Below are 72,089 nucleotides of genomic sequence, written 5' to 3'. Positions count from 1 at the left end.
AAAAAACATCTATGTACTTATATTTAATTTATCTGGGAATGAGAAATAAAACTTAAGGTCTATATATTCAGAATCAGCCAATGAAAGTTTCCTAATTTTCTAATCCAGCCTCCAAAGAATGGTCTTGATTTTAGTATATGCTTCCATACAAGGAATTTTCTGTATACATATGTATCTGTATCATTATGGTTATTTTCTTTTATAGACTCTTAGTACAGTCATATTAAGCAAAGTTCTCTAATGACATAACTTACATAATGCATAGATATTATGAAAGGATTTATGAGAGTGGCCCACAGGAGAGAACCTGGGTACTCCAACAATGGATGTTTGCATATCAGAAAGACTGAGAATCTGGTAGTTACTTAGCTCATGGAGCTAGATGTTTCCAAGGTCTCAATCTGGTGCTGAATGTCTAGGATATGTTTAGTTTCAGTTAGAAAGTCAAAGAAGCTAGAGAGAGATTACAAAAAATAAATAAAAATAAAAAGATCCATCAGGAGATTCCAGTGCAGTATGTCTGGGAATCTGTGACAGTGGCACCTGCTCACTCTGTGGATGGGAACCTGAGGATGTGTTTTTTGTTTTTTTTGTTGTTGTTGTTGTTTGTTTTTGTTTTTTTATCTTCATTAACTTGAGTATTTCTTATTTACATTTCAATTGTTATTCCCCTTCCCGGTTTCCTGGCCAACATCCCCCTAACCCCTCTCCTCCCCTTCTATATGGGTGTTCCCCTCCCCTTACCCCCCATTACCACCCTCCCCCCAATAATCACATTCACTGGGGGTTCAGTCTTGGGACCAAGGGCTTCCTTCCCTTCTACTAGGCTATTCATTGCTACCTATGAGGTTGGAGCCCAGGGTCAGTCCATGTATAGTCTTTGGGTAGTGGCTTAGTCCCCTGGAAGCTCTGGGTTGTTTGGCATTGTTGTTCATAAGGGGTCTCAAACCCCTTCAGCACTTACAGTCCTTTCTCTGATTCCTTCAACGGGGGTCCCGTTCTCAGTTCAGTGGTTTGCTGCTGGCATTCACCTATGTATTTGCTGTATTCTGGCTGTGTGTCTCAGGAGAGATCTACATCCGGTTCCTGTCGGCCTGCACTTCTTTGCTTCGAGGATGTGGTTTTTTAAGTGTTTGCAAATCAGGAATCAGAGCAATGGACCAGAATGAAGACTGGCTACATGAGTCAGTAATAAGGCCTCTGTTCCATCACCTAGATCCAGCAGCATCCCTAAACAGTACCATAAGCTGAAGACCACGGATTTATACACAACCTAAAGGCTAATATGTCAAACTATAACATTCTCATATAGATAAGTCCTTGTTGAGACTCGTTCCAGGTAGACCTAAGGTATGTCAAGGTGACATTTGAAACTGAGCAACAGGAACCCTAACATTGGAAATATCTGAAGAAGAAAAAGCACCCCCAGGAGAACTTAAGTACATAAATCCAGATCAAAATAGTCTCAGCCTTCTGAGAACTTTTACACCTGCAAACCATTTCTCCACCCTCACCAAGGCTCTCCACATCAGATCTCAAGCTACAAAAATGAGATAGAGGCTCAGTCAACTGAGGGGAAAGTAAAGGTGCAGTCATGAAAAGAGAAAGAGGAAAAGGAAATGCCAGCGTTAACTTATTTCAGCTGAGTTTATCTTTTTTTTTTTTTTTTGCTTGTTTTTCTCCATTTGAACCTGAGGAATCGTCATTTTTTGGTAACTCTCGGATGTCACTTATTTTACATAGTTTCACCCTATAAACAATATAATAGGCCAGTGTTCAAGTCCCTCATAGAAATTGGCAATTTTCCCCCCTGTAGAATATGGACACATCCTCTGCCACACTTGAAATCCTGTTTTGATTATTTATAATATGTAATACAATGTGAATTTAATATAGATGGTCACTCCTTAAATAACACCAGCAAGTCTTAAAATACTCAAGATACAATTTATAGATAACATGAAGCTCAAGAAGAAGAGAAAAGTGTAGATGCTTTAGTACTTTTTAGAAGGGGAAACAAAACACTCACAGGAGGAAAAGTGTGGAACAGAGACTGAAGGAAAGGTCATCCAGAGACTGCCACACATGGGGATTCATTCCACATACAGTCACCAAACCCAGTCATTATTGAGGATGCCAAGAGGTGCATGCTGACAGAAGCCTGATATAGCTGTCTCCTGAGAGGCTCTACCAAAGCATGACAAATACAGATGCAGATGCTCGCAGCCAGCCATTGGACTGAGAACAAGGTCCCCAATGGAGGAGTTAGAGAAAGGATTGAGGTAACTGAGGTTTGCAACTCTATAGGAAGAACAACAGTATCAACCAACCAGATTCCCCAGAGTTTCCCGGGACTAAACCACCAACCAAAGAGTACACATGGTGTGACCCACGGCTCCAGCTGCATATGTAGCAGAGAATGGCCTTGTCAGCCATCAATGAGAGGAGAGGCCCTTGGTTCTGTGAAGGCTTGATGCCCCAGTGTAGGGGAATGCCAGGGTAGGAGGACAGAAGGGAGTGGATGGGGGAGCACACTCATGGAAGCAAATGATGGGGGGATGGAATGAGGGGTTTCTGGAGGTTAAACCCAGAAAGGAGTAACATTTGAATGGTAAACAAATAAAATATCCAATAAAAGAAAAGAAAGAAAAGGAGATAGAGTTAAAGAAAAAACAATAGCAAGTCTACATAACCTCTAAGAGCTCTACATCTGTACAATGATAGCTTTGAAGTAAATGTATGTGAACTCACTTCCCATTCATTAACTTATGCCTTTATAGATAGTTTCTTTGTTATTTCTGGTGGGAGGAGTTAAACTTCAAGGTCAGTTTAATCTAACCTCTCACTAGGGCAAACAGCCTGTTGCAGGCAAAATACCCTGGAGGTTTAATTGAAATGAATGACGTGTACAAGTGATTTCAGTGCATTTCTAGTAAATGCTGGGCACCATGATGTCACAGCTGCTTACCTTGTGCTGCTTCTAAAAGACCTTAGACATAAAGACTGGTTGTTTCAAAACTGCTTATTTAATTTTCATCATCAATCTATGGAAAAATCACACCTATTATTTTGTTTCCTATCAAATTTGACTCAAAATAGCTAAAGTAAGAAAAAGTGACAATGTGTCACTGCAGAGAGCAACCTGCTGTCCCTCACAGGTCTTCCCCACTCACTTTTCACCTACTGCCCCACTCAGAGGTCAGGAACCTCTGCACTCCCCAGTGACAAAGCAGTTTTGCCTTTTGATTTTCTTTCTGACCTTTGGAACATTCAGTCCTTCCACAGATGGCTTATAAGTAACCATTGTTATCTCTGTCCAGTGTTTTCTGAAGAGGCACGTTGGGGCATGCTTCTCAGCTAACTGTTCTCTGGTCTGTCAGGTTGCAACTCTCACCTCAAGGCTGTTCAGAATTGTGAGCCTTTTTGTTTATTCATTTTATAGCCTGATCACAGTCCCCTCTCCATCCTCTCCTCCCAATGTCACTCTTGTACTCCCTCTCCCCGATTCCTCCCTCTCATTCCTCATAAAAGGGGAGCCCCCTTTGGGTACCCACAAACCCTGGTCCATCAAGTCACAGCAGGACTAAGCTCTTCCTTGCCACTGAGGTCAGTCCATGCAGCAGAGCTGTGGGAAAGCGATCCAAACGTCCACAACAGTCAGAGACACCCACACTTCACTTGGTAAGGCACCCAAGAGAATTGCTACGTCTTGATCGGTGAAACATGTGGCTCAATAATAATGTGTTTTCTTTTTAATTCCAATGTTCGTTGATGTGGCTCAAAGATCTGTGAGGCATTCTATCTCCTCACCCTAAATGTGTGCTTGTGATGCCTTTGTCTATCCATTAGATGCAAAGGTACCTGGGACTAGGTCCATGCACACACGAAGAACCCAGCTGTCCAGACTGTTCCGTCCATCCTATATCTTTCATGCCTGTGCGGTCTCTTCTCATCCTCCTCTACACTGTGTGAACTATTGACATGGAAGAAACCCAGGCAGCAGGAGGACAAAGCCCGAGTGTATGAACAGTAAGTAGAGTACATAAAAATTGGCCACCCCTTGGGAAAAAAGGGACACACCCTTCATTGCAGCCTGCGTGTGGCATTAGCTGCTACTTTCCCATGAACTCCACCTTTAAAACCTCACCTTCCACCTGCCTCTGAGCAATGCCATATTCTCCTTTCTGTAGTCTCCCTAGTTTCTGTTACTTGACGTGAACCATTCCTTTCTGGACATGGTCACATGCGCCGAAATTTCTATGGCAATGAAAGGTGTGAGAATATTGCCTAGCAGTCTGAGGTGATACAATTAGGCTCAACATAAGCTTTGCCTGTTGCTCCATTCCTGCGTGAACGTGTATAAGCAACTACATCACACAGACATTAAGAATTCTCTACCAGCCACCATAATTGTAAGCGTGCCTGAATGACATGTATACCTTGGCAGTAATCAACAGCTCTCTAATTGGAGTTAAAGCTTGAACAACAGGACCGATATCTGGTAACAGAATCCTAGCCAAATACCCAGGGTTTAATGAAGTCATGGATCTTAGAGAACGTATAACCACTAAACCAGAATAGTCCCAAACTTCATTCTTTTTTTTTTTAATTATTTAATGTTTTCTTGCAGTCTAGACTTTGTCCCCCTCCTGATAAACCCACTGACTGTTCCACATCCCATATCTCCTCCCCTGCCTCTATCTCCATGAGGATGTCTCCACCCCATCCACCCCACCAGACCTCCCTTCTCCCAGGGGCCTCAAGTTTCTTGAGGGTTAGGTGCATCTTCTCTGCTGGGTGCAGACACGGCAGTCCTCTGCTGTATATGTGTTGGGGGCCTCATATCAGCTGCCTTGTGGGTGGCTCAGTGTCTGAGAGATCTTGGGGGTCCAGATTAATTGAGACTGCTGGTCCTCCTACAGCATGGCTCTCCTCCTCGGGTCCTTCCAGCATTTTTCTAATTCAACCACAGAGGTCAGCAGCTTCTGGTCTCTCACCTCCCAGGTCTAGAGGGTCCCCTCACCTCCTACCTCCCAAGGTTGCCTGTTTCCATTATTTCTGCTGGCCCTTGGGGCTTCAGTTCTGTTCTGTCCCACCCAATACCTGATCATGTTCGCTTCTTACCTTCTCTGTCCCCTTCCCTACCCAAGTCCTTCCCCTTCCCCATGTGCTTTCTTCTTCCTCCCAAGTGGGATTGAGGCGTCCTGACTTGAACCCTTCCACTTGTTGACCTTTTTGAGTTCTATGGATTGTATCCTGGGTACTCTATGCTTCTTTTGACTAATGTCCACTTATCATTGAGTACACACCATAGCTGTCTTTTTGGGTTTGAGTTACCTCACTCAGGATGATATTTTGTAGTTCAATCCATTTGCAAAAACCCATCATGTCTTTGTTCTTAATAGCTGAGTAGTATTCAATTGTGTAAATGAACCTCGTTTTCTGTATCCATTCTTCTGTTGTGGAACATCTGGGTTGATTTCAGTCTCTGGATATCACAGATAAGGCCACTATGAACATAGTGGAACACATACCCCCTGTGGCATGGTGGGGCATCTTTTGGGTACATGTACAAGAGTGGTATAGCTGGATCTTCAGGTAGATCTATTTCCAATTTTTTGAGGAACCTCCAAACTGATTTCTAGAGTGGTTGTACTCTAGAAATCTCACCAGCAATGGAGGAGTGTTTCTCTTTCTCAACATCCTTGTTAACATGTGCTGTCATCTGAGGTTTTAGCCATTTTCATTGCTATAAGGTAGAATCTCAGGGTCATTTTGATTTGCATTTCCCTGATCACTAAGGACTTTGAATTATTCTTTAAGTGCTACTCAGTTATTTGAGATTCCTCTGTTGTGAATTCTCTGGACTTTTTATACCCCATTTTTAGATTGTGTTGTTTGGATTCTAGTTAGTTAGCTTCTCGTATTCTTTATATATTTTGGATATTAGCCCTCTATCAGATGTTGGGTTAGTGAAGATTTTTTTCCACAATCTGTAGGTTGTCAATATGTCCTATTGGCTATGTCTTTTGCCTTATAGAAGCTTTCCAGTTTCATGAGGTCCCATTTATCAATTCTTGATCTTAGAGCCTGAGCCATTGGAGTTCTGTTTAGGAAATTCCCCCTCCCTACCCCACACCTCAGTGCCAATGAGTTCAAGACCCTTTCCCACTTTCTTGTCTGTTAGATTTAATGTATCTGGTTTTATGTTGAGTTCCTTGATCCACTTGGACTTGAGCTTTGTACAAGGTGACAAATATGGATCTATTTTCATTTTTCTACATACAGACTGCCTGTTAGACCAGCACCATTTATTAAAGATGCTTTCTGTTTTCCATTATGTTTTTGGCTTCTTTGTCAAAGTTCAAGTGTGCTCGTTGGGTTTTATTTCTGGGTCTTCAATTTTATTCCATTGATCAACATGTCTGTCTCTGTACCAATACCATGCAGTTTTTATCACCATCTCTCTGTAGTATAGCTTGAGGTCAGGGATAGTGATTTCCCAATAAGTCCTTTTATTGATAAGAATAGTTGTTGCTATTCTGTTTTTTGTTTTTGTTTTTGTTTTTTGTTTTCTTGCTTTTCCAGACAAATTTGAGAATTGCTCTTCCCATGTCTTTGAAGAATTGTGTTGGGTTTTGATGGGAATTGCATTAAATCTGTAGTCTGCTTTTGTTAGAATAGCCATTTTTACTATATCAATTCTGACAATCCATGAGCTTGGGAGATGTTTCCATTTTCTGAGATCTTCTTCGATTTCATTCTTGAGAGACTTTAAGTTATTTTTATACTGATCTTTCACTTGTTTGGTTAGAGTCACCCCATGTTATTTTATATAATTTGAGACTATTGTCAAGGGTGTTGTTTCCCTAATTTCTTTCTCAGCCTGTTTATCATTTAAATAAAGGAAGGCTTCTGATTTATTATAGTTAATTTTATATCCAGCCACTTTGCTGAAGTTCTTAATGCTTACTCTTATACTGACAGATAAGCATAGTTCTCAACTGTCATCAAGGAGGTTTTGCAACAGGTGGAGAGCATTACAGATCAAAATGCAGAGTTGTGTAGCCCAGTCCCAACTGATTCATCACCAATGATACTTTCAAATTTAAGACTGAGGGATCATTACAGAAGAGGGTGAGGAAAGATTCTAAGTGCCAAAGGAACAGGAAGTTTGTTGAGAGATTGTGTCTCCTAGAAATGCTAGAAGTTACACACATAAATTCTCACTAACATGGCTTCAAAAAGTATTTTACAAATGATCACCTTTATGTTAAATAAATGTATGGTGGAGAAGTGCTGTCACAATTCTTTGGTTCTTCGGGCCAATGACATGAAAGATGATGGCTATCTCACTGTGGTCCTTTATGGGAAGGGGCACTAGAAAAAGCTGAAAGCATTTTTTCATTCTTCTCCAGAGTTGCCTGCCACAGCGGCCAGTACTTCAGTAATTTTTTTTTTACCACTAGAGAGGATTAAGAATAAGCAGATCTGCTTGAAGGACTTGGATCTCAATACAAAAATAATATTTATTTCTGTGACCTGAACAAACCCAGTAGCTTTTCAGGAAACTTTAGTGCACAACAACAAGGTTGCTCTTGCTGCCCTCATTCAGATGTGAGGATGAGGGACAGGCTGAGTCCCTGAAAACCAACAGTAGGGACCCATGTGTTACTAGGACTGTTCTGCTCCTAGGCTGTGGTGACATCGGTGTCTTATAAAATTCTTACAAATTTTATAAGAAAACTTATAAAACTCTGCCAGAGTTCTGCAAGTTGTTACACTTGAGGTAAAGTAATGCGATTGTCACTCTGTTGTTTAAGATAAATAACATGAATCTACAATTACATAAGGGCGACAATATAATAAAATCTGATTTCAACACATTTCCATTAATTTTAAAGTACCCTTTGCCTTCTTAGTTTTTAAGGTTTATGATTTGGCTTTGAAGACAAGATTTCTTTGGTCTTCCCAAACTGACCGTTTAGCATTAAATGCCAGAAGCGTAGGACATTTATAATATAAAATGCACCTTCCTAATTTTATTCCTCACATCCAGATTTGAGTTTGCTTCCTATCTTACCTGCATATGCCTGGGTTCTACTCAGTATATAAAGCCAGCTATGTTTCATTTCCCGTAGAATCACCAAGAACAACAAGGAAATAACTCATTTTCTTCCATGAGAAGAGTTTCAAAGTGTTCTAAAATCAAGCACACAACACTTTGTACTTTACAGTTTATGATTAAAGAGTTCAATATGCACTTATGTTCTTCTCTAATGACTAAGAAATGCTTTGCATAAGCAGGGTCTTTCATTATTGTGCAAAGCAAATCACCACCGAATGTCACTTGCTACCCAGCTCACATAGGATAACATTTTACTACAATGCTCAGGATTTCCTTTATTTTGGCTCCTTATTAACCATGCAATAAATTGTATGGTGTCTTTAATTTTTGTAACTAAATTAACAGGAGTGCCCTGGAAACATTGGGAACTAATTGCATTACTTATGGACTAATGTTTATACTTAAGCTTTTCTTTTTTAGACACAAGTCAATGAGCACTAATTAATAAATACATAGAGGTAAAACAAAAAGGTAGGCATTATAAAATGTTTCCTTTCCTAGACAAATGAATAAAATTTAAAAGTAAAATACAAACAAATAAAATGTGGATGGGTCTCCATATTTATTCAAGTATTTACAGAGTTCCATGGGACAAAGGGACTAGTAGAGCTAACAGGGGTCTTAACAAACTCTACTCCACATCATTTGGTAATTTGCATTTTTTTACTTATCTATCATTCTATAAAGGAAAGTTGTTGGTTACTGAGCAACAAGAACATCAGGTTCCTTCCCAGGTCTGACATACAGGATTCCGTCCATGAGTGAGTGATGATGTCATAGTGGGCAAAATAGGAAGCCATCTGTCTTTCGGCCATGCTCTGCCATTGAATCAATGTATCTGAGTGTCTGAATTAAACAACGGCTGACTAGCATCATTGCTGCTGCTAGCTGCATTTGAAACCAGATTCCTCGCTGACTGTTCACTTCCTCCTCTTGCCTCTATTAGCTTAAAGATTAATCTCGAAAGGCAGTGAACTTCATCTAATTAGAACAAAGTATGCTCAGCCAACTTTGGGACTAACATTCCTCACCACCCTGGTTTTCCTTTCATAGTTAATCTTGCCTTTTATCTGAGGACAATAATTAAGAAGAAAGTCTATTGAAAGGGACAGGGAAGGAAAACACAATTCTAGTGGGATTTAATTGAATTTGCCTAACAATCTCAAGGAAGGCTGAGAAAATGAGCAAGTTTTGAAAGAAAAGATTCAGTGCCAATTTTATGAAGAAGGCTTACCATCTCTGAGTAACTATTGCTTTTGCTGAATAACTGCTAGGTCTAAATGTTTATTAAGTACCTCAGTATATGCAGTATAAATCATTAAGCATTTGTAATCTGGAGTTCTTGATATGCACAAGCTATCTCATTCACTAGAATAATCCAAGTGTGTAGTTATCATTAATCCATTTTAAAAAAATATAAATAGTAGCTTAGCAATATAGAGAAATGTTTCTTTAATTCCGTGAGTTAAGAAGAGTTCATTTAAACCATGTAGGTGGGCTCTAAGATCCTTCTAATTATCAACAGCTGCACTGTCTATAACTTCACTTTGAAAGGACAATAAAATTTCCTTATAGCTAAGTGACAGCTTCCCATCATGTCACCAGAAAGTCAGTGATAAGAATCCATGACAAAGACTGATTGACTGATTAGAATGTTAGTGATATTGGGAGGTTGGAATGTTCCAAGTCCATAGACAAATTATCGGGGAACATCTTTAGGGCCAATAGCCAATTTTGCCCTCCTCTGAACATAACCTAACATCTTGGTAACCATTGGGCAAGTCCTTTGGAATGTAAGAACAGACTTTCTTTTGTTTTAGGGAGAAATGTTCTATAGATATCTGTTAAATCCATTTGGTTCATAACTTCTGCTAGTTTCACTGTGCCCCTGTTTAGTTTCTGTTTCCATGATCTGTCCATTGGTGAGAGAGGGGTATTGAAGTCTCCTACTATTCTTGTGTGAGATTCAATGTGTGCTTTGAGCTGTAGCAAAGTTTCTTTTATGAATGTGGGTGCCCTAGCATTTGGGGCATAGATGTTCAGAGGTGACACGTCATCTTGGTTTTTCCTTTCATGAGTATGAAATTTCCTTCCTAACCTTTTTTGATCACTATTGGTTGAAAGTCAATTTTATTTGATATTGAAATGACTACTCTAGCTTGTTTCTTGGGACTGTTTGCTTGAAAAATTTATTCCAGCTTTTTCTGAGGTGCATTTCCTCTATGCAGCAAAACATTGGGTCCTGTTTATGGAACAAGTCTGTTAGTCTGTCTTTTTACTGTGGAATTGAGTCCATTGATGTTAAAAGATATTAAGAACCAATGATTGTTGCTTCCTATTATTTTTGTTGTTAGAGGTGAAATTAATATGAGTGGCTATCTTCATTTGGGTTTGTTATAAGAAGATTAATTTCTTGCATTTTCTTGGGTGTAATTTCTCTCCTTGTGTTGGAGTTTTCCATCTACTCTCCTTTGTAGGGCTGGATTTGTGGAAAGATACTATTTAAACTTGGATATGTCATGGAATATATTGGTTTCTCTATCTATGGTAACTGAGAGTTTTGCTGGGTATAGTAGCCTGGACTGGCATATCCAGAGGTTAGGCATGGCCCCTGGTTGAGTGATGGAACCACTTACCTATCTCAAAAATATTAACACATTTCCTGTTTAAAGGAAATGCAGGGACAGTGAATGGAGCAGAGACTGAGGGAAAGGCCATCCAGAGACTGCCCCACCTAGGGATCCATCCCATCTGCAGACACCAAACCCAGACACTATTGCAGATGCCAAGAAGTGCTTGTTGACAAAAGCCCAGTATAGCTGTCTCCTGAGGGACTCTGCCAGAACATGACCATACAGATGTGGATGCTAGCAGCCAACCATTGTACTGAGCACAGGGACCACAGTGGAGGAGTTGGGGGAAAGACTGAAGGAGCTGAAGGGGTTTTCAACCCCTATAGGAAGAACAACAATATCAACTAACCAGACTCCCAACCCCCCCACCCCCAAGACCTCCCAGGGACTAAATCACCAACGGAAGAGTACACAAGGAGGAACCTGTGGCTCTACCTGCATATGTAGCAAAGGATTGGCTTATCTGGCATCAGTGGGAGGGGAGGCCCTTGGTCCTGCAAATGCTCAATGTCCCAGCATAGTGGAATGCTAGGGTGGTGAGGTAGGAATGTGTGAGTGGGAGAGCTCTCTCATAGAAGAGGGGGAAAAGGGTATGGGACTTGGAGAGGAAGCCAGGAAGGGGGAAAACATTTGAAATGTAAATAAATAAAATAACCAGTAAAAGTAAAAATAGAATAGACTTCCAGTGTTCACTAACCAAAGAACTAAGAAGAATGGCAGATATCATCAGAGACCTATAGTAGAGTTTTCCCCACTTTCGATAGCCTACCTACATTTTGTACCCATCAGTATGTTTGAAAAGTGTGTTTTCTAATGACTGCCTTTGTTCCTTTGGTGTCCTTGTGTAATAGTCATTGACATTCAGTCAAGAACATACCATCTCTTTTGTTCATTGAGGTTAGAGCTGTCCTTCATCACTAGTTTCCTATGTCTCAGGAGTTCAAATGAGCAAGTTAAAGAATAAAATAAGAAAGACTTCTATTATGAACATACGAAGTGCAAACACGGATGTCCTCTAAGGAATATAGCTTTCTCTACACTTGTCCAAGGAGAAATCCATATGTTTTCCGTTTTGATGTAAATGTTGTTGTCTGTATTACAGCAAATAATCAAACATTTAAAACAGAGCTTTCCCCTTCAAACCTCCATCATCTTTGCCTTAGTAACTTCTGAGTTACTTGACTTCTGACTGAATTAAGTGTGCTTGAAAGTTGTGTCCTATCAACAATGAAGAGCAAAACAAAAGTAACCCATGGTAGAGAAGTACAATACAGAGTTTCCCTCAATTTCTATTATGTATCTTTCAGGAAGGATTGATGAATAATTATGCAATATTGGTGAAGGTCTAGGTATTAGATGCTAGTACATTGTTACTGTCAGAATATTTCAGTGTAAGATAATTCTGTTATAATTTTCTCAAAGAACAGTTACATTTTGGGGACCAGGGTGGCAATTTGAGCTGAATTTCTGGCATCTATAAAATGTTCCTAAACGGAAATAGGTCTTTGTATAGAGAATGGAACTGGTAGAGGCGAGGCAGGAAAAACTCTAAGATTAGTAAGTTCAGGAGAGTTCTTTTCACTGCTCTGGCTTTTCCTTTAAAAGCTTGGAATCGTTTTAAAAAACAAGTTAAAACATTAACTACTAGCTTAAGTCACCACTGTGCCTTTTGATATCTTCTTAAGGCTGATGAAGCTTTGAGTAAAGTATGTTCCAAAATGAAGTCAAATAAAAATTCTAACACTTGGGTGACACCATCAGAGTGATCTGTCAGCCTTCTGTGAAAAACAGACTCATGCGGCACATTCTCAGGAAACTTCCAAACACATGGCGCAGAGGTGTGGGGGGGTTCTGAGCTCTGCTTGTCCCGTGGCGGAGGTACCACATGGGGTGATAAATCCTAGTGTCCAGTGATCAGAAATTTTCTATATGGCTATGGTTGAGAATCATTTTTCCCTCTGGGATATAACAGAATGGAAGACCTGGTTCAGAGCCTTGCTTTAGAACTGCTTTGGGACGGGTGAATTTCAACCCCTTGAAAAATAGGCTACTGGATTCATGAGATAAGAGGAGTCATAAAATAGACAGAGAATATGGTGAGGAGAAACATGTTGCCAAGGCAAATGGCTGTTTTTTCCTGAATCACAGGAAAAAGCTGCTAAGATTTTGACATTTAGTCAGTCCTATGTTGACATTAAGAAATGATACGTTCACTGCCTTAATACATTTCTATCTGACTATTTCAAAACAAGTTCCAGAAGTACATGCCTTTTAAAAAGAATTAGGGAGGGGAAATATACAAAAAGGAAAAGAGAATAATTCCTCCAGGACTAAACATTTAATAACTCGTATATGAGGTTGTCCATTCCCACTATCCCACTACATTGATAGTAAATCCCAATTTCTGCCTCTTTGCTTGGTATATGTGGAGATGAAAAAATCTCTTCCTTGCATAGACGTTGTGGACGACAAATCGTGTTAACCACGGCAAAGCTAAATTCTTTACAAAATTGCCCACATGTGAGTTAATAAGAACACCTGTAAGTTTTCAAGGTTTTAAGAATTATTTCTTGTGTGGCTTTCATACAACTAATGGCACACAAAGTCCAGACACTTAGGAGAAGCCAGTAGAGAGCAGAAAGATTTTGTTTAATCCTGTAATATCTTATTTACATAAGGAAGGTTTAATTTTCAAATATTAAAACCTGCTTCTGGCTTTTGTCTTGTTCTGTGCTCAGACTTTTCTGTGATATATGAGAAGTGTCTGGTGGGGTCCATGGTCACAGTATTCACACGCCTGCCTGCTGATGTAATAACGCATGCTTCAAACACATCGCGTGAAGACAGAAGAATTGTTTTTTGTTTAGGAAAATGAAAACTTCCTTTGTAATTCTAATTATTTTGCATTTAGTGATCAGATGTCTTTCAGGTTTCCCAAGACTGCCATTTCTCCAGGTTTCAAAATAGTACTAAAGATGTTGCAAATCTGTTAGTATAATTTTAACAATGGTAAAAAATGTTAAGTTTATATACATCTGAGCACCTCAAAATTGGAGTTGCGATTACTTCAGGCCTCTGGAGCCGCTGACTTTTGTTGATTCTCATAGTGAGAATCTCTTTTGTTGATTTTTATGTGAGGGCAGCTATCTGAGTGTTACAGCATCACTGTCAGGGTGTCTGGTGCACAGTAACAACAGGCTGTTTTATGTGCAACTGGAATCCGGAAAGTGCTGATCCAGAGACTTCTAACCTTCAATTTTAAGTTATCGAACTGAGAACATTTTACAATGCACAAATATGTCTTGTTTTTATTTGAGCCCACATTGCTTTCCCCATGGGAGCCCAGGCTAGAATGAGAAGGTCCTCATGGGTGCGTGGCATAATGGGTGCGTGGGCTGTGGCTTTTACACGAGGGACATCACCCCAGAGGATCATTTAATCTTCAGAGCACCCTCCTCCTTCTCCAGCACCACTGTGGCCATTGCAGGAACAACATCTTCCAACAAGGCTTTCTGAGTGTATATTTTCTGTTAAATGCGGCACACAGAAAGACAAGCTCGCTGCTAAAATAAATTTGGCGAAATGCCATCAGAAAACAAAACCTAGCTGGAGGATTTCTCTGAATCTACAAATGTTCAGTATGCAGCTTTTAAGAGCAGAAGACCAGAGTGTATACAATGTTTCCACTCTTTTTACAATGCCTAGTCCTAATAAAATGACATTTCTTTCCCTTTATACTGAAAACTGACTGGCTTATTGTTAAGATTCATATCTAGGTGATTCCTTGGAGAAGTCATTCCCAATTCCCTCGAATTCATCTCTACCTCTTTCCACATTAACAAACATAGGGTTTCAAAAATCTTGTTTCCATTACGCACCCCATTCTTCTGGTCTACCAGAGACTATGTGTTTGTTTTTCAGAGTGAACCACCTTGAGGTAAATGTTACTAAGCGTCATAGTGTTCAGCACATCTCAGAACCTTGAAAGCATTCAACAATGCTTATCAGTTGTGAATCATGTTTATCTCAAATATACACCAATTCTTCAAAGATTACTCTAAAAGGAGATTTCTCCCCTGCCACTGAGGAGGAGTACATAGAAATTTTTTCTTGAAATGCATGTATTCAGTGAATTTAATACTGCTTTTCACTGACCAGCAGAGTTTATTGCCGTAATCCTAGTTGATTCCCAAATAATTACAGACCAGCAAAATCATGCAAGGGTGCCTTTATTAGCTTTGCATTCTAATTACAGCTGGGCATTTCATTTGATAAGCAGGCATGGCTTTCTAGAAAACATTTCACAACACCTGGGGAACAGAGCAGCCGGCTCTGCAGTTATCATGCATGCCGAGAAGCAGTTCAAGGAGTCACAGAGGGACAGAGCTTAAATCACGACTGGTCCTCCTCACCAAATGAGTACTCTAGATAGGGAGCTAAGACGGAAAGCACCTATCATGACAGAGTTACAGAGAGCTTGCACCTAAATCTATCCTTTTATTTTGGGATAAGGACTGGGGTCACATATTAGAAGGTGAGTGGTTCTGTAGGATTAAGCTACATGTTTTCTATGAGTAACAGTAACACTGATGGATTCATCATGTTAAAGAAATCAACAGAAGAAAAATTATAGTAAAACACCACTCTGCTGGTGACGATAGGAGACATGTAGCCACAGCTGAGAGTTTCTCTTCACTCTGCTTCTTTAGGAGTTCTTCTGAGATATTTTCATTGCAACTGTCTTGAGCTCAGTGTACTCATAAAGACCATGTTCACCTCTAGAGAGGGAAGAAAAATTGCCAATAAATATGATTGTGTAGTGCAGTGTAAGTCTGTAAGTCAGTATAATCCCTGGTAAATTGGTGCATTTTTTCCTACTTATCTGACCAGGGACAAAGTAAAATATTTCCTGAATACACAATAGTTCATATAGTTTCTAGCTGACCATAAAGTTATGACAAAATACATACTCCCTAGTAGACAACAATATTCTAAAAAAGATGTATTTTATTTTAAATAATTATGCACCCTGTTTATTTTCACAGAAAATATCTATTGTTTACATCACTCTACTTGACGATATTACTAATAACCCAAATCATAATTCAATCTGATCCGATTTTGTCATACCAATAACTAAAAGAGAGGTAGGTCACGTTGCATGTTTGGTCACTGAGAGCAGCAGGATAAGCCACCAGCAGTGCTGGAGTCTGCATTCACCATCTGCCTTGTCACCGAAGTGGTAGTGGCGGGCAGGTAGAGAATGACCACGATCCACTTTCATTCCTGGTATTCCGAAGCTAGAGTTTTAGCAGGATCTTTTGATTCTGGGCGAAACAACCAATTAATCTTTCTTGGGTTTTTTTTCTATCTTTTAGGTTGATTGTATATAATTTTAAGGAGAGAAACTAAAGATTTCTCTGATCCAAGTTTTGGGGATTTTTAGCAGAGATTGACTTTCTCTAGTAAGCAACTTGCTATAACCCACTTAGGAAACCTTCAGGTCAACTGCAATTGAACAGTAGCTGAGGAAAGTCCCTCTGTATATGCAACAGTAACTTCCAGTCAGGGGTTTGTCCCAGATCAACTGTGGAAATTATAGTTTCTTTCCATATGGTGAATGATTAACAAGTAGGATCACTCATTTATATCCTGCGTTGTTTTTGCGAGTACCTAAGATTACATGCACATAGGACCGTTCTCAACATCATAACACCTATGTGCACACAGGTTTGCAGAGGAGCAAGATTTTGGTCTTCTTTAGCAACGCTGCTCCTGATGCCCTTCTCCTGAGGATGTAGAAGATGTATTCTCCCTACAAACAGTCTCCTCATATTGATAATTTTGTGGATAATTAAAGTTGAAAATACTTGTTGAACACTTCAATGAAAATGTTTTTTCACAGTGATTAATAGGTTTCAACTCAGCTCTCTAAATTTTATTAAAAGATAGTATTTTTAAGAAGTGTTTTATCTCAAAGAGTTAGATAAATTAAGCTATGGTTTTGACCAAGTTGCTTTCCACTGTATTTAGAGCTGCAAGAGCCCTCATTCACTGGAGAATCATGTGCAGCTGTGGTCTCACTGAAACTGACAGTCTTTGGAATCTTGTGCATGTATGCTTTCTAAGACAGATCACAGGAACATCTGCTTACACTTCTCATTAGCTCAGGAACTCCATGCATTACTAGTTCCATGCTAGTTTGAGTTTTAACTGCCCAAATCCGTTGACTTTCCTCACATGCTGCTCATTCTTGTGCAGCAGCCCTGGATGAGGTCTGCGATTGCATTTCTATCAAAGCGTTTGCGTGTTGCTCAAGCTTTTCATTACAGACCCTGCAATATGTCAGAAGGAGCGAGTCACCTCTACCTTTCCTTCTGTGGTTAGAAATTAACAAAGTCTCAGGGAAGCTGTTGAAATTGACAATTAGAGTCATGCAAAATAAAAGTTCATTCTAGTCCTTGTTTTAGACGAGATGTTTAAAACACAATCTCCTTGTTTCATTTGTTTTTTGTTGTTTTGTTGTTGTTGTTCTTGTTACTGTTTGTTTTCTGCTGTTGTTGTTTTGTTTTGTTTTTGTTTTTGTTTTGATTTTGACTGAAGAAAAAAATGCCCTGTGAAATACGGAGAGTAATTGAAACTGGATCATTTCCAAATGTTATTAAGTTATCAACAGAGAACTGAACAGGATTACAAAGAGCTCAATTTTGGCCACTTAACCTGTTCCTATGTCAGCACTGATCACAGATTCAGAACTCAAGGCTTGGGCTCCCCTGAACACAGTGGGAACTTCATATCCCTACTTTGGGGGCCCCTGTTTCCATCTGACTTAATTCTGTTGTTTTTTTTTTTTTTTTTTTTTTTTTGGTTCTTTTTTTTTGGAGCTGGGGATTGAACCCAGGGCCTTGCGCTTCCTAGGCAAGCGCTTTACCACTGAGCTAAATCCCCAACCCTGTTGTTTTGTTTTGTTTTGTTTTGTTTTGTTTTGTTTTGTTTTGTTTTGTTTTAACAGAGTTTCACAGTGAAATCCTAGAGGACCTGTATCTTATCTCACTATGTCATTCTGGATGCTGGAACTCGCAGCAGAGGTCATGCTGGCTTTGAAATCACAGAGTTCTCCCTGCCTCTGTCTCCCGAATACTAAGGTTAGTTCTAACGTTGGTACAATCTAATTCTTGTGGTTTATTAGAGATAGTCACTTCAGTCATTCTCTGGAGACATTTTATAGCAAGTGTCTTACTTAATACATGCACCAGTTTTTTGGTAGACTTTACCAGAAATGTATTAATTTGGGATAAGGCAACCTCAATTCATTTAAGTGCTATATTAACATACCTAGAGTGTTTCTATATTTATTTAAATGGATCTCTGGATTACCAGTTTATCCCTTTACATTCTGAAAATGTTTCCCAATGGGTTCTATTCACTTATACCATAGGCAATGCTAAAAGCAGGCAACAATTAGCTACCAAGGTGGGGTTCATAGCATGGTCCTCTTTGGACAGTAACAACTTAATAAAGTATATTCCTTCTGTTAGGTTACTTTCAAACTTAAAAGGTTGTTGTATAATAAGAAAAGAACACATACACACTTTACTTAAGGTGTTGAAAATGGAGCATTCTTCTGGGAGTGGCAATCCTTTTTGAATAAAAATAGGTTTGAAATAAGAAGTTTTACTCACAGTTCTCGTCCATTTCCAGACATCTTGAATCCACCAAAGGGACACTGGGCTGACAAGATCATATAGCAGTTAACCCTTAAACAAAGAAGAGGAGGACATTGTAGATATTATTTTACTTATCTCATAATTCCAAAACTGTGTGTAAAAAGAATCAGAGATCTCTTTTAAAACTCCAGCATTGAATATAATATACTCATTGGGATTAAAGAAAAAAAGGAGTGCTATAGCTTACAATGCAGAAAGCAAACACATGTATTACCTAGGTATAAATCAATGGTACCAGTATAAGTGTGAACCGTCATAAAGCAAGATTCATCTGAATTACAAAAGAGGGAGCGTGCCATGAAGAGAAGTATTTGTTTTTCTAGAGGCTGGGGTTTGTCTGCTGTTCTTCAGTAGGATGCTTTGTAATGAGTATGTGTTTACTAGGTTAAAATCAATAATCTTTAGCAATTACAATTAATACACAGCCATAACACACAGTCCACTCATTTCATTAATTGGTCAATATATTGTTTACACAAAAATGTTGGCTGAAAGTAGACCTCATTAGCAGTTTTAATTAGATTAAAAATACTAAATGTTTCTACACAGAAGTACATTATTAAAATGTGCATAAAATTAAATAAAGATTCAACAAGATCAAGGCAAGAGGGGAATGTTGAGTGCAGTGCAGTTTTGCAGACTGCAAACAATTATTTTAATATTAGAGAAAATGGTATTTTTGGGGGCTGTTGAACTCTGTCGATGATGCAGCAAACATGCTATTTGATGTACATGGTACACAGTAAACCTTCAGTAATTGCAGGTGAGATATGTGACACTGCGTATCTGAATTTACTAGTACGGTTATTACAGGAAAGATCTATATTCATCAATAATCATATCTACTCTATGATAAAAATTTCAATAACTATCAGAAAAAAACCAAATTCAAAACAAGGTGCAACAGACCTTTAACTCTGCTGCTTAATGCTAATTGCAGAGCATTACATGGAAGTTTAAAAACTACTCTATACAAGATCTATACCCTGAGTCAGTCCCCAGATGTATCATTATCATTGTTATCATTATTATTAAGATGTTTGAAAGATATTCGCTATGTTCAAAATCATGTTACATGTACATAGGATGATGTCATTAGGCAGCAAGGCAAGTCCAGGATAAGGCAAAGCCTATCATGGGTTTGAGAAGGAAGGAAAGGAGGAGGAGAAGGGTGGGTGGTTTATATCTTTATTAATTGGCAGTGAATATATTGTGTGGCTGTACTGTGGATTGAGAATTTAACATATAAATCTGATGGATAAATTATCAGTTTCTAGAACTTCAATTTTACCGAGCTGCAGGGGATGTGAGCAAAGTTCCTGGAGGGCAGAGAGACAGCCTGGAGAGGGCGGCTATGGAATGCCTGGGGCTAGTGTGGTGTGGTGTCACGCTAAAATGGCCAGTGGAATGCGATGTGTGGGTCAGGCATGGTAACAACCTGCCAAGGGAACAGTGTGAGAAAGCGTCTGGCAGAGAGACAACCGGGAGTGGGAACGAGCGGGTAATGGTAGCCGCAGGTCCATTTTTGATTTTTACTGCAACACATGAATTTATTTGTTAACTCATTTATTTACCTATCTTGTGGAATGTGTGCAAGCAAAGATTTCTCTCTGCATGTGGTTGTACTTGGAGGCCAGAGGAAAATTGGATGCCATCCACAATTGCAGTCTTAATCTTGTGTTAATTAACATTTTATTTCACTTGTGTAATAGTCGTGGATAACACAAAATTTGTGATGTATTTTTTAAATATTTTTCAATTAATTTTAATTTTTGAGAATTTCATATGAGTACTGTGTTCATATCATTTCCACCCCTCCTTTTAAATAAGTATATCCTATCGAGTCTTTCTGGTATTGTCCTATGTGTGTATGTGCTTGTATTTGGATAACTTATGGGGGTGCTCTGTCCTGGAAAAGACAGATCATCCCTCAGCGCTATTTTCTAAGGCGCAGTCTCCCACTGAGGCTGGAGTTCACCAAATCGGTTGGATAGTCTGGCCAGCAAACTCCTGGGAAACCCTGGCCTCTGTATTCCCAGTGATGGGATCACAGCCATCATCACTATTTTTCCATGGCTGCAGTGACTATGAATGCGGGTCTTTGTGATTGCTCACTAAGCACTTCCTAGCTGAGTCATTACCCTAGATCCACGTTACATGTATTCAAGACCTCAGATGATACAGGCTGAGTATCCTTTAGTTGAAGTTCTGAAGACCATGAGTGCTGTAGTTTTGAAGTCTTCAGATTATAGAATATTCACATTGAATTTATTGGTTGAATCATCCTAGTATTTTTATGTGCATGTGAATATTTCTGGATGTATGTACATGTACAGCTTGTGTGGGAGATATCTGCAGAGGCCACAGAGCTACATCAGGTCACTTGGAATCAGTCCATCAGGTGATCAGTTCCAAGTGGCTGTGAGTTGCCCAATCTGAGGGCGGGGAGCAGAGTTTGGGCGCTCTTCAAAGAGCAGCAAGTTCTCTTAACTGGGGAGCCAACTCTCCCGCTCCATTGCGCTATTTTTGTAAAAGGTATATTTAGGTATTTTTTTACATATTTATTTTTTTCATTTAATTTTTTAATGTGTATGTTTGCGGGCCTGAGTGTATGTTAAGAGGCCTTACTGTGTGTGGAAGGCCTGGCTCTCCCTCTATTCATTGCATGGTCTCCATAAGTTACGTAACTTCGGCGAGTTCCTGGTTTCACCATCAATAAGGTTTGGGTTAATAAATAGTAGTTTTCAGGTCAGCTTAAATGATGACTCTAAGAAATACATTGCAACATTAAGAGTAATGAACTGATGCCTCTCCCTTAGCTAGGAGGAAGAGATTTTTCAAGCTATCAATAAGACCCAGAACAGCTGTGTCCCTTAGGATGCTTTTCTGTGCCTCGTGTTCCTTAAGTGACGAGGTGAGAGGAGGAAAATGGCAGTGTTGTAGCTGGGACTGAGGGAAGGAAGGCTTGGTAAGACAAGGATGCTGAGGAGAAGAGTCCAGGAATGGAGCAGGCTGAACAAAGGCACTTTGAGAGGCACAGCCTGGGACTCTTCTGTGTTAAAATTATGAAATTCAAAGAATAAACTAGGTCTAAGGTGAGAGAAAAATTGCTTTGCAAAATTTATTTTGCTCTTCTAAAAAGAATTAGATCTCTAACAGAAAAAAAAATCCTAGAGTAAGAATCTAATATAAAAGCTTTATAGAACCTTGCCTGGGATCAACTCTTGAGCCTGCTGCAGGAGGATGACAAGTTCAAGGCTAAACAGCTCAACTCTAACATTTTAAATATATAATAAAGCTGGAGCTGCGGGGGAGAGCACTTGCCTAGACTGTGAGAGTCACTAGGTCTAATGTTCATTATGGAAAATGATAATATCAATAGCAATAATAACTCCGAGCATACACGAGGCACCAAAACATTACCTAACGTGATCAAACTAGAAGCAGACAATGTTTCTTTTACTGCCATTGTTCCAAATAGTACTGAGTACCTTGAAATTATCTTGTACCTCTTACCAAAGCACAGAGTAAACATTCATAAATTGTTTTAGACAAGGAATTTAACAAAAATAAATAGAATTAATTTGACATTAAAAATCTGGACAATGACTTTTATAGTAGGTCAGGTAATTTCAAATAAATATTCAACTCTGGAGGAGGTCAACTCCCCCTGCCTATGTGGCTGATACAGGAAGGGCACATCTTACTGCACTTACCACACTACCCCGGCCTGCAGAGCAGAAGACACAGTGATGGCCCTGTCCAGGTCTTTTGTGAAGACTCCTGCTGCTAGACCATAGGTAGTATTGTTTGCTCTCTTGATCACATCATCTATGGACTTAAACTTCATGATTTGTTGCACTGGTCCAAATATCTACACAGAATGACACAAAAAAGGGGTAACTGTATATGTTAAATGTACAACCTATGCTTCCCTAGAAGCCACTGCACATTGGCTAAGGTATTATCTCTCATGTTAGACCTGTTGGTAAGAATCACAACAGATGGCCACACACAGTGGACATAGAAACGGACTGAGATTCTCTGTGGAGCAAATATCAATCATTATGACAGTGGTTTTTCCTTGGACACTGTAACAGAGCTGCTCAAAATGTAAGGACTAAACATCAAATCATTAACTGCATGATCTACTTGGAAACATTTTAAACTTTAAGCCTAGTTTTCTTCATCCTGCGAAATACTTGCACAAGACAGCAAGACCAAGAAAACAGTCCTCCGCTCTAAGAATAACAAAGAAACAGACTGACAACAGTGTTTACTCTTTAAATGTAACTGTGTTATTGATTTAAATATCAGCCATTCTTCTGTTTTGGATCACTTCATAATTTTAAATATTATATAACATAGCATAGATTTTTATTCCTTTTGTCACCCAATTCTACATACCATTACCAAAATGACTCATCACTGGAAGCCTCACTGTGGAACCAGTCCACACTAACCAAAGCCTGACGTCCTTGGCAGGCTATCTTCACAGCTTGATTATTCTCGTATGAGCCAGTCTCTTATTTCTGTGGGAATCTAGTCAGGAAAGCCTCCACAAAACTTTATAGCTCACACCACAGGTTAGAAGAAACAAATGGTTTTACTCGTAGATATCACCCTTTTGTATTTTGATAGATTATCAAATACACTTATCAAAATGAAAGCGAGGCTTCTTGGGATGTTAGTATACTTTCCTGAGACATGTAAACATAGGTTGGCAAAAGCCTGAGAGCTGTCACATGGTTTGCTGGTTCCAAGTTAATTTGAATGGTATGGGGCAGTTAGTGGCCACTCCCTACAGCCTGGGGGTAGATCCCGGGGTTCTAAACTCCATCATGAGCCCATAACTGGGAAGCACAATATTGTGAACATTGGACATGGGAAGCAGGTGGGACAGAACTGTGCTGAGTTTGCTCAACTTAGCTGATACTGTGCATGCTCTGGACTCCTATTTTGAGGCAGCAAATGAGATATTCTAGTGAGCACATTATAGGATCAAATAATTCCTTAAATGAAGATTATTTTCTGCTTTATTGTCCTTCCTATGCAAGTTAGTCATAGTCTACAAGAACAATAGCTCTAAGCAAAGAAGAATCACACAAGAAGGGCAGAAATGCATGCAATTTGTGAGGAATGAATTGATGTAGACAACCTAAGCATGATGGATGATCCACATCTAATATTTAATTCTGTTCTTTATATTTATTTCCTCCTCTTGCAAAGCTGAATGATCCCCCTGCCTCTTTATTTGTTGATATCATGAAGGTAAAGGGAAAAAACTCTTAGGTCCTCTGCTATATCAAGGACACGTGTATAAATTCACCAAATGAGGAAATTAGGAATCTGTATAGTTGAGTCACAGTATCTTCTTAAGTAGCATTCCATATAATGCTTTCATTGTCTAAGGCATGTGCTCATATCTCTGCATATAGTAAAAGTCTTCATATTCAAGATGTATATTAGTTACCATGTTAATTGCAAACTAGCTCCCTTTAGTTATATGTTGCTTATCTGCGTACTATCTTTATTGATACTACTCAGATTGTACTCCCCAGAACTCTTCTTTATTTCCCCAACAAAGCCAGTCCAGTTTGTTTATGTGAGTTTGAGTTTTTTTATGCTCTTTGTATAACTGTGACCATTCAGTATATGTTGTTCTGTGTCTGGCATATGTAACACACTATATGTACATTTATTCCTGGTTTTATAAATGATAAGGTCATTTTCTATTCCTTTAAGGCTGTGAATAAAGCCCCTACCAAATCTGTTGTACACTTCTGTCCATGTCAGAAACTCTTCACAGGACACTTGGATTTCTTACTGTTTAGCTTAGATCACTAATAACTTATGGCTTTGTCACCAAGCACTTCCTGGTAATGTTGGTCAAGGAGCTGAAGATTTTAGAGGGACACAGCTCACACACAGAGAGAACAGAGCAAGCCCATAAACATGTGGAAACATTACCTCCTCTTTGGCAATGCGCATCTCATCGGTCACATTGGAGAAGACTGTGGGCTGGACAAAGAAGCCTTTGTTCCCCCAGCGTCCTCCACCACACTCCAGTTTGGCTCCTTCTTTCTTCCCACTCTCAATGAGATCAAGGATTTTATCATGTTGCTCCTTGTCAATCTAGTTGGAAGAAACCACAGGGAAAAGGAAAAGAAATGAAAATCACAAACACATAATTAGGATGAGGCTTCCAACCTCCAGGATACAGAGAATACAGGATATAGAGGTTACAGGATACAAAGGCTATGTCTGACTATTTGAATCACTGGACATAGGATCAGTTCATTCTGATCATTCTTGGTATTTTTTTCTTGGGTATTTTTTTCCTGTGAAATTTTAGGAGGAAAGCTTAAGAATTTGCAAACTAAGTACAGTTACATAAACACAGAAATTGACAACATGGAAATATCCAGAGCTTTTATACACCTGTCATGTATCATTTATTCCCTTTGAAAGAAGTTTGTTAATGATGGTGCACATATGCCAGGAACTTACTTATTTCATCCTTACTGAAATAAAGGAGTGATGGGGAAGGACCACTTTGATTCAGGTCCAGTGGATATGATCCTTGGATATGCTTTTGACAATAGGAGATCTGTATTCTTCAGAGATGGAATCTGCCCATTCTTTAGTCTATTGGTTTGGTTGCCCTTTCATACCACATATGAACATAGTTTGAGGTCAAGTCCCTAGAGCACAGTTACAGAAGAGTCTCTACTAGCACCTGGGGACAGTAAACTCTTTGTCGGGAAGTTTTCCTGTTCACTGTGGGGTGTTTAACAGTGTCTATTCTTCTCACTAGAGACCCTCATGGACTCACAGCTCCCCACCTTGTTATAACAATTTAACCTGTCTCCAGATAAAGTCTACATCCCCTATCGGGAGGTGCCTCAGGTCAAGGATCACTGTTTGAGCAATATTCAGAGGCAGGCGTGAATTCAGAATCACAGGACCAAAATCTTGAAGAATAGATCATAACAAACCATGAACAAAAGCTGTGCAAGGTGGCTTTTGAGCAGGAGAGACAAAGACCTTCATATTTACGGTAGACTAACAACACAGAACACCCAGAGCCCCTGGGGGAATACCTAGCTTTTGATAACTAAAGGGAAAAACTTGTCAGAAGTTTGCCAAAACCAAAACTTCAAAAACCACTTACATCATATGTCAGTGAGGGTGAGAACGCTGCAGAGTACCCAGGAGTGCTTTCCTGCTTAGACTTGTAGAATGATGGGTGAAGTGAAAGGTCGATCAATAGGGAGAAATGAGAGAACTAACTGTATATGTATCTCCAAGAGGTCTAAGAATTGTAATAGGAATCAATAGAAATAGGAATCAAAAGCATACAGATTGAAGAAAGCAAACAATTGATGATATTGGCTAAGTTTTTGTTTTCCTTTGTGTGTTTGGTGGGCATGACAGTGCAATATGTATAGAAGTCAGAGGTTGACAGTTGCATTTTACTGTTACTTTCTACTTCTATTATTTATCTAGATAAGCTGTCTCTCTGAACCCAGCACTTATGAGTTTGATTACTCTGGTCGGTTTCCTTGCCTTGGGAAATCCCTGCCTTATCTCCTGAACTTTGGGGTTATATATTAGCTACCACACACATTCAGTTATTTTATGAGGGTTCTAGAATTTGAACTCTGAACTTTACACTTACATGTCCAGTGCTTTATCCACCGGGACATCTCCCCAGACCTCTTCACATTTAATTCTTCCTAAACTATATCTAGACATATACATGATTTGGCCAACATAAAACAGAATGCCTTCTTTATTGTTGGGAGTTATCCTCTTTATACAATGAAATGAGAGCAATGCCCACTAGCAAAATGCACAACGAAGAAGTTAACCATCAGTTTTAAGTAGGAGTCTTCATTCTTGTGTTGGAAATTATTGTCTTTTTGTTGCATACTTGCCTGAGGGCCCTGATTTATTCCTTGGGTCAGAGGATTTCCAAGGACATATTTCTTGGCTCGCTCAACACTCTTTCTCACAAACTCATCATAAACTGACTCCTCAACGAAAATCCGGGATGCCGCGACGCAGCATTGGCCTTGATGGTAGAAGACTCCATGGTGTGCAAACTCGACAGCAATGTCCACTGCAGAGAGAGCGTTTCCATTAGAGAAGAGATATTCTCTAAAGCGTACATTTATATGTGTGTGCTCACACACATGTCTAAATCAAAGAAACGTTTAAAAATCTATTTTTTTTCAGATGAAAAATGGCGATATGACAAGGAGAAGAACCACAGATTCAATATATCCAGAGTCTTAGAAGCCAGGTGACAAAATAATCTTGGTGATCTTTTTATTTACAAAGAAATATTAACAACAAAAGCAATCTGGGAAGAGGTGCTCACGTAGCTTTAACACAGACCTTAGTAAGAATGTAGATTTGATTATAAGCACAAATAACACAAATAATCTTATAACTCTTTCTAAAGATCAAGATGTTTGTGACTCTTTTAGATTCAAGTTTTAACTGAATAAGAAATAAAACCTGATACTCTACTGACTGAGCTACCTAGGATCTCTCTATTGCTGATACCAAGAGCCAGGAGCTAGATCTGGGTGTCTCCTGAGAGGCTTTGCCAGAGCCCTACTAATACAGATGAGGACGCTTGCAGCTAGCCATTGGACTGAACAAGGGGACACCAATGGAGGAGTTAGAGAAAAGGCTGAAGGGGTTTGCAACACCATAGGAAGAACAACAATATCAACCAACCATAATCCACCACCCCCTGCGTGCCCAAGCTCCCAGGGACTAAACCACCAACCAATGAGTACACAAGGAGGCACCCATGGCTCCAGCTGCATATGTAGCAGAGGATGGCATTGTCCAGCATCAACAGGAGGAAAAGTCCTTGGTCCTGTGAAGGCTCATTTCCCCAAAGTAGGATAATGCCAGAGCATTGATGCTGGAGTGCGTGGGTGGGAGTGGGTGCATCCTCATAGAATGAGGGGAAGGGAGAAGTATGAACTTTACCTCTGGCAAGACACTTCCAAAATATATCTAGATCCTGTGTCATACATACCCACAAACTCATTGCTTAGTTTATACAGCACAGTGTGCCTATGGCTTTTATTGGGATATTCTTGATTCCAGTGAAAAGAAAAGTGTCTGTGTCAATTTTATATATGAGGATTCCATTCAATATTATAGGAATAAGTTGTCAATCTGTGAGCCTATTATAACTGCTTGGATTGCAGTGAGGAGATTTTCTAGAGTGATAAATAGGGGACTTTGCCATGTGTTGAATAGTAAACAGAAAGTAAACTCTAAAATCTCCTGGAAGAATCACAACAGTGACAACAGCAAAGTCCAGGCATCGTTTGTATTTTTAAGTCTCATTGAAGGAAGAGGTACAGGAAAGCTTGACCTTTAATCTCCATGAAATTAGCCTGGTTAGGAAGAAACCCAAAATTTCATTTATTAGTAAACCAGAGTGATTTGGAATATTATGGGTGGCTGTCAAACCCAAATGATAATTTCCCATATTTACTAACATTAGTTGGAAATGAAAAATATTTAAGCAAATCTCATATTCTTCTGGCTATCCCCATATACTAAATGAAGACAAAAAGAAAATATGAAATGACTAATATCCAGACTCCTGCTGGCTCCAAATGTATCAGGTATCATGGACTCAACACAAATAGAGATATAAAATATCAAAACCAGATCCTAGATCCAGACCATTTACACAATCTCGCTTTGATACAGGGAAGTAGGAATCTATTCCAACCCAGGACAAAAATCATACCTGTGCTTAATTTATCTACATTATGGAACAACTTAAAAGCTTTCCAGAGTCACCACAGACTCTAATTACTTTCACCTTGAAGGAATGTCATTTGTAAGACTCTAGGAGACTGTGACAGTATCAGGCATGAGGAGGAAGAAGGTGAGATGCTAACAAAGGATTTGTACTCACAGTCAGCATCTGCAAACACAATGCAAGGGCTCTTTCCCCCAAGCTCCAGGGTGACCCTCTTCAGATTGCTTTTTCCTGCAGCTTCCTTGATTAATTTGCCAACCTGAAATCAAACATCACAAAGGAGGGGGCTTAGCATGTTCCTTTGTAGATAGATTCATGTAATACTTTAAATTATAGAACATGTGCACCACCATTTCCTTTCATTTGGAGGAAACATTCAATGGTGTTATTCAAGATCTGGCATCTTCAGATCTAGAAGCTTCCCTATAGGTTGATGTCTATATGCAGGGGAGGACTGGCACACATTAGGTTAAGGCCATGATTTTACAGTAAAAATGTAAGGAGGGGACAAAGCTTTTGTAAGGTGGGAGAGAAGGGGAATGGAAAGGGAAAGGAGAATCAAGTTGGAGACAGAGAAGGATGACCCAGATCTGCGTGACCTTGATTTGCCAAGGTAGTTGGGCTGGATTTCTGTAGGCAATTTTTTCTTATCTAGGTGTGCAGTTTATATCCTTATCAATTAGTTGTGAATTCATTGTGTGGATATATTGTGGATTGAAAATTTAACATATAAATCTAATTGATAAATTAAAGTTCATTGAGTCATGGCTTCACTGGGTTGTTGGGAGTGTGAGTAGAGTCCGTGGCAGGTGGCTGTGCTAGCCCAGCCCATGCTGGACTTCTAGAGCTCTGATTTTACTAGGTAGCTGGAGCCAGAGAGTTTGCAGCTAGCAGAGAGCTTCCGGAAGAGAAACTAATTACAGATAAATTTTAGTTAGTTCCATTTGGCCCCATGGGTGCTGGAACTAATACTAGGGACCAGCGTGGCAAGGTGCCACGCTGAAACGGCTCACGTACAGCATGGGTTAGTGAGTATTTGGGGGCAGGGTGGGGTCACTGAGATAAAGATACCCAGCAGTGCCATGAGGCCCCACGGGTGCCAGGGCTAGCACAGGATAAAAGGGTTTAGGTTTTTTAAATATTTACCACAACACTTCCCTCGTCAAGTATGCAAGCATGAGACAAATCAGAAAATGCCCTTGGTCAGGCAAACAGGCACGGCTACCTAGAGAACTGACTTTTATGAGAGGGCAGATATTATTTTTCATTTTCATCAGAACTTCCTCTCTGTGTTTGATCAGAGATACTCCTGAGCACCTCATGTATTGACTTCTTGTCTCTCTAGAGACATTCACAGAACTCAGTACTCTCTTTTGGATCACCATTTAGTACAGATTTTTCTTGAGCTCTTCTCTGATAACTCTATATGGACATGATTCTTTCCTTGGTCTCCCAAAGAAGGACATGACGGTCCTTTTCTCCTTCCTGTGTGTTTATACTGGTATGCCCACTGTTAGTGGATCTCAATACCCTTTGCCCTTATTTCCTTGGCACCATGCTTCTGTTTTTCCTACACATGTCACTGCACAGAGAGAGACTGGCTCTGAGTTCTGTGTTCTTCAGCCCTTAGCTTGAATTCTGCCATACTAGTTTCTTCTTTATGCTAGTCCCTTCATCTAAAATAAGACATTGCTTTCATTTTATTTTACTTGCTGCTTTTGGGTCCCTTTGATTAAAGGTTATTTTCTAAATAATGCTTCTTGTTTTTCATTTCTAAATCCATCTTTTATAATGACTTGTACATTAAGACCACATTCCATTGTAAAGATCTTGACCTTGGTGACTAGAGGTACCCATCATATTTTGCCTCTATAATCCTCTGGGTCTCTTTGCTATTCTGCACATTGGATTTTAATGAGGTTTCTCTTGCATCACAGTGTTGAGGAAAGGTCTATGTTGATACTGTGTTGCTATTATTACTATTATTCTGCAATGCATTAAAGAAAAGATAATCATTTCACTTAAGTTTCCCTTTTTTTCTATTGTTGTTGTTGAAGGTATTGTTTTTTCCATGTATTTTTGGCTTCTGTTTTTTTTTTCCCAGAGGGATTATTTTATTTATTTTTTAAATTTTATTCCCCTCTGGGTCCACCCCCAGAGAGTTACACATACCATACCTCCTCCCTACTCCTTGGACCCCCTCCCCTGTCTCCGTGAGGATGTCCCCTCCCCACCCACCCCACCAGACATCTAACTTCCTGGGGTCTCCAGTCCCTTTTATTAACACTTTTATGATTCTAACTTTAACTCTTGATAGTAGATGAATAAAAATAAACAAAAAGCAGTAATATCCCAGGAAAGTCCTGCCTCAAATTGATCTTCCCTGCTTGTCTTTCACGCTACTGTCTTCCTTCTTTTTGTTCTGTCTTTTATTTGTGAGAGTGAATCCCCATGTAGCTCAGTCTGGCTTCAACCTTGTGATCCTCCTGCTTCCCTTCCCATGTTTGTATAGTGGTGTGTTGCACAATTCTGAGACTCTGTAGTAAACCTTTGTGATCATTTTCATTTAAGAAGTTTTGATTTTCTATTTAACAAATGGTATCATTTTGAGTCCCCTAGTCAGTTTTAATATAGCTAGTCAGTCTTTAATATAGCTAAATTTGTCTTGGTTATGGGAGTATGGGAGTATGACCAGAATACATTTTCTGAAGCTACACATGGCAAACGAATAGAAAAGCTTGTTAGAAATATGAGTATGGGGAGCTAGAGAGACGGCTCAGTAGTTAAGGGCATTGGCTGCTCTTCCAGATGTCTTGAGTTGAAGTCCCAGCAACCACATGGTGGCTCACAACCATCTATGATATGATCTGATGCTCTCTTCTGGCATGCAGATATACATACAGATAGAGTACTTATGTAAATAAAGTAAATAAATAGTATATTAAAATAAAAATAAATGAGTGAGGAATAAACTATATATATTAAATTCAGGTAGACAATTTGAAGCTTGCTTGAATTTTCTCAGAAACCAGTCATGTTACTTTTATCTCATAATTTCATTCCCTTAATTTGAAAAGGTAAAACATGAGCTTCCCAAAGAGGATTATGAAAAGGCAAAAATATGAACTGTTCATCCTTTTGTTGCATTCCTTGTGAAGAAGAGGTAACCAGTGTTCATAAAATATTTCTTATATACTATGTGGCTTGTGACTATGAGAGATTCATTCACCTGGGGATTAAAAGTGCTTCAGGACCTCTAAGTCAGGAAACAAATGTTGAGAAAAAGTATAAACAAGTTTCCACAGAGTGTTTGTTTTGGACTAATGCTACGTTTCCCTCAGTGGATCTTCTAAAATCACATTATTATCATTTTGCTATTTGGAAGTAGTCGTACACCATCCTGTGACTAACCTTGAACAAAAGAGCCTTGAGACTAGCCAGGCAAGAGAGTGAGATAAATCTCCAAGGGTGTACATGCTCACGATTATGAAGCATAATCATAATCTCAGACAGCAGGAACACAGATGGAAACACTGTTGAATTCAGGGTTTCTGAGAACTTCAGATAAGAGCACCAAGGCAGTGTGGGAACACTGGGAGTCAGGTGCGAGAAGCTGATGTCCCCATACAACCCAAAGCCTGGGAAAGTGAAAGAGAGTAACCAAGGCCATTTGCTGGCTCTCAGGGGGCTGCTAGATGTCTTATTCTACTAGTTCTCACTTTTACTATGTAAAACCAAGTAAAGCAGATATTAGGGTCCCTATGCTCTTCAAATAAAGAAATTAAAATGTGGCAAAGATACTTGATGTTTTAGAGGCATAGTATTTAAATGGTTAGGTTGGAATTTGACCTCGTATGTTGCCTGGTCTTCTAATTTCCATGCTTTTTGTGAGATTGGGGACATATAAAGTAGCCTCAAAATGGTATATAGCCCAGGATCAGTCAAGACCATTAAGCCCTTACACTGCTGCTGGGATCAGGACTAGAGTAATGAACATAGGTTTTGGACTCAGAAATGTGGCAGAGGCTGGGAAAACCCAGGGTTCTATCTGTCAGCCTTTCCCTGCTATGATGTCAACTATTATTTACAGAAGTTATTAGTGTGCCACTGGCATCCTCTCATCTTCTCCCCTCCCCCAAGAGAAATGCTGAATACAATTCTTTGGTTGTTGCTTTTCATTGTCTCTGCTTTGAATCATATCTCAGTCAGACATTTCTCCACTGCATACTATCTTTCTACTATCCACGAAAGACAAAGATGCACTTTAGAAGGTCAAAAATAGAATAAAAATAGAATGTAATGTTTTGTCAGTTCAGCTCTCTGTGGTGTTTAATGAAATGCTGAAGCAACTGTACTTATAAGAGAAATCAACCTTGACTTATTGTGGTGAATGTTCTTCTTGCTTCTCAGTCCTCAAGTAGTTAAAACCATGCCTCGACACCTTCAGCAAGTTGTAGCAAGCATCGAGGTTCAGGTAAGTTTTCCTCTCCTTACTCTCCTGTACATAATTCATCACCTTCTCAATCCTCTTTATTTCTTGCAGGTATTGTCAGCTTACTTTTCACGCACGCCAATGAGGCATGCAGTCAGTTTCTTTTGGGGCTGAATAGCTATTAACGTGATAGCCAAGTAGGGTGACACAAATATCGCTCAGTTGGAAATAGAGTAAGCTCTAGATTTTCTTTTTGTTTATGATAGAAAATCATGAAATATACAGAATTCTATCTTCCAAGCCTTTTGTTCTCCCTCCTTTTGCCCCTCCTTATTAGTGCTTATAGACTGTTGACTATTCTTCAATTGTGTCTATCCATACTGAGGCCAGCCACACTCAAAACTGAGACTCTCCAACAGAATCATGGAAGGAAGCAGAATTTGTCTCCTTTTCAGGGTATGCTGGATAGACAGTTCCAAAAAATAAGATGCTAAGGGTGAAACTCTATTTAATTTTCTTAATTGAAGGATGTACTGTGCTCTAATTTATATTATTTCTATCATATATTTTTCCAGTCATCTTACAGAGCTAGTGGCTAAATTTCTATGAGAGACATAATAGTAAATACATTGAACATTGTCATCATTCTGAATTAGCAACAGGTATCTTCTTTTATCCTAAATTCATCCAGCTGTGCTGGATAGACATATTTTCAAGGACTGAATAAGTAACAAATCATTGAAGTAACTTTTGTTTTAAGAAACATTGTGTGAGAAATAGCTGCAGGAAACATGCTTGCTCTGGGAAGGGATGAGATACTCAGAGATCCACCCTACCTGGGTTGATCCCGTGAAGGCCACCTTGTCCACATCCATGTGAGAGGAGATCGCTGCCCCTGCAGTTGGCCCATAACCAGGCACAATGTTCACCACACCAGGAGGAAATCCTGCCTACAAGTATCCAACAGATGGAGAATTTAATTCACAACAGAGGTGGGTACGGGACTGAAGCTGTGCTCTTAGTCTAACCTTACAAGTTTTTCTCCCAACAAAATTTCACCTACGTATTTATTCTTTATTATTACTAGCTCTTAGTCAATATGGAATTTTACTCAAAGGGGATGTTTCATTTCTTCCAAGACTCAAAACCCCATCAGTGGCTCATAGTTCTAACAATTAGCTGTGCCAAATGTCAGAAGGGTGAACTCCCACAATTCAGAAAATTATGATAAAGTACATAGACATTTGGGATCATCATCAGGGCTAGAAATCTAGAGATCACGTTTTCAATTTTTCACTGTTGACTTGTCATGAAAGCGGCTACGTTACAAATCCCAAGTGGTATTGTTTGATCAGTAAAACATCACAAAGGCAAAGCCTCTCTGTGAAGTATGAAAATGGCAGACAGATTTCTCTCCCACTGACAGCACTAATGACAGAGCCTTGATGACCATGTTATAAGTTCATGGTATTTGATTAAAAAAAAGCATCACTTTTGACAATTTTTTTGTCCATTTTTGTTTGAAATGAAAATATCTTCAAGACATTGTTTTTCATTATGAAATTCTAAGTTGCCATTTTGAGTCTTTGATACAATATTAAGGATGAAATCCAATGTTTTAATGTGGTAAAAATCACACATTCTGGTTAACTACATAAAAGTGCCATGTTCCATGCACTTTGAACAGAGAAGAAAATGAAGATGAATATGAACTGCTGTATATATTCTTTTCACAATATGGCCCAAGATTCCCACAAGTATATCACCACCATTGCTCCCAACCTTCAGCCTATTAAAAGTGAAATGATTGAAGGAATTTACAGAAACAAGCAGGCAGTTGTCAACAAATATTTCAGCATTTGAAAGAACACTTCATTTCTTCCTGGGTTATGTTCATGAGAGTCCACAGTATAAATAACGGATTACAAGGTGATTGGCTATGAGCCTCTGACTATGGCTTCCTGTCATTATTTAGGAGAAGAGACATTTGTGCTGACTGACAGAATCCCAGCCCTTAGCTCTGCTGCTTTCTTTCTTTTTTTTTTTTCTTTCTTTTTTTTTCCCCCGGAGCTGAGGACCAAACCCAGTGCCTTGCTCTTGCTAGGCAAGCGCTCTACCACTGAGCTAAATCCCCAACCGAGCTCTACTGCTTTCACCTGCATGACTGAACAGGAGCCTTGTGTGAACAATACTTGAAGTGTACAGTACACATAAACAAGGCCTGTAAGGTAAACGGGGACGCAGGATTTGCCTGCAGGTTTAGACTCAGGAAACTCACCTCTTTTATTAAAGATGCCATGTGAAGAGCTGTGAGAGGAGTTTGCTCTGCTGGCTTGACAACCACCGTGTTCCCACAGCTGAGGGCAGGGCCTATCTTCCAAATGAACATAAGCAGTGGAAAATTCCACTAGAAAGCAAAAATGAAAAAATGGACCCCTTACATTGTCTCAAACCACAGGTTCTAGAACAACCTGCCTTGATAAATGTTGAATAAAACTGTGGAAGTTCTTCATACTTCCCTGAAACATCTCACTTAGGGTCACCGCTAAAGGCAACTAATGCATGCTAAATGTTCTGGACTCACCGTATAGAAGGAAACAGGAAAACACTCCCAAATTTAATCAAGTCCTGCTATCCTGAATGCTTATTCTACAAGGAAGAATACTTTATGGTTTTGTATATAAATAAGCATATCAGATGTTAAAAGATGTGACATTCTCTCCCCTATATTTCCCTAGAGTCCCTTTATTGAATTTACCTAATCATAATATCTTTTAGCATATTTAATGCTAGAAGACTTGATTTTTACATTTTGGATTTGTGAGACTGAAATCAGGCCATGGATACATTCCAATTGTTTTGCACAACAGAGAGGTAGGCTCAGATCGGGGCAAACAATATTGTTAACCCCAAAGGAAGTTCACATCCAGAGGGTGAGAGCTTTGGGTTCAGATCCCTACACACCCTCTGGCCCGCTGTAAGAAGTGAGATAGGTGACTACTTCTCTGCTTAGGCATTCACCACCCATGAGTCCTGAAAGTGGTTCTTGCTACTTTAGACAATCTCTTCTGAATCCACCGAGAAAGAACGCTGAGGGATAGCACATGACTGTGTGAGGCCCAGGCTTAGATCCCCAGAACAACCGAACAAAGCAGCTGAGGACAGTTAGTGTTTGGGCTTATTCAAGTTACTCACTGGTAGAGTGATGTAGATGTGCTGGAGGGATTTTAAGCCTTTAAAGTAATAAGCACTTCTATTAAATGCATCGATATGTTCAGTCTCATTAAACAAGAGTCACTATCACTCCATAAAAGAAGTGGGACGCCTCACTCTATTTTAATTTTGCCTTTTAAATTACATCAGCTATATACAGCTCATGTCCTGTGTGTCAAGCTTAGAGGAAATCTGGTTCATCCAGAAGTTGATTTTCTGACAGAAGAACTTTGAGTACCCAATCTTGATTTCTAAAGTTGCAAAGCAGGCCACACACTTTCCCAGTTTTTATGACCTTCATTACTTTCACTTAAGTCAAAAGATATTTTCTAATATTTTAACAATCTTGCTGCATTTACTATTCATGGTGAGAAATTTCAGGGAGGAAACAGAGTGCTGGAGGTTGCCAGTACAACTGTGACCCACTGACGTGGAGTCTCAGCACAGATGAGCCGTGATAAACCCTTGTCATATTCTTACACGGCACAGCTCACGAAACCGGAACATAGCACAATTTCCAAAGCCACCCATGCAGTCAACACTTGGGGCTCATGTGATAACACTGAAATGCCCTCCAAGGGCACAGCCATCTATCCAAGGTCTCTGAAGGAGCTAACTCTTATGTAAGAAGCTCAGTTACAGGACGATAAGCTGCAGGCAGTCATGCTTGTTGAATTTACTTCACACATAACCATTGTAAGAGCTTCACTTGTATGGGAATGGGCTTCCTCCCCAGATTAATGGAATTAGACCTTTCTTTCCCTCATTGGGAGTCAGGAAGGAAAACTTACAGGGATGATTTGGCCACACACCCCAATAGGTTCACGTCTTGTAAAAGTGAAAATGTCTCCATCTGGAAAACAGAGCAGACACAGCACTCGTTAAAGGCAAATGTGTTGTGCAGGCATGGCAGGGTGGATTTGAGATTGATGTGAGAGGAACCACATACTCAGCAGCAAAAAGCAAACAAAGGACCCTATTTACATTATTTATATTATTTACTAATAATATAAACAAGAGGGCCCTCAAATGTCAATTTCATTCTAAAAACTGGGGTATATGTGACAAGATGGGAAAAGATCTGACAGGCAGTTAACTCTATTTTTTGTTTTCAAAATGGCTGCCTTCCACATCAGCCTGTTCTTAGAGTAGTCCGGAAAGGAGCTGGGGAGAGAGAGTATCTCTCAATAAGGTGCAAATGTTTCCAATGTCTCAAATTTCCCAGGGCCATGAACCTTTAAGATGGTGAATGATTTAAAATAGTAAAAATGTAAGCTGTGTTTCTACTGCCTTGATATTTGTGTGTGTGTGTGTGTATGTATGTGTGTGTGTGTGTGTGTGTGTGTGTGGTGTGTGTGTGTGTGGTGGTGGTGGTGATGGTGGTGGTGATGGTGGTGGTGGTGCCTACTAAACACAAATGTAATGTCTTTTAATCTAAGGGAAAAATCTTTAAAAAAAAATAACCATCAGGCTTTGGCCAAGTCCTGTGCCTTACTCTGATATGGTTACCAGGGGAATTTTGTTATTCTGTATTTTGTTCTGGCTTTCACAGGAGCTTACTGCTACCACAGCAGGTACTTTTTCTGTCAAGACCCACAGGTACTTTAAACAGTTTCTTCTAGGTTTCCTCCCAGTGGAATAAGAGCCTCGAAAGACCCCCCTTCATGGTACCTCTGTGGTCTCATTCATAAATCCTAACTTCCTGGTGATCACCTTCCATAATGAATCCTCCAGTTAGATTGGCAGTGCCCATCAGGGACAGAACTGGATGTGGATTATTTGAGTTCAATTACAGACATGAAACTCAGCCTCTACTCCATTCCCAAATTGGTTATTTTTTTCACTTGAAATATTTTTCACGTGTCTGTTCTCCTACATGCACACTGAGTAATAGTTACCCAATCACTTCCATGCAAACTTCTTAACTCAGCTAGTAAAAACACTCCTCTCATCTTTGTGGTTTGTAAAACATGCTAATATATAAGTTAGTTAATTCTAAATACACTGAATTTAAAAGGGCACAGATTAGCATAACTGTCTCTTTCTGGACCATATATAAGTATATGTATACATATATATGTGTGTGTGTGTGTGTGTTTAAAAAAAACTATGTTGTAGGAAGGATATCAGTGTTGTTATGGAAATGGAGCAGAAATCAGTAATTTCGTAGACAGCTTTGGACAATTTGAGCGCTTAGACACCTCGCTGAATTTTTAACTGAATCTATGAATCTTACTGTAATGCTGCCTATGTGCTACAGAGTTTTATTTTCTGCATAGTTAATAGATACAACTTTAAAAAATGTTGACTCTTAATAGAAGTTCCTTCTTCAGAAAGCTGTCTACTCAAAATCAAGGAGAAAATAGTCTTCGTCTTACTGTTTGACATCTTCATCAGAATTTGTGATAGTGGCCTGGCCTTTGTCACAATCCCTGCTACTTTTCCAAGTGTACTCACCACTCGGTATTGTTTGACCATGGATCTTGTCAGCCCAGCCTGCACAGTACTTTAATGCTTTTATGCAGCCTCCTAAATCCGACAAGTACGCATTGGCAAAGACTTTCCCACCATTGATGGCCTCTATTGTCTGAAAAACCAACACAAAACACAGTCAGTAATTGCAACCAGAGTATTAGATTAATAAAATTGCTCCATGGAGCTGTAGAGATGGCTGGAACATCAGCTGCTGTTTCAGAAGAGCCAGCTTCATTTCCAGCATGATGGCTTACAGTCATGTACAGCTCTAGTTACATGTGATATTATGCCTCCTCTGCCCTCAGAGCAGCGATCATACACATCGTGCACAGAAACGCATGCAAGGCAGACATCTGCACACATGAAATAATTTAAATAAAAAAGAATGACTGTATACTCATGTACATATGAGGAGCACAATTGAACTCAGAAGTTGTAAAGAGAGAATGTCAAAAAGGTGGCAGGTGGCATGTGGGGGGGGTAGAGGGGGTTGGTAGGAAGTAGTTGTGGATCGATATAATCAGTATCTATTTTATAAATGTATGGTATCCTATAAGAATGAAAAGTAAATTAAAATATATAATCAATATTTTCATGAGTTAATATTTGAATATGAAAGGGAGCTCTGTAATCATAAGGAATCTCAAATCATCTTGATTAAACTCCTGTTTTTAAAACAGAGTCAAATAGTGTTTTTTTTTATGGCTATATAGCAAGATCATGGTAAACGATCCCCTGATAGTAAGATTCTGGTTGTCTGACCCTTGTGTCCTTTCGGTCACATTCTGAATCCCTTCCAGCTAAGCAATGTCTAAACATGAGGCACAATTTCACAGGTATGCGTCTGTGAATATGACTAGTAATTTCCTTGTCATATAAGAAGTATTATAACAGGATCCCACTTTGCCGTCCAACTCTACAGACAATTCAGTGTTTGCAATTTCTCAATGCCTAACTAACTATTGTCATATTTCTAGCAGATAGAAAAAATCTATTCATCCACTTTCTCCATGGACTCTCCCCAGCAGTTTTCAATGATAGTCCTGATGGGGAGGCAAAATAGTAACAACTATTTCAGCAATCAGACTATAAAGTTCCAGACTTCCTGCCCCTGTAGTCTTGTCCTCCTTCTCTTTTCATTCTGATTATACAGATCACCTACATCCTACGAGGTGATCACCCAATAGCTAAGCCCTCCTTTTCCAGTTTATATGTCCACTCCCTCAGAATGGATGCCTATGTGATTTTCTATGTCTGTTCTTCACCCTGTGACCTTTCAAGGTGACAGAGGCAGTTAAAACTTTTCATGCCAAGGCAAATGACAGAAGCCATGTTATCTGCTCTCTTCCTATACAACACACAGGAGGCTGTGGTTTATTGCAACAGCTACTGATTATATTTTTCCCTAATTTTGAAAAATTTAGCGAATTTGAGAAAAGTGTGATTCTTTACAAGTAATTGGTATTGCTTCCAGTGATATGAAGATAATAAAATATAGTTTGGATTCTAATGGGAAACCGCACTGCTTTCAGTTGGCTTTATTAAACAGGGACTTAAAAGACAAGAAAATCTGCTCTCATCTGTATTCTATACTGACATATCTATCCACAGAAATGAAAAAAAAAGCATAGCACTCAAAACAAAGCACTATTTTATTCCACATTAATTCTACATTCTGTTTGTTAATTCTTTTATACCCTGTGAAAAGAAAAATCACTTCTCTTTGTCATGACATTTTGAATAGATATCTAGGAAGAGGAGTCATTGTAAAAATAGTTGGCTTGATATATTACAATTTATTTTAGAGCGATATTTTGTCACTTGCAAGAGATTCATAAATATTACCCGGAAAGACATTATCATCAGTGAGTCTGAGAAATTGAAGACATTGTTAGAGGAGCAGTTACCATATCAAGGGCTCTGAGAAGTTCTAGAGAAAAGGCAGGATGGTTGGCCATGTGTTCTCTTAACCATACTGACTGACTGGCCAGTCGAAGCAGTGAGGGCTGCACCCACGTATGTATCTGGTTATTGGCATTGGTTAATACTCACAGCCAGCAGCAGGCGATCTCTCTCCATTAAGTCAGCCAGCTTGTTCAGCAGGCGTCCTCTCTCTGAAGCATCCATGGTGCGCCATGGGGATCCAATCTGGAAAGCCTGTCTTGCGGCCTTCACAGCTTTGTCAACATCTGCCTGGAAATCACAGATCAATCCATTCAGGATATTCAAAATACTAGATGCACAAGCACAACATCACAATCTTAGGAACTTATATCCTTACAAACAGAAGCTCCATTAGCCTAAAGTCCAGAACATTTACACACCCAACAATCTAGAATGTTGTAATGGTTTCTCTTGGTTAACATTTAGAACAAGTTCCAGTTGTCTACCAAATAGTTAAATGATTAGAATAGAAATGGCATATTTTAATAGATGTCACTTTATCCTATTATAATAGGACCATGTTTATTACTTGAAATAATGTTCTAGTTAATTTACACACATTAGCTCATTTGATTCAGAAATAAAGAGACTATCTCCCTTACCAAATTAGGACTAAAGTACCAAATAAGTGTCCTTTCCCATTGTACCCAATTAAAAATGAGGGCTCATCATATACACAGTGGTTTGCATGTGAAAGGCAAATACAGGCTGAAATGTTTTAACAGTTGTCACACGAGTGAGAGTTTATAGACATAGGGACCGAGGGGCAGATGTAGGCTTGGCATGGCACATGGGTTATAACCAGGATCCAATAGTGTCTGGAAATCTGTGATTTCTGGTCCAATAAGATATGAGAAATCCTAGCACCACACTCTTGCCACCATACTCTCTTCCAGCCCTTCACCATCACTGCAAATTCTACCCTTTCCAACTGTGAGGCAGCACGAATCCTTCTGCCTTACAGTTGCTTCGGTCGGCTATTTTGTAAGGCAGATAAGAAAAGTAACAAGCATGCAGATATTTTTGTGCATTTGCTCTAATGCCACTTGTATTATGTTAAACTGGTCCCCAAAATTGCTGGAAAATCTGCACGGAACCTTATCCTGAGTTGGTTTTCGTTGGTAAATAAAGTTGTCAGTAGCCAATGGCTGGGAAGAGAGACAGCAGCGGGACTTTAGGATTCCCAGGCAAGGGACCGAGGAGGAGAGGGATTGCTGTCATGCCTGGGAAGGAAGACAGCCACCAGGGAGGAGAAGGGTAGAAGACAGAGAGGTAGTCATTATGTAGGTGCCATGGAATACAGCTGACAGGATGCAGGGCAGCCAAGATAGAATACAGATGTTAGTAATAACTCAGGAATATGGGAGAAGGGTACATCATCCATGTGGAGGTTAGGAAGTGGCCCAGCCATTGAGCTTTTAAGGCATATCCAAATATAAAGTGTGTGTGTGTGTGTGTGTGTGTGTGTGTGTGTGTGTGTGTGTGTGTGTCTTTCATTCAGGAACTCAGAACATTTGGGCGGGTAGTAAGGAGCACCACCACCACCAGGGTAGATTTGAGTAACCATAATTGGGTACAACAACAGACAATTCCTTCTGGGAGCAGCTCTGATAATTCTGCTGTGTTCTTCACATACAGAAGAAATGAACACACATTTATAGTAACAGCCACGTTATAATTCACGCTTTAATTGGAACTTTGTGAGAGTGGACAGGCTGCCCATAAAGTAGAAAAAAAAATGCTTATATGTGGACAGTGTGTATGTAGAATAACATAAAGGAGACTAAGAAAGAGTAATGGTGGTGAATGTGGCAGCAGAGAACCCAGGCAAAGGACACTCGGATCATGAAGGAGGACAACAAATAATTCTTTTTTAGTTTCAACTCTGTCCTGGTCTTTTGTATTAGATAAGTCCACAAAAAAATACAGTTGATTGTGAAAGTGTCAAATTCCAAGTGAAGTTCATGGCTTCAGAACGGCCCTCCTAAATGTGTGAAAGTTCACTGAGATTCACTTCTGGGACTTGGGAGGTTTGGATTTGAGTGGCTTATTTAATCCAGCTGTGCACTGTTTCCTTTGTGAGTTCATCACACAATAAAGTGGTTTAAGGAAGAGGGGGGCTCTTTGGGCTCCAGGCACAAAGGCGGGCTCTTTCTAGCGCCCACGTTACCATTACAGTTAAGGATCATGTATCCTGTTTTGTAGGTAAGTAGTTTATGCTTGCGGAACAGCAGAAAGTAGAGGCAAATTTTGATTCTAGTTCACAAAACTCATGTTCTTGATGCTTTAACATTGAAACCTTGAATACTTAGCTCCTAGGATATATCTTGTTTTGGCAATGGGATTGATGTCATTAGGAAAACAAATTCTCTACCTGGGTTCAGTAAAATCTTTGTGAACTAGTCTGAGACTTTGCTGGGGCAGTCAGTAGGGTCTTCCTTCTTCCTGAGGTGCAGATGGGTGACCGACCATCCCAGCAACCTTGCCAATGAGCACGCATCTGCTCTGTGCTAAGGGAAAACTACCCCTCCCACAGAAGAGATCAAAGAAACTAATTCACAGCCAGCCAAGCTGCAAGTCATATCACAGTGCCAGTCTGGTTGGCTGGACAAATGGTTCCTCTAAGGAAATTGTCAGTGATACAGTCTGTGATAAGCAAGAGAATGTGGTTTGATTATCACATTCCTGTATCTGTATCTGTTTTGTAATTATTTAACAACTTGCATGTTTAGAATAGTTGCTGACACAATTTGTGAGGGATCTGACAAAGAGTTCTCTAGTGAAGAGTGGCTACCATGGCTTAGTGAAAAGTCCTAACCTGGTAAAGGGCACAGTCACAAGAAATCTGATAGGCTGCACCGACTCATTAGGTCACAGGCTAAAGGGTGGTTTCGGAAATTCCATTCACAGCAGAATGAGGCAGTCAATGGGCCACATCCTATCTTTCCTGGTATCACAAGGATTGAACAGGGGCCAGAGCAAATGTGTGTTAGAAAGCAAAGCGTGCCTGTGGGTGGGAGGTGCTTTCTTTTCACTTCAGTGGCTTCTTCGGGAACCACTGACTAACTCTGGAGTGTGAGTGAATCGATAATTGGAGGGATAAAACTAAATGCCCATTAAAGTAACTCCTGCAGACAGATGCGAAAGAAAACTGGTCTGTCATTTTTTTTTCTGAATCTTTTAAATTATTTTATTTAATTTTGTCAAACCAGTCACATAAAATAGTACTGCAATTTATAATTTTGAATATTAAAAACAAAAGTGCTATGAGACATTCTATTAATTCAATCTGTGATTCAAAATATTCTTTTCTCAATTTATTTTTTATACCTTTCTGCGTGTAAGTTTTTCTATATCGGTACTTCCTAAGTGAAAATTTCTTGGCTATAATCACTAGGTTACTAGAATGTAGATTACTAATCAGACTTTTTAGAAGAGTTGATACAAATTTACATCGTGTTTGCTATTGGACAATTTCCTTAAAGATTTATAAATCACTGTAGTGAACACTGCTTTGTAGTATTTTGAGATGTCCTCCTTGGTGAAGATGTCTTTGTATAGCAAATAAATTACTTTGAGAACAATATACAAATTAATCTAAGTGTAGAATTTCCTTTGGATACAATAAACATATTAGAAACATTATTATTTTCAAATATAATCAATGTTATTATCTGATAACTTAGATAGAAATCTCATTTTTTTCTGAACTTGCACATTTTTAAAATTTCTTCCCCTTTATAATTATACATTCCTTCTGACTTGTTCTTCAAGTTCATTGCAATTAAACCCTGTTATTAAATGTTATCATTGAAAGAGTATTGATTAACCAGAGCTTCATTTTTGGACTCATTTATTATGAAATAATGTTGTGGTGTTTGATGAAGAGCTTTATAATTTTAAATGCTCATTATTTCATTTTATTTGTAGTGGGTGTAGGATCTAGAAAGAATTCTCTCAATCTAAAAATGAAAGTTTTAAATTGAAATAGAAGTTGAATTTTCATCTAACCCATATTTGTTGACTATTACATATAGCTAGTGATATTACAAATAAATGGCTTTTGCGTGGGTGGTAAGGTTCTAACTCAGACCTTCAAGCTTGCACAGTAAGTATTTTATACATTGAACCATGTCATTGACATAAGAAAAACTCCGGACAACAGAACATGTAGCCAATGCCAGAGCAGCCATGTTTCCATGTCTTTCCTTGAAGGTTCAGTGGGTTTTGAGCTCATAACAGTGACAAAGGCTCCTGTGGTAAAGTGGAGCTGCAGGTGTTGGGAAACTTACCTTGTCCCCTTCTTCCACATGGCAGATGACCTCCTCAGTTGCAGGGTTAAGGACAGGAAATTTCTTGCCACTCACTGAATCATGCCATTCATTGTTTATGAAGATCTGTCATGATAGAAAGCAAATAAAATCACTCAAATATGCCCCAAGATGGAGGATTTTTCAACGAGTGTTGAAGTACTATATGACATCTACAGTTTGCGTACCCCTGCACTATCTCAACATGTACACCATTTGTTGCATTTATCATGTAATAAACACTTATATACACTCATTTGTGCATACTAAAGTAAAGGAAAAATGTACCATGTGAGTTTTCACCTTGACCTTTGGTCCCACAGTCCCTGGTTCAGCCCACATACCCCACATTCACTGCCTTAGTCACCACATCCCCATCTGATGCACTTTCCTTCATAAGTTTCTCAGCTGTACCCTCACCATTTTCTTGGTATACTTCAAACTAAGTTTGAAGCAGCAACTCTTCATGACTAGTTGCTCCAACTCAATGTAGTTTCTTTTGTTCCAAAGTAATGTACCAATGTTCTAGTACAAAGTTAATAGTGTATTCAAATTAGAGACACACAACCTATGAGGTTGAAACCAGCCAGTCATTATCATCAACCTTAAAAATTAACATAGAAGTCACCCACTTTCAATAATTCTGCCTTATTGCTGCCATAGGAATTGCATTATACCTCCAATTTTTGATGGGTGAACTAAGAGATCAAATATCTCTCAATATGTAGATAGATGTATAATTCCATGCCCTATTTTGACCACTGTAATTTCACTTAGAAAGAGCTCAACACTAAGCTAATCACATTTTGTTCTGATGTTATGAGACCAATTAGTTCCTGCCTAAGTCCTAACATCTTAGCTCATTGAGTTGTTAATGATATGCCTGCCATGAGTGATTTCTGGCCCATGAACTCTTTTGGTCAAAGAGCCATTATATTTCTTGTCACTGTGATATTAGAATCATGCATGTAAATGGTACACTGCTCCTTCAAGCTGAATGCAGTAGATGCTTGAGAAATGAGTCAAACTAGAATTATTGAAGATTATCTGGTATGCTTCAGAAAACTGGAGAGAAAAGCTGTGAGCACCCAGGGCTCTGCATGATTCAGTTTTAACATTTAATATTAAAGACAAGCGTGAAACTAGCGTCTGTTTAGTTTAGTTTTCTATAACCAAATTCTGAGTGACCACTTGAAATTGTTTATTGAGTTGTTTTCTTTGGCAATTTTATATAAGTATAAAGTGTATCCCGATTAGTACCATGGCTCAGTTCTCTAATCTTTCCCCATTAATCCTCCCAAGCTCTCTGTGCACCCTTTCTCACACCTATGACTTTCATTTTATTTTATTGCTTGTTTATTTGAAATATGAATTTAGTGAGGCTCATCTGTGAGTCCAAGGGTTTGGAAATATCCATTAGGATCCCGATGGAATCACCATTTGCTCACTATACAAGTGAAAATGAATCCATCAGAATCCATCAGCAGTCAATAATTCACCAGGGAGGCACATTGACCAGTAAGTTCCTCCCTGGTCCATGACCTGTTCATAGGTCTAATTTCATGTTGTCTCATTGGAGTAAGCAATAGAGACTGCTGGATCATGACTTGCTTTGGCTGTGACATGCAAAAGTGGTCACAGCTTTGATCAGAAAAGCATTTTGTAAAATAATGACTAAATATGAATGGAAGATATCATGAAAAAACTAGAAAGGATATTAACTCTAGCCCAGATCCTGGAGGTTCATACTAAAAAAAAAAGTGGATTTCTGATTAACATCAGTCAGCAAATTGAAGAGTCAAATAACCAATGTAATAATTTCATCAATAAATTTCATGACAAGACTTGTGGTAGAGAGGAGCATGGAATTGGGACAATATAGACAAATTATGAACAAAGCATGGGCCAATCTTAAGACGCTCACAGCACAGCAAGGGTTCCACTAGCATCAAGTAGAAATGAAGTCAGCATCTAGCAGACTCTGATGCCCAGAGAGGAAAATTTTAGCTGCTAGATTTAAGACCCAAAAGGTTGTTTCAGGAAATAATTCAGCCAATACTGAGATGAACTGGAGTAATCAGATTTAGAGAGTTTTCCCAGAGGCTACTTCAGCAACCCAACGAGGCACAAAGTGACAGAATAACATTATTACCCACAAAGTACAACTCAGTGGTAATCCTAGAGCAATAAATCACATACAGTCTCCACCAGATATTGAGATAATTCAGGATTAAGACAGAACTCAACACAGACTATATGACATCCTTTTCTTCATCTTAGTTATTACTTGCAGTGAATTAATTTCTCTCTCTCCCCTATTTAATTTTCTTAGAGTTAGATTTTTTATTACCTTCTAGCTATTTGTAAGAATGAGTACATTTTAATAGCCACCCTTCCTATAATGATATTAAATGCATAATCTAGTGCAATGAATGTTTATTATAGTAATTATTAAACCCGTTTGAGGCCTCTGGAATGTTCTCTCACAGACAGAACAATACTTTCTATTTGCCTTTTGCTGTTGTCAATGATACTATTAAAATATTAAAAATATGTTTGTCACACTAAACCATTAACTGTATTCTAATTATGAATACACTTGTGGTACTTTAGGAGATATTAACACTAAGTTACAGAAACCATTGGAATTCTAAAGGTATCATTTGTACTCTCAGATTTCAAGCTTTCACATTTTAGTATTGTTTCTGTCTGATGAAACAGTAAGAGTTTGCAGGGAGCTTAAACTTGACTTCTGCCTTTTGCACTTTCCATATATCCAATTAAAAATGATATATGATATACATAAAAAAATAAAAAAATAAATGATTACAGACTTTCTTCCTATTTGCCAGGCACACATTAGTGTCTCAACTCATAATTGCTATAAAAATCAGTGGTCAGTATAAAAGTTATTAAGTGTTAAAAATTTTTCTACATTCTAGTTTCTCTGCAGATCATACAATTTTTTTCCTTCGATGACATAAGAAATTTCTCCAAAATATTTCTGATTTGGAACAAAATAGGTTTTATTAATAGACATAGTAAATGGCTTCTCTTATTATCTGTTGATACAAAATTTGGTGGCCTATCAGTTCTTAACTCCCTCCCCCAACAACATATTGCAAAATCAAATTATCTCTGCACAATGACAGCCGGAATCTCAGCTCAAGGTTCTTATAGTGGAAGTCAATAGTTTCATGGTTGCCGAGAATATATAAAAATTACATTTTAAAAGCACAAAGTGTTTTAAGATATTGAAGCGAGAAAACTGCTAGTCATTCCTCAGCAGATCACCTGTGTACATTAACTCTGAAAGCCTGGAACATAGCCTGGAGATTGATAGGTGACAATGACAACATCTATGGAACGAAAGATATCATAAAGTATACATTATTCATCATTAACAATCTGAGAATGTTCCAAGACTATGGGAAAGGTTGAAGAAGTAGAAGAAAGACAGGGTGGGGGTAAACATTAGGAGATGCAACATGTCAAGTGGTGTTTTAAACATTCAAAATAATCAAGGCTAGATTTCTCATGATTGTTCTTAAGCTAAGCCCTGAGGAAGCAAAACAAAATATTGTGAATTAAAATTGAAAAGGGAGAGTAAACACAACCATAAATAATATATGGTAGGAAACTCTCTGCAGTTCAGGGTATGGAAACAAAATGAGAGTGACCAAAATAAATAGAAAGAAACACATTATTCCTCAACTAGTAATGTAACTGCGTAGTCATTTGCCCTTGTATTAAAACCTTACTAGACAAGGACAAAAAAAAGAACTGTTAGTATCAGGAACTGGCTTTACAGTTGGATGCAGATCACCTCGGTACTCAGGGGTGACTTCACCCATAGGCAACAGGGACCCGCACATCTGTTGTCATGGCAATCGCCATACATTCCCAGTGTCCATTTACCTCCCACCTTTACCTATAAGCAGTTATGTGACAGCCCAAACAAAAGGCAGACCCTTCCTGACCTTCATCCCTTGTTCTTTCCCTTTTGTCCCCTTTGACTCTGTCACCCATTCCCCACAATAAACTTCTCTCATGTGGAACTGCATGGACCTGGTGTGGCCTGTCTGAACACGAGCCACGATTCTATCAGAACAGGTACTGCTACATTTATGTTGAGGTACATTACCACCACATCCAATAGATGACAAAATGACATTGGTGCATTTTATATTCCCTGAATCAGCATTGATGTATTTAAAAGCTTGTGTGTATATTTTCTCTTTAGTAGTATTAGGTCCTCTTCCCTCTAAAGAAAATAGCAGTATAGAGCACATGTATTAACTCAGATTGAATTGCTCTTCACATAGGTCCCCCAAACTCTGAATGCCCCTCACATTAGCCCTCTTAGTCTGCAAAGTAGTAAGTGAAAAATTCAATAGGTATCATCTATGTTTGAAAAGTCAAGTGAACATACAGTCCTTAAGAAATGGAGACAATAGCTTTCAAAGGGTCTGTGCTATTTACTTTAGGATTTGGGCTGAGATGTCCTTGAATGAGATTGGAATGCCACTACTGTTAGTCACCATGGAGAACAGGATGCCATACAGAAACCTGTCCCCTGAAATGGCGTAATTCATAATCTCTACACTCTGGTTTTGTATGTTAAGAGCTGGATAACCTTGAAGAAGTCAACATGTTTTCAGAGCTTAGCTTCCAGAGTTTGTAAATAGGACTTCAGTAATAGTTTCTAGTTCCTTTCTACTCATTACTTATTAATCTCAAATGAGATAAACAGTTGAAGTTAGTTTCCCACAGTGTTGAGTAATAAAGTACAGATTTCACCAGCATTAAAGACTGAACAATTTCAGGATTCTAGGATTCATCTCGGAAAGGATAGCTCAGGAAGGCACTGCAGAACAACGGTTAGACACTGTCTGCTTTTCGCAAACTAGGGATTTAATTCTTATACCTACTTTTTCAGGTAGCATCTTTATTAAATGCTAATTCATGGATAGAAAAACTTAAATACAAATAGATTAGAAGCTTGGCCAAGCTTAAGTCATGAAATATGTATGAACTCTGGAAATTGCATTCAGGTCTTCTGTCTAGTTAAACAACTACATCTCACAGAAATTCACCTATTCGCTCAACTCCTTCAAGGTCCTGAGAAAATATAGTTTTAGTCAGAAGTTAGAAATGATTTCTCCAAATAAAGGCAGCCATAGCACAGTTAGCTTTATCTCAAAGGTAGTTCTGCCCTCCTTTAAGCATCGTCAAGATTTCCCCCAGACCCCATTAGCCAATGTGGTCGAAAAAAGGCATCCCCAGAGCCCACATTTATCCCTTTGACAAATTCTTTCAGCTTTCTTCCTGTAAGCATGTTCCAGAATTTTCCATTTAATATATTCTAGCTACCTGTTTGCTGCCCCATAAATCCATTAAGAATATAATTTCTTGAAACAATAATTATATTAACATTCTAATAGTACATCCCAATATTGTAGAACTAATATTCTGATAGTGCAGAACAACCACACAATCAATTCATTAAACAAAGAAAATGGGGAAATTGAAAAAAAAAGAGAGAATGGGAAAAATTAAGTAAAGCAGGGAGTATTACTTGAAATATCAAGTGGCCTGGGTTTGTAAACTGCAAGAATTTTAAGAGACATAGAAAAGGTGGGGGTAACTAAAAATCTCAATATTATAACTTGTGTCTAGCACATAAATTTCTATTATTTATAATTCTTTGTACAAAAATATGTGCATACACACACACACACACAGAGAGAGAGAGAGAGAGAGAGAGAGAGAGAGAGAGAGAGAGAGAGAGATGAGAGGGATGAGACAAAGAGGCAGAGAGATACAGATTAATGAAACCAGACATCTAAGAACAAAATCACCAGCTGTAACTAAAATTTAACCCAGAGGACTTGAAGTAATGCAGTTCACATGGGAAGTGTGCGCCACCTGTGTCTCAACTTCTTCCTCAAGTCTCTCCCAACCCAGATCTTTGTATTTTCAGTTCAGTGAACAAAACTGCCTTCTCTATTCTCTTGGTTCTCTCAGAACTGGCCAAAATCTTCCGATGGCCTGAGAGAATCATCCAGAACAGTTCAGTCATCATCCTCCAGGATTCAGGAATTGGTAAGTAAAAGTCAGGGTGAAAACTAAATAGCATGTAAATTCTATGTCCCTAAGTCATGGTGGAGGCCATGTTAGTAATCAGTGACAGGCAGCCAGCATTCAAGGTCTAGAATTGTCACTTACAAGCTGTGCAAATTTACGTTACTTGGCTCCTTTGTTCCCTCATCTATATAAAAGAAAGCGGAGCTCCAATAAGGTTGCTATGAGTCAATAAATGAAATTATTGTAAAACTCTTTGGTTGTAATTATTTACTGTGCTTAATAAACATCACTAGAAATGCAAATGTCTTCTGTGCATGAAAGAAGTATAAATTAAGGAGTTAAATTCAATAATCATCCTAAGTATTAATGATCTGAACCTTTGTGAAAACATTTTTCTTCTTGAATTTCTTTATTTTCTATTTCTAAAACAAGGCATGTGAAATGAGAAAGAAAAATTGGAGTGAGAAAAATCCTACAATAGAAAATTCTTCGGACCCAGGAAGCCTGGGTAATCCTAGGAACTTTACCCTGGTCCTCAGGTGGAGCAATGCCACTAAGACAGACTGACAGGAAAAGTACGGGAAAATGAGAGATTGACCCCGTGGGAACAGAACTCTGAAAGGATTCAAAGAAATACACAGGACAGGACTGCTCATATTAGACACTCCGCAGGAGCTAGGGCCTGCCTCAACTGCTTCTTGCCAACTAAACATGGAGACAGTTTGCACCTCCTTAGGAAATGGGACTCTTCCTCATCCTGTATCAACTGGAAGAAGGCAGAGGCAGGTTGAGGCGCTAGTGTTGGCAAGGGGTCCTATAACTTCCAGAGGAGCTCTTCTTGCAAAAGCTCCTTAGCAGGACTGGAGCTTACATGTGGCATTTACTCAGAACTCATGATGAAGACAGGGACGTGATGGGGGCTTTTGCATTGCCTTACAAGATAATTTATCTACGGCATCAAAGAGGAACTAAACTGGAGAATAAGTCTTAAAAAGATTCATCGATTACTGCCTTGGTTGGAAAGCAACACTCCAAAGGTTAAGATTATGCAGACATTTGACTATAGTTATTAATCTTTTCATTTTAGTTATTAATTTTTTATTTTCTCTGTCCCCTAGACCAAAACACCAACTTGTTTTCCACAATAATGAAATTTAAAAACTCAGTAGGGAAAAAAAAAACTACAGAAACTGAGACCGTTATCAGAAAAGGTAAGTTGACAAATACTTAAATCCCTGACTTTTGTGGTTTGTATCCAGAAGCTGAGTTAACAGCCATTGCTTTCAAGCCATCTAGGGAGTATGAATTTAATACTGTTTTTCAGTAGGACCCAGTAAAAGGAACGTTCACGGGCATAGAGAAAGCTCCCCATTGAGATTTAATTGCATACATAACTGGTGTCCTCCCAAGTGTGAAAATGCTGTAGCCAGCACATCAAACAGTATAGTATTTACCGAGTAGAGCAGACATATATAGAAGATGGGCAGAATATCAAAATCCACCGAGTGGCATTGTTTATTATTAACTAGAGAAGTATGTGAACCCCAAACAAATCCATTCTCGACTCTGAAATACTTCAGTCCATCATCCAATGTCTTTGAACTGAAGAGGTTTCAATCTGCAAACATCTGTCTGTGTTAAGGGATTACTGGTCCTGTGTTTGTACAGGGACTTAGAGGAATCCCTCCTTTTTCAAGTACTTTCATTGGCATATTTCCTTAATAAGTATTAAATTAAATTTGACTCAGTGGGGAAATAGTTAACTTTAAAAGTGTCTTTGAGAGTCACATACACACAAACACCAAAGCTCAGCAAAATTTGTAAAGGACAGAAATAACAAATACCAAGTAAGCTAAGAATGGTGGGGCATCCCAACTACCCAAGTTCATTTCCAGCTGGGACCATATAAATGAAACTCTTCTTGGTTATTAAAATGTAATGATAAAAGCATGGCCAATAATTCCAATCTTCAGAAAACACTGGATGTACATACAGATTTTGTCAGGAATCTTTCCCAAATGAGAAGTGAGGCAGGGGGTTTCACATTTGGTTTGCACATACTTTTTATATCTGTGAGCTGTTGGAGGGAGATTGTGCACTCCCCACTGTTTGCAGCTACCAAATTAAGGGGGGCAGGGAAGAAAAGGAGAGCAATAAGAAAAAGAAGACCTAAATCAAAAGGCATTTTCATTTTCATTCTTCTCAAAACTTGGGAAATGAGGCTTACTGTATTTCTAGCTGCTCCTCTCTGCAGGCCTTGTCCTAAGGCAAGAGCCCATAAGCCAGACAGCACCCTCACCTCAGGTGCTTAGAAAATGCAAAAGGCTTCAGGGTTTCTTAGCCATACAAGTGTGTGCATAAGGAAGATGGCGTTTGGCCCCTAGAACACTAGGTTAACGCTCTTGGTTTTCATTAGCAAAAGTAGAGGCCAATATAGCTCTCCCCAGAGTTGAAAAATTCATCTCTTACTTTACTCTCTGCGTTATACAACCCGGCTAATTTTATGAAGTGACTGTGTGTGTGTGTGTGTGTGTGTGTGTGTGTGTGAGAGAGAGAGAGAGAGAGAGAGAGAGAGAGAGAGAGAGAGAAACTGATAGAGACAGACAGAGATGGAGAGGGAGAGACATACAGACATACAGAGAGGGAGAGACAGGTGAAGAGGGAAAGGGAGAGGGAGAGGGAGAGAGAATTTCTTCATTCTCAAACCCTAGGATGTGTGATAAACTAAGCATGAAACTACAGGGGAGGAAAAAATTCGGAGAGCATCTCAGGACAACCCAAGCCTGATCCTTTTCTGACTTTCCCTGCCTGAAAAATTGGAAGTCTTTGGGTCTCTAAATATTTGTCAGCTAACAATCGCATGTGTTCTCCAACAGCAGCAAACTGTCCTGGAGAAATAAATGAATGCAGTTTCTATCTCAAAATAAATAACTCAAGTGCATTTGGAGGTTTTGGCAATAGCTTCCATGTGATGCTAGCAGTCAAGTCCTCCAACCTAACACTGTGTTAGCAAACATATGGTCACGTAATACTGTTTCAGTGTGCTATTTCTCCTGTAAGAAGAATGGAAGGAAGGAAGGATGGAAGGAAGGTAAGAAGGAAGGAAGGAAGAGAATGAAGGAATGAAAAAGAACATTCCTACATGTCTGTTTCCTTAAAGTAAGTTCTCCTGTTTGTCTGCCTTACCATAAGTTTCCACTGCACAGTTTATAGAACTGCTCACTACGGTTCACTGAACTCTGGCACAGGAGCCTTGAACACAGAAGAAAATCCTTCCCTTGGACCCATGTCAAGAGATAAACTTATGAGAAGCTCTCTGATGTGTTTAGAACTCACCCGGAATCAGGCCACTAATGATACAAGGTTTTTTTGTCTTCTTGTTTGCAAAGAGCTCTTACAGAGGCTTCAATTGACCTGGGCTTTAACCAGGCCCCCAGGTAAAGCCCTGTTCACAAGGGACTCACCTTGGTGTGTTGAATCTTCAAGTTGGCCAGTGGGGCAGGAACTGCAGGCTGTGCAGGGGAAGACATTGCTGGTTTGGCTCCTGAAACACAGGTGACAGGCTCAGCAAATTGGTTCTGAAAGAGCACTTGCTCCTTTTTATCTGCCTGCACTAAGGGTCATTTGCATATCGGCATATGATTGGATGGCCAGACTCAGGGCAGGGCAGGAAGGGCACTACTCACTTGTAACACCTAGGGGCAGGGAGCCTTTGCCTTTAAATGTAAATCCTTAAGGACCCTGCACCTCAGCTCCAAAGTTCCAGCTGGAGACTGCTCACTATTTACAGATGAATTAATTTACCAAGCCAAACCTGTGCTAAGGGTGTGTGTGCAGCTGCTCCAGACACTGGAAGCCAGTTCTTTTTTGTTTTCTTGCCTTTTCCTGCTTGTTAGGCTACTGTGTAACTTTTTTTGCTCACACAGACTGGGGAACAAAGACATTGCAATGATGAAATATCTACCTCTGTTCTCACTCTCCCGAGGAGCTGAGGAGGAGAGGACTATGAATCTGCCTGACATGGCTACCAGAGAATCCATCCTTATCCCAGCAGATCAGGGTACTGTTAGGGAGAAATGCTCGCTTCCTAGACTATCTTCCCCAAGTGAAATAAAAGAAATTCCTACAAACTAATGTTATATTAGGAACTTCAAATTGTCTTTGTCCCTTTTATTTGGTGGGAACAGAAAACTGTGCAAGACTTTTCAGTCAGAGTTCCTTGTCACACGCAAACCCTCAGAGAACATTATGCTAAAGCCATCTGTGGAAATTCATTTAAAGCGAAAGTAATGTCTGATTTGGGAAGTGTCTGCACTTTTGAATCGTTAGTCTAGGCAGCATAGAAGGAAAGAATGTAAATATTGCCCCCTAAGAGTTGAAATTCTTAATGTTTTGAGCTGGGAACTTGGTAAAGGACGAATTTTAACTGTAGTGTTTTCATTTTGAATACAATGCTTCTCTGTGTTGACGCTCCTGCACAAGATATGGAAGGAACAAGATAACATTCTTAGGATGCTCTGGTTTATAAGAATTAGTGATAACGTCTTCGCAATGAAATTGCCACTTCCCCTGCACTCGGACTTAGCTAGGGGGAGGAACAGGAGCCTGGGAATGTGTTTCTTTTCACCTTGACTGAGCTGCACATTTTCTAAAGACAGAGAGGAATACAGCTTATGGCCACAGACCTGGCAGGATAAGGCTGGAATTTCACCTCAGGCAAAGCGCTCGGATATATTAGTCCTCCTTTCCAGACCTCCCTTAATATTGATACTGTGATCCCCACCTAGGGTCAAGTTTGGGATCTTCCAGTGAGTAGTTATACACATGGAAGTTATGGTTCAACTTTCAGTCATCCTAACAGGGATAGCAAACTTTTTCTTACGAAGCAGACTGGAAACATTTTCATCTTCGTGGACATATCAATATCAACGCTGTTCGAATGAGTTCCATACTAATTAATATGAACAATAGACAACAGGTACATGAATGCTCATTTTTAATGAAATTATATAGGTTAAAAATAGAGGCAAGCCAGATCCATGACATAAACTGTCTTTCTAGATTCAGCTGTCCTTGAAAATCCTCCTCATCTTGCTCCAGTCGGAATAGGAACATTTATGTTCTTCAAATCTCTCTCTCTCTCTCTCTCTCTCTCTCTCTCTCTCTCTCTCTCTCTCTCTCTCCTCCTTATTTTTTGGAAAAGAATGAATTGTTTTCTCTGTCATAGAAGCTTTTCGAGTTAAATGTGCAATGTCTCAACAGCTGTTACATAACACAGAGTGGCGCTCAGGCCAATTCCCAAACAGCTGTGTTTTGCAGATTCACAGTTGTTTGTGGATTCAAAATTGATTCATTTGATGCCTAGAAGGGAAAAAAAGACAGGCTGCACAACATACTTGACATACCATCTTCCTCTCTGAATGGGCACATCATTCATTGAATTTTCTTGGATAATTGTGTCATAATGTGCTCTTCAAACGAACCATTATGCGTGTAGCTAAAGGGAACCCGGGAGACAGTTCCCATGCCCGTACATCTAATTTCCCAACGACTCCACCAGTCCTTCTTCAAACCCACTTTGTTGGCTGAGCTGATCTGTTCTTCCCTGAAATCACAAGCCTGACAGATGTATTTCTGAGGCTTATGTTTTAGAAAAGTTTGTTTCTGGACATGGTTACACAAGTAACCTGTTTCTTTACCTCTTTTCTTTAGAGATGAAAAAATGAGCTTTTGGTAAGATGAAGGATACCAAGTAGGGCTTACTTCTAGACTGAAGTCAGAGTTGGTTATTTTCATCATAGGCCAGAGCTAGTAATTTAACAAAGGGTCCTCAGGAGAGAATATGTCATTATTTTCTTTTCTGTGACAAACTAAACTACACACACACACACACACACACACACACACACACAGAGAGAGAGAGAGAGTGAGAGAGAGAGAGAGAGAGAGAGAGAGAGAGAGAGAGGATTAAAAAAGATACTAAGTTAATAGTTACATGATTGCTTCCAAATCTTCATATGGCTGTCTTGCTTTTACATTTATTTTTCAATTAAAAATTATGTGCAAGTGTGGGAGGAAGGTATACGCTCAGGAATGTAGGCACGTGAAAGGAGGCCAGAAGAGTGTCAGATCTCTCCATGCTAGAGGTACAGGTGGTTGTAAGTCAGCTGACATCAGAGCTGTGCATAGAGCTCATCCTTTTGCCCGAGCAGAATGCACTGTTAGCCAGTGAGCCATCTCTTTAGCCTACGAAGTATGCTCTTGCACCAGTAAATGCAGAAACTACAACATCTGCCGTCACGGAAACCAATCTCATCAAACTGTACTTCTCTCCATGGCCCCATTCAGGATGAAGTGCCTGACGAGATAAAATGTCTTCCTTCCTGGAGCAGCTGAGTGTCTTCCTAATATGAACAATGCAAATTAAAATGAGTTGAGGTAACAAAAACTAACTGCGAGTCGAAATGAAATTTTCTGTAACAAGTCAAATGTTTGCTTCCCCTAAAGTACACGTGCTGAACTTTTAAGGACAGTGGCAAGGAGTGGAGACCAGGGGTGTTCAGGGTGAAGAGGGTGGTGAAAGGGAAGGCCATTTGCAGTGCTAGGCATCAACCCCATAATGTCCCACACACGAGACAAGCTCTCGACCAGTGACATATAGTCTCAGTGTCCCCTGCCAGCTTCAAAAGAAGTTCAAAAGAAACTTCAATGTGAAGTTCCAAGTTGAAGTCAGGAGTCAGTGCCGAGCTCTGGTGGACGACCTCTGGCCTCCATACCTTTGAGAAATAATTTTCCTTGTTTATAGGCTTTAGGATTTTGTTGTAGTTGCCCAGAAAGACTAAGATGACTTCTTGTTTCTTTCTCACAATGTCTGATTTTAAGATCCTGGATGGATGATGGGAACTGAGTCCCACTCAGGATGGTTCCTAGGTCTTGTGCCCCACCCTTTGAGCCCCTGCTGTCCTCAGCATGGTCAATTAAACCCTGTGGTATACATGCCTTTCCAGTGCACGACTATAATTCTGTCTAATACAATATAACTCTTGCTCATAATGGAGGACTTAGGTTTAAATAAATTATAAAAAAATAGCCCTTGCTTGTGCTTGCCGGAGAAGCTGAATATACCGAGCTCATATTAAACTAACTTTATGCAATTGTGGGCTAATTTCTGCACATTTACTATTCTCTATTTAGCCAATTTCACCACCTCTGACTTCTCTGTCTCTTCCCATATTTTCAAATTGCTTTTCTATTTGATTTTGTGCCTAAGTTATGGCACATATCTCTCTGGCCTCCGATACAACTGGGACACTTACTGGATAGTAAGGTCTCTAAATTGACTGTGGGATTAAAGACTTTATAAGATATTATTTGAGTTTAAGAAGTATTTGGCTAAACCTGTGACCCAAGTCCACCTCCTGGAACTTGGCTGGTATGAACTTAAAATTGACTTTGTCAACACAACACTCAGTGTCTTATCTATACTTTCCACTTTGTTTCGTAATAGAGAGAGAGAGAGAGAGAGAGAGAGAGAGAGAGAGAGAGAGAGAGAGAGAGAGAGAGAAAATAAAAACACTGGACACACGGAGCAGGCCATCTGCTCTGGGCTACTTTATTTGTAGCTGCCCCATGATTCTTACATTTATGTTATGTATAGATGACCCAATAGCACGGTCATCATTTTACTAGAAATAATTCTCCTTCTCCACTCTTCTACTTGTAACTTAAGCCCCCTTGGCTCATCCATTTGAGTGAAACAGTGAGTATTTCCCTGGGCTTGGCACTGAGCTCCAGGAAACAGAGGGTTGAATCAGAACTGAGATTTCAAGAAATGATTAGGAACAGTGGTCTTTCCCCTCCTTTATGATTTGCCAAACTCATTACCAGCTAAATATGTCATGTATAGAATGTTGAAAACTATGAGAATACAGACTGACAAGTAGCTATAAAATAGAAAAAGAAAATAACCACCACTTTCATATGGAAACCTGTCGGAGCTTCACAACGTACAGGGTCCTTACTCAGGATCACCAACCCTCTTCTACTTTTTCAACCTACCTCTACTCTAACTTCAAATGCATCCAATTATTTAATCCCTGATTATTTGAACTTGTCATGAATGAAATAAAGATCCAATCATTTGCACCAGGAAAATGCAGGGTATAGATTACTTTGTTGGTTAATTTTAGTACAGGAAAGTTTTTTGTTTGTTTTTGTAGAGAAGACTATCAGCAAACTCACAAATGATGAGAAGTTATCCTGAAACAAATGGAAGCAGAGCACACAGTTTATGTTTCTATCAAGTAATGTTTTTCCCAGCTCGAGCGCAGAGCACGCCTAAATTCAGAGCACTGACTCTTGCCAGAGGACAACAATACCACTGGAAAAAAACAAACAAAATGTTAATTCACTCAGATTCTGGGTCCACATACTCTCGTTTTAAAATTTTACTATAAAAAAAAACAGTCAAATACATGTATGTTGGGAGCATATATCACAATTCTTATTTACATTTGATTGTTTGTTGTATGAATATTTTCATGCTCTCCTGGTTGAAGAGAGAGCCCCAGGCTCCTATGCTTCCTGCTTCACACTCCCTAGTAGAGTAACTGTTACAAAAAGGTGCCGGCTAAATGACCATTCAGGGCATTTGCTATCATTTTAAAATAAAAAAAATTGTTATGTGTTCCAATAAGTAACACTTTTGAAAAAAAGAATCAAAACACTTTTTCAAAGGACATGGTGTGTGTGTGTGTGTGTGTGTGTGTGTGTGTGTGTGTGTGTGAAATTTGTTAATGAATTAGAAGAGTAAAAATGAGATACCTGTTTCATCTATTGTGAAACAAGGAGAGTTTTCCAAGGCAGCTAAGCAGAAGGATCTGGGTGCTCAGGTTCAAATCCATCTCCCAGATGTGTGTGTGAGGGTTGTCAATTTGTGTTGCAACCTAAAACTTGCCTGTCTGGGAGTGTTCCAAGATGTTTCCTGGAAGAATTAACTAGGGGTGGTGTGGGGGGAAGACCTCTCCCAAGAGTAACAAGTAACTTCTGTGGTGGACCTGATACAATGATAGAGGAGAGGAAAGTCTCTACTGTTGTTGGTCCCTGTCCACCTTTTCTTATTGCTGATGATTACACTGTATCTTGTCTGGAGAGGTCCCTGCTTCTGCCGTCCTTGGATGACAGCAGAACCAAGCTTTCCTTGCCTTCCAATGTGGATAAAAATCTAATAATTCTCTAAAAATCCTCTAGAACTTCAGCACCAGATTGGGATGGCTAAGGCATCAAACCTCAAGGATTGAATAGAAAATCTACTAAAGCCAACCTAATAAATCCCCTTGCAGTGTGTATTCCTTACTTCTATTTTGTTCCTCTGGAGAACCACATCTAATACAACAGGGTTTCAGAATATTTGAGAAATAAAGGGGTCAGATGATTTAAGACATATGCAAAGGTAACTGGAGGAGAATTCGTCAGTGATCTGTTAATGCACAATAAAACTGATAGGTCTTTATTGACTGCCTGTTCAGAAAATGGCTGGGTTAATACATCTGAGCACAGGGCCTTCTGGCACCAAAAGGTGAGTCCTAAGAGTTAAAGGTTAGATAGAAGCAACTTTCAAACCCCTAAAAGCTACTTAAGCAGCTGTTATTAAGCTCACATATCAGAAGTAACATCTAGAACAAAGCCAGTGGAACATAACGAATATACAATTTAAAAGCACATGTTGAAATGGCAGAGTATTTTAAATTCAAACCAAAGGGAGTGTTTAAATCAGTTAAGATTGATGATTTATTTCGTTTTCACCTCTGACTGTTCTACTTCCTGTATGAGCTGTCTTTCTGTATTGGCTTGATTAAAAATGTCCCCAACAATAGACCACAAGGTGGTAACTGGAACAACTGGAAATGACATGGGCTTTTGAAACCTCAAAGCCCACTCCAAGTTATATACCTCCCTCAAAGGGCTAAACTTCCTAACCTCTTCTAATCATTTTCACCAACTGGGCATAAAATGTTCAGATATATGAACGTAAGGGCCATTCTCATTTAAATTACCATAGCCCCAAATGCAATTGCAAAGGTTTTAATGTGAGAGAGGCAGCAATTTAACTATAGCAAACAAAGGCAAAGTGACCAGTGAAAGGAATGGTGTGATAGTGTGCTGCTCGGTTGAAGCTGGTTTAAGGGGGGCGGAGGGGAGAGGGAAAGAGAGAAGCAAAATCTTGTAATGAATAAAAGATAAGGATACAGTTTCTTCCCTATGGAGGGAATGAATACTGCTAACCACTTTACTATCCACTGAATTTTATTTATTTAGAATTTATTTAAACTCTACTGTCATAACTTATACAACTCCAATAAAATCAAAGCTGTAAGAGAATACATCTGTGCTGGTTTTGGACAAATTTTTAATAGTCATGGAAAAATAATACACTGTTAAATGGAAGCTTGAGTTCAGAGGTGCCCAAATTACCTTCTGTCCTCAGTGATGATGTGAATCACTCTTGACAGTATTCAGGATATGCTGAACTTTCCTAATCCAAAACCAAAGCCTTATGGTAAATATTCTACAGGACGGATGAAAATGCCATGGTTTGGAGAGTTCCAATGTTCCAGCACCAGAGCCAATTCTTATCCTGGGCAACTTTTCCCCCAACAAAAATTCTTTGCTATTCATAGTCAACTATCTTGTCTGACATGACAGCTTTTAGATTTTCAGGTAAAATCTTTCTAAATGTATTAAATCTTCCACTAACCTCAGAATGTCATAGGGCTGAGACTCATAGCAAAGCCTTCACACTCTGCTGTAACTGCCTGTGTGATACGTCCATCAATATATTTGATAAAATAAGTACCTTTATTTTATATTGTTGTGTAGCACTTTCTTCATAAACAAAACATTCCATCCTTTAGGGAAGCTCCTTAAGACAGAGGGTAAGCCATTCAAAGAAGTTCAGGAAGTACCTGAAACTGACCAGATTCACAAAGCCCCCTTCCTCCTAAGAGTAAACAATAAAAAGCACTGAGAGTCACTCTTTGACAAGCCAAGCTACAAAGAAGGCTCTCATAGAAGACCAATAGCCTGGAAAAAAAATCAGACAGGCTGCTTGGAAAATATTTAGACCAACTGAGTCATTTGGAAAGGATACTTTCCAATTATTTAACTGCCTATGGGCTGTGCAGTATGTTCCATGAACTGAACATGGGCTTTCATGAACTGTCATCCATTGCTTAGTGGTCTTTGATGATAAGGCTGTCTTTAACTCATTTATGCTCCTATAAGTAATAGCTATTCCTTGATGAATTCCTGTGTCTGAGGTGATATCCTTGAAATTTTTAGGTAATATCTTTCAGAATGTATTAAACTAGTAATCTGCCACCAAATCACCTCTTACAATGTCATCAGATGGACCATGAGAGTGGGTGTCCAAATTTGCTGTGATTACCTCCATGATACAAACACCATTGTAAAAAGACTTTTCCACCATGGAAAAAGACTTTAATTTGTGACTTTCATTTCTATAATTATAAAGTTTATGGGGAAGAATGGGCTTGACAAAAGTAGAAAGGAGATAAAGGAGGATGAGGGATGCATTTTGTAAGTATTGAAATTGTTAAAAAGGAGATTTAATAGACTTTAGGAGAGAATTTCCATTTTCAAAGAGCTCTCCTTCTCTATCCACTAGCTTCCGAGCTGGAGAGCGATATCTTACAGGCCACCACAGCACATCGCCTTCTGAGCCCATATCGTCTTTAAGGGATGCTCTCTCCAAGACTGAAATGGTTTATCATGTTTCCACCAACAGGTACACTCTGATTTAATGTAATTGTGTTGGACATGCTCATCAGAGATAGTTGCATTTATGTCACCAGTTTTAAAGTGTCGTTTTGTGACTAGAGCAGTATGGGGCAAAATTTTAATCTTTAATCCAGAGTTTTTCAAAATAATTGACTTGCAAACCTTTGGTAAGTTCATTTTTATTTTTCTGTTTTAATTCATTTTTCACTAAGGTTATTATCATCATCAACACTATTATTATATTAATATTATTTTATTATTGTACCTGATTTAACCTTTGTGTATTAATGTGAATATAAATATTTAGACTGATTTTTTAATTTGTAATTATGGCATTAATATGTGGAGATTAATATCTGTCTACAAGTAGTTGCTGTGTATCCATTTCCTTTGGGATAAAAATCTGTTTGTTAAGGTCCTTATTTAGTGAAACCTGAAATATAGACATTTAAATGTTCATGCTAGAATTTGTGACTGAAGCAAAATGAAAAGAAAGGGGGAAAGGTCATTTTCTAAATAAGTTTTTGTTGTGCTTGGAGGGCTAGAAAAAGCAGCAGGTGGACAACTGACCTTAACTGGTGTCATTTCGTCATGAGTATAACTTAGATTCCTAGCTGCTTTTCAGTGTATTTGAGGCAATAGCTTATGTGTAGGCAGTCACTGTTGAAGGTGAGACAATTTGACCAGACAGTACTTTTTGATTATTATGTTTAGTACAGAAGTAACAGATGACCCAAAGCATTAAGCACAGTAGCAGACAAGGACAGATACTCCAGAATTCAGACTTCATCGTGCTTTTACTTGCTTTGTGGAACTCAAATAAGAAATCAGAGATTTTCTTTAAAAAGGTATTTTCTGAGTGACTATTGTAGTAAGACTTAAGTCACTGATGAGTAGTTAAACACTTTTGATAAGAGAAAGCAGAAATATCATCAGGACTATGAACTTTTTTTTTTGTATTTCCATTTTCCAGCATGTACATTCTAATATACTCATTTTTATTAAAGAAATGTTCTCTAAATTTTGTAAAACTAAAATGAGACTGAAAGGAATCCCAAAGTGATAAAAAGAAATATCGATGTCTATAGATATAAAATATATTTTTGGTAAAGAAGCTTAAATGGGTAAAAAGAAAGTTTTCTGGATGAAAAGGGACTTCAGGTTGCAATTTAGTTTTGTCCTAAAAGTAAATGATTGTCTCAAAATGGAAACAGACAATAAGGATAAAACTGGAAGGTTAACATATGTCATATGAAGATTTGTAAAAGTTAAACCCAAAAGAAAGATGGTGTGGATTGACTGAGTTGGATGTAATGAAAGGTTATTCAAAATTCCTAAGGCCAAAATTCAATACACTGATGTTGAACTGAAGCCCAACTCTGTTTACAACAAGGCTCTTACAGCACTGATCCGATCTTAGCTATGTTTGCAGAAAAAAACTTGCTGGAAGAACTAGGATTTAATGTTTTATCTCTTCACCAAATGGACATTTAAGCCACAGCGACCGGCTTTTATCCAGGTGCAAAGGCTGTATGATTTCCCCCTGGTTAAAGCTGCCTCCTTACTAGAAAGGAAGTTTCTATCAGAAAGAATTATTTTTGCCTTGGGCATTTCTTAAGATTAAACAGTAGTCATCAAACTTATTTTAATAGATAAATATGTATTGTATTTTTATTGACAAACTTTTAATAAAATACTTCTGATCACAACTTTCTATCCCGTTTCCTCCTAAACCTTCATACCCACCCAACTACGTGCTTTTACTTTTCCTTTCTTTTTAGAAAACAAACAGGCAAATAAAACATAAAAAGATACGGGTTGGGGATTTAGCTCAGTGGTAGAGCGCTTGCCTAGGAAGCTCAAGACCCTGGGTTCGGTCCCCAGCTCCGAAAAAAAAAAAAAGAAAAAGAAAAAGATACAAGAACACAACACACACACACACACACACACACACACACACACACACACACACACACACACACGGAAAAGTCATAAAATACAAAATCGAAAACCAGAATAGTAGAAAAGAAGCCCAAACAAAACAATATGAGACAAAATTGTCTCCCAATGTACTACTGAGGTAATGTTGAGTTGGCCATCTAGACATGGAGCCTGCACTGAAGTCTGGGTATATACCCCTTGAGACTCCATTGGAGAAAACTAATTTTTCTTTTGCAGACAGTTGTGAATCAGTGATGGCTTCTTGGTAGAGATGAGAGCTCATGTCCACTCCCCACTCTAATCACTGGGACGCCCATCTTGCTTGAATCTCTGTAGGCTGTGGGCATGCTGCCACAGTCTCTGAGTACTTACGTGTATCAGTCCTGTTGGGTCTCGAAGAGAGTTTCCCTGGCATCGATATTTTCTGGCTCCTTCAGTCTTTCTGCCTCCTCTTCTATAGAATCCTTTGCCTCCGGAGGGAAGATGTTTAATGAGGATATCTCATTTAGGACTGAATGCTCCAAAATTCTTCACTGGGTGGATGTTGTTCAGTAATGGGTCTCTATATAGGTCCAGTCTACTAAAAGACAAAGCTTCTCTGATGAGGAACAAGTAAGGCCTGATCTATGGGTACAGCAAAATGAGTAGACAAGCATTGAACTCTGATTTTAAAATCTGCCATGGAATTCTATTCATTTGTGGTTAAATAGTCAAATATTACATACTTTTTAAAAGTCAAGAATAAATAAATGTTTGTTTCCAAAGCCAAATACTGTTGCATTAGTTTTTCAAAATCTAAGATCTGCTCCTTTTAGAAAAAAATATTTATGTTCATAAAATTACAAAGTATCTGAGGAAACTTGAGAAAGGGGCTGTTGCACCCTCTCTGTTAAAAGAAAATATTACTCAAATAAGGATAACTAAAAAGGGATAATTAAAAATTCAGTATTGTTATTGAATCTTTCTATAGTGAGCTCTTGGTAAAATGGACCAACAAACAACACCCTCTTCCCCCCAAAAAATAAAACAGTAAAGAACAATAAAGCTAAAGGAATAAATACTAAAATCAGGTGATTTTGCAGTTAGAAAAGAAATTAGGCCAAAGCTTCCTCTCAGCGCCTGTTCAAAGAACCACAGTGAGTGATGTAAAGAAACTTCTGTGCTGTGAATCTTCAGTAGATAAAACCTTAGGTCCATATTTGTCACTGTGAACTCATGTCAACTTCTGAGGATACAACCAAGTAGACTTTGGAAAATCTGGATAATACTCAACTTCAGATACAACTAAGTACCCCAAGTAACAGAACTCAAAGCCCTGTGATAGAATTCCTACTAATTATCCCTCTTTTATGGTTCTTAAATCCTGTCATATTTAGAAATGTAAATACTGTTTGAGATGTTGGGAATTTCCTTGGAACGTTTTCCAAATGAAAATGGTCTTGATTTTAGCGAAACTCCAATAAAGATCACATGATATCCTCTCACTAATCATTCTTTCATACTAACTGCCTACTGACTAGGTTTTTTACTTTACCTTGTAAAGTCTACATGTTTAAGAAGATTCAAAATGTCAATATGGTCATTAAACAATTCTCTCATTATTTAGAATAGTTTCTTGTGGATATCAGATACAATCTTTCAGGATGTATTAACTTAGAAGACAGCCAGCCCAAAAGCTAAGGGTGCCATCAACAAGAATAACATCAAAGATCCACAACAGAAATGTGCTTATTTGGTGAATTTCATCTATGTGATGTCCCCACAAAGGTATCTTAAAAAAAATACCTTAATTTATGATTTGAGTTCTGTAATTTTAAGAACACAAAGATTGGTATTCTCATTAGATTTTGTTACAGGGGCAACCCGAATCTGTTCCTGGGCAAGAGTAGCCATATTTGACTCAAGAGCAGTTCTTGTGTTCCACTGGAGGCGAGAGTTATGCACCATGTCAACAGTTATTTGCTAAGAGCTAAATATTTGTGTGCAAATACAGGTGAGCTGTCGATCTATCCCTTGGAACAAAAGGCTCTTCATCAGCTCGGCTTCTTGAAAATCTTGCAGTTCCAGTTGCAGCATAAATGCTTATTTATTTTTATTGCAAAAGTAAAACAGAATAGATATTTGTGAAAGCTATTAGCTAGAAAAACAATCTCTGTATTTACACTTGCTTACGTAAATTTGTTCCCACGTTTGAAATTCTTCAGACACAGCTAGACCTGTGACCACAATTCCAATGATCTTCCAGATATTGGTTTTACACATTAGCAACTTGTTGAGTTCCTAAGCGCGATGTCACACCTTGTCTTGTAGCTGCCTTTGCAAGCTTGTGGGCTACATATTTGTCTTACATGTTTTATACACCTCTCACCCATTACAGACATTCATATGGAAAACCCAAATTTCAAGTTTGTAGGCTTCAGAAAAGCCCTAAGAGCCATTTGACTAGTTTAGAGCATCCGGATCACTTTACTGTAGGAACGGCTTTTGGGATCTTTAATGAGGAACATCATGATTCCCATCTGATGGCTTAAGCTCAGGTAGAAGGCTTCCCCCGAAGTATCTTGGGGCCATGGAACTCATAGGCAGCGAGCGGTCAGACCACTGAAACAGCTCTTGGCCCATTTCCTGATGGCAAGGCCAGCAGCAGAGGGTGAAGGACTGGTAGCCACCTTCACGCCAGCTGGGAATCTTTCCAATACAAAGTTGCTACGTCAGAATCTCTGAGGTGGGGCAGAGTCAGCTGCAGAGTAACAAGTGTTCCTCAGTAATCTGGTTGAGAGCTACTGCAAGGCAACACTGCCATGGACCCCTGTTCTTTATTCTAGTTTGCTTTCCCTTAACTCATCTCTTTTAGTCTTTGCTGATATGCCTAACAGTCCTTTCCTCAGGCCTTTCTTTCTTGTTGAGTTTCCTATATCCGGTTATGACTAAACCAAACCAACTAAACTTCAGCATTGCTAAGTTCTTGTAACATTTTCCTGTAAAACTGGTCATTTACTTAATGAAAAGGACTGGTTAGTGTCAACCTACAGCATTCTGTTTCAGTTCTGGGTTTCAAGAACACATCAATAGTGTTTTCTACCTGAGTTGTGTTTCTGTACTTACTGAATAACATGGCTAATATGTATTCAATACACATTTTGATCTATCATGATTGTAGATGTACTTTGTGCTTTCTGTTTGTCTTTGCTTAGCGGATTAGTATTCCACCGCCTGAAATAAACACTTGAGGTGGAAATGGGAGGTGTTTTTCCCTCTGTCAGACAAGTTAGAGCTTGAGTCTGGAGACCAGGGTTTCAGGGTAGATTCATAAATAGGCTTTTTCCAACTTGCTGTCCCAGTAATTTTGAGGTATATTTGCCCCTTGGCCACTTGATAAGCAAAGGCTGCTACAATCTTCCTATCACATCAAATATTATCGGGGGAGGGGGAGAAACCTAATAAAAAAGGAACATCTGTGTTTGGAGCCTTTCCTGAAACTTGGAATTAGTTGACAAGAACTCACTATAACATGTGCACATGGAAAATTCAAGCTGCCCACTGTCCTTGAGCTTCAGGCTCATACACATGGACTTATCAGTGATAGCAGAAGGAATGGTAATTGGAGAGGTAGCCATCGAGACCCACTATATTAATCCTATTTCATGCCTATGTCCTATGTATTGCCTTCTCTTTCCCTTCCTGACCTTGCCTCTCTGCCTTTCTCTATGTCCCTCTGTCCCTCTCCTTTCCTCCTCCTCCTCCTCCTCCTCCTCCTCCTCCTTCTTCTCCTCCTCCTTCTCCTCCTCTGTGTGCATTGTACACACACACACACACACACACACACACACACACACACACACGTGCTGGTGTTCTAGCCAATGGGTATGCTTGGAGAAGCCAGAGAAGGATAGGGACTGTCACTTCCTGCATCATTTCCATCTTCGTGGGTCTGCTTTTACTGTTAGAAAATACATTTTCATTTATTGAGCTAAACGTTTAGCAAGCACATTAGAATGTTTGAATCCATCACTACTCCTTTCAAAGAACCTACGGGTTTTGTCCTTTGGAGCCCACTCTGCATGTTAGAATTGTCACTGTAAATTCTTCTTTCACTTTGAATTGCTCTTACAAATTATATCATTATTATTTACTTCACTACTATTTGCTTTATTTCTTCATTAAACATGTCATACATGAGTACTATACTTAAGTAATATCAATCACTCTATCACCTCTTTAAAACCTTCCATCACTTCCCTCCCAAATTCATGATCTTTTCTTATATATTATATATGTATATTGCGTGTATGTATATTGCATTTGTTTAGGGTTGACTACTTGGGATTAGATAATTCTCAGGAGGGTTTGTTGCTAGAGAAAATAAATGGATTCTTCCTCTCTTGGCAGTCATTAAAAGCCTTAGCTCTTCATCTAGCTGAGAGGGTCTTGGGAAAATTTCCCATTTCCTTTGGCATGTTGACTGATATTGTCATTTTGCAGCTTTTGTTTAGCTTATCATACTGTTGAGATTTCACTGGTGAAACTGCCCTGTAATGTGTAGAAGCAGATGTCCCAGTCCTCCAGATTTTTCAATCTTTCTGAATCCTATTCTATAACATTGTCTGACCCTTAGGAGTAGAGACTCCATTGTGAATGAATCAAATGGGGTTGGGCACTCCATTGCTTATTTTCCTCTTTTTGACTAGTTTTAGATTTCTGTAGATGCAAGTTAGACAGCTCTTAGTTTTTCTGATTAGGACCGCATTTGCTCAAGAATTAAGGCCAGCAATTTAAAGTGAGGCATTGTAAAACGTAAAAGATCCCGTAAATCAAAGGAAATCATCAACCAAGTGCAAAGGAAGTGTGTTAAGCGAGAGCTATACCATATGACAGAGGATTGATATTTTGATATCTGCATTATATAAAAAAAAATCAGAAGAGTAAAAAGCAAACAACAAAAACTCACATGACCAAAGTTATAAATGGCTACAGATCTAAACAGAGTTCTCAAAAGAAAAAATAGAAATGGTTAAGAAATGATTCAGAAAGTGCCTCATCCTTCTTGGCAATTAGGAAAATTCAAATGAAACCACTTTGAGATTTCCAGGTCAGAATGGCAAAGGTCAACAAAACAACTGACAACAAATGCTGGGAAGATTATGGGGGAAAGGAACCCTCATTCACTGTTGGTGAAATGCAAAATGGCACAGCCACTCTGGACCACAGTAGAGAACCCTTAAAACCTAAAGTCAATTCACCATATGACCCAGATGATATATCGCACTTTGGCCTATGCCAAAGTGGGCATCCTATTCCCAGATGCTTGTTAACTGTGTTCATTGATGCTCTCCTCACACACAATGGTAAGGAAATAAAAACAACTTAAATGTCCTTCAACTGATAAGTAGAAACTGTTTTGTCCCTTCCAATTAAAGTATCCTTTTACTTCATTTCCAGATCACATTGTCCAGAAAGTTCAGGAAAACAATGAACAGAATTGATCAAGGCTAAAATTATCATGTTTCTGATAGTAGAAAAAGCCTTTAGTGTTTCGCTGTTGCCATGGTGACTGCTGTTTTGTTTTTCCTTTTTTAACTTTCTCACTCTTGATTCTTATTTCATTCAAGAGTTAGCTGTAAACCTTTCAAGTGTTTATCTTCCATATAGTTAGATTATGGTGAATTACACTCATCCAAAGTCCTATTAGTCTTCTACTTCTAGGAAAAGAATTATACTTTGTCATAAAGTAATAGCCTTTAGTGTATTTCAATGATTTGTTTGATGATATTTATTAATGATTTTTACATATTATTTCAAAATACATGATTTTTTTCATGCCAATGGCTTTATTCAGGTATGTTTTGCTTTCACTTCCTTTCCTTTCAGGTTCCTCTTTTATCTTCCCTTTCTGTTCCTGCCCTCTCCCTTCTTGTTTTATGAACAATGGATTCTGGCTTAGTAGCTACTTTGGAACACTGTATGCAACCATCCCAGTGCCACCCTTCGCTGCCCTCCCCGCATGAGCTGCCAAACCAATACGTGGTGTTTTGAAGGAATTTTGACTGTTCTGTTCTTTACTCCCTACGGGTCTTCTCTAGTCTCGTTCTTATGTCTTTTCTTAAAACTTATCTGAGATGTTCCTAAAATTGGATATTTTTTTGGTCTTGCTTCAAGGGCACGGTGCTTCTTGAGTCTTGAATTTGTCCACTCGTGCAGAGAAACATTCTCAGCTACAATTTCTGCACAATGTCTCTGCTTCTTCTGGTATTTCTGTTTTGTCTTAGAATATATCACTGTGTTTTATTAGTCGTTCAACCGGAGCTCCATATTTCTTTTTGCTTGTTATTCTTTTCTACCCTCACTAGTTTATTGATCTACTTCCTAAAGTGTTCACTTTTTAATAAAACATTTGTTCACTAAAGTTTTTACGAGCTTTAGTTACAAAACGTTGCTATGGGTTTTCAACTCCCCAGGAATGGTCTCAAAAATTTGTCATTGTCTTTTTAACATTAGCATTTTAAAGTTTGTTTCTGATAATCCCAACCAGATGTGTTTGTATTTTCTGCAGTTTCCCCAAGGTTATGTTGATGTTTTTCCTTTCCTCTCACTTTTGCCAAAAAGAAGAAGAAGGAGGAGGAGGAGGAAGAGGAGGAGGAGGAGGAGGAGGAGGAGGAGGAGGAGGAGGAGGAGGAGGAGGAGGAGGAGGAGGAGAAGAAGAAGAAGAAGAAGAAGAAGAAGAAGAAGAAGAAGAAGAAGAAGAAGAAGAAGAAGAAGAAGAAGAAGAAGAAGAAGAAAGCATTAGGAATTTAGTTTAAAATTGTATTTGTGCAAGTAAACGGAGACCTAAGATGATGTGCTCTTCTTGTATTTGATGGTTTAAAGCTCTTGGTGTCTCCAGTTTTATCAAATGGTTGTGAGTCCTTATATTTTGAGGTCAAAACAGGGGAAACACCTTGTAGTTATCCTATACTATCTGTAGGTTGTAGGCTAAGTACGAGGAGTTTGAAAACTTTACAGTGTGGCCTGACAGATGCTCAGCCTGACTTTTTGCTGTCAGAAAATGCCCTGAGAGTGATAGTCCCAAACCTGAAACTTCTCTTAACAGAGCTATGCAGCTGTAGAATGTGGCCTGATGATGTCGCTGTCTAATGTGCACAGTTTATAGACCTAAGAGATGTGTGCATGTACAGGTATCCTGCTTTTTCTAGTTGAACAGTTGTCCTTCAGTGAGGAACCTGTCCAAACTATAGGTTCCACTAGTATAAGAATCAGAAATTAATCAACTCTTCCTTTTATTTTGAAATTTTATCTAATAAAAGATTTGAGTAAATGATATTTTACATTGTTAGCTTGATTTTTACTCTCAGTGATTTTCAAGTGTTCTTTGTGTCTATGCATTTAAGTTGATTATTTTTACTATAATGTGTCTAGGGTGCAATTTTTTTTCTCTTCTGCATTCATCTTGATACTTAAATCTGGGTTTCATGACCTTTGCTAGTTTTGCAGATTTCTTAGTTTTTCATTTTTCCCCCCTTAGTCGTGGAGCCTTCTCAGTTTAAACTATTTCAATCTATTGAAAACTCTGTCTTAAAAAAATCTATTATCATCCTGCC

The 72,089-nt window shown here is 38.9% G+C and overlaps 1 protein-coding gene across 1 annotated transcript; it reads right to left on the bottom strand.

Annotated features, from left to right (window-relative positions):
• Positions 1-14,973: 14,973 nt before the first annotated feature.
• Positions 14,974-64,968, bottom strand: Aldh1a1 (aldehyde dehydrogenase 1 family member A1). The gene is made up of 14 exons (XM_032891705.1): positions 64,867-64,968; positions 54,219-54,298; positions 44,650-44,754; positions 40,466-40,606; positions 38,396-38,525; positions 36,730-36,791; positions 35,004-35,132; positions 33,562-33,675; positions 28,450-28,552; positions 26,429-26,613; positions 24,459-24,623; positions 22,205-22,362; positions 18,444-18,518; positions 14,974-15,539 (listed from the first exon to the last, which is right to left on the bottom strand). The coding sequence occupies exons 1-14, from the start codon at positions 64,907-64,909 to the stop codon at positions 15,467-15,469; spliced, it is 1,563 nt and encodes a 520-aa protein (XP_032747596.1). The 5' UTR covers positions 64,910-64,968; the 3' UTR covers positions 14,974-15,466.
• Between the last annotated feature and the right edge of the window lie 7,121 nt (positions 64,969-72,089).

Source organism: Rattus rattus, chromosome 2 (genome assembly GCF_011064425.1).
Source record: "Rattus rattus isolate New Zealand chromosome 2, Rrattus_CSIRO_v1, whole genome shotgun sequence".
In the NCBI taxonomy this organism is placed as follows: Eukaryota; Metazoa; Chordata; class Mammalia; order Rodentia; family Muridae; genus Rattus; species Rattus rattus.
This window is presented reverse-complemented; position numbering and strand designations above follow the sequence as displayed.

Coding starts and splice junctions, on each gene's coding strand:
- Aldh1a1 (XM_032891705.1), bottom strand. CDS start 64,909: ATGCCAGGGAAACTCTCTTCGAGACCCAACAGGACTGATACAC. Junction 44,755..54,218: donor TGAAGATTCAACACACCAAG/GTGAGTCCCTTG, acceptor CTATCATGACAG/ATCTTCATAAACAATGAATG. Junction 26,614..28,449: donor TGTGTTTGCAGATGCTGACT/GTGAGTACAAAT, acceptor CTCTCTCTGCAG/TGGACATTGCTGTCGAGTTT.